General features: G+C 42.8%; 2 protein-coding genes across 2 annotated transcripts; both read right to left on the bottom strand.

Moving 5' to 3' along the window:
- Positions 1-11,959: 11,959 nt before the first annotated feature.
- Positions 11,960-29,498, bottom strand: REXO1 (RNA exonuclease 1 homolog). Its single transcript, XM_053461766.1, has 16 exons — positions 29,270-29,498; positions 26,545-28,055; positions 24,994-25,080; positions 24,359-24,599; positions 23,493-23,638; positions 22,864-23,001; positions 22,666-22,789; positions 19,823-19,936; positions 19,232-19,369; positions 18,374-18,487; positions 17,972-18,045; positions 17,515-17,625; positions 16,849-16,964; positions 16,186-16,324; positions 14,952-15,072; positions 11,960-14,231 (listed from the first exon to the last, which is right to left on the bottom strand). The coding sequence occupies exons 1-16, from the start codon at positions 29,403-29,405 to the stop codon at positions 14,143-14,145; spliced, it is 3,399 nt and encodes a 1,132-aa protein (XP_053317741.1). The 5' UTR covers positions 29,406-29,498; the 3' UTR covers positions 11,960-14,142.
- An 8,383-nt stretch (positions 29,499-37,881) lies between these two features.
- On the bottom strand, positions 37,882-45,343 carry ABHD17A (abhydrolase domain containing 17A, depalmitoylase). The gene is made up of 4 exons (XM_053461759.1): positions 44,378-45,343; positions 43,130-43,324; positions 40,406-40,585; positions 37,882-38,911 (listed from the first exon to the last, which is right to left on the bottom strand). The coding sequence occupies exons 1-4, from the start codon at positions 44,692-44,694 to the stop codon at positions 38,683-38,685; spliced, it is 921 nt and encodes a 306-aa protein (XP_053317734.1). The 5' UTR covers positions 44,695-45,343; the 3' UTR covers positions 37,882-38,682.
- Positions 45,344-72,089: the final 26,746 nt, after the last annotated feature.

Here is a 72,089-nt window from a genome sequence, read left to right as displayed (position 1 = left end):
CGGTTTGTCTTAATCTGTCAATTCTTGTCTTGTCATACCCCTGCGTAAACTGTTGGCGCTATATGGATAAAAGATGATAATAATAAATATGTTTGCCAAAAACTTGAATATCAAAATTCATTTTTACTAGACCTGGGCTCCGGCAAAAAGTTTCTGTTCATTATTCGTATTCAACGTACCGTATCTGATTATAAGACGACCCCCCAAATCTGCACCAGTGTGGCACCGGCACCGGTGCGGGGAACTCTGATCTCTGACAGCCGGGGAAGGTCTGCGCGATGGACGCAGACAACCCCCGCTGCTAGCCACGCCTCCTTCCGGCTGCAGCGGAAGTTGTCTACGCGAATCGCGTAGACATCTACACGCTGCCCCAGCTACACACCGGGGACTCATTAGTACCGGTAAGGGTAGGGGGGAGACAGGAGGATCCAGGTCCCCTGCAGCTGCGGGAGATCTGGATCTTAGTCGTCTCATAGTCAGACCTATTTGAGGTCTGATTATAAGACGACCCCGATTATAAGACGAGGGGTATTTTTCTGAAAAAAAACCTCGTCTTATAATCGAGCAAATACGGTAATTTGGCTGTTTCCATCTCCTGTTTGAAAATCCCATTCGTTATTCGAAATTCCATAAATTGTGGTTAAAATGGCAGCTGCGGAGACAAATAAATGAATGAAGATTTTCGTATTGTGCACATTCATTTTTCATTTCTTTCATACAATGCTGCATTCCTCTAGACCAGGCATGTCCAAAGTCCGGCCCGCGGGCCAATTGCGGCCCGCGTTCCGGACTGATACGGCCCCCAAGTGAGCCACGGGACTTGGCGTCATCAGCCGGCGCAGGGAGAAGGAAAGCGCGAGATTTGGGCTTTCCTTCTCCCTGCGCCGGCACACACCCCTCAGTAGCGTACCGAGCGGGGGGCGGTCCGCACCGGGTGCCGCTCATCAGAGGGGTGGCAACTTGCCGGCACCCCTCCAGAGACGGACAGTAATGTCCGCCGCTGGAGGAGCAGGCTCGCAAGGGAGCGGTATCGGAGGTCTTTAACAGACCACCGGCTCCCTTGAGTGATTTTAAGCCGGTTCAAGGATCTCCCTTGAACCCGGCTTAAAATCACTCAAGGGAGCCGGAGGTCTGTTAAAGACCTCCGATACCGCTCCCTTGCGATCCGCGCGGCAACAGCTGTTGTGCGCCGGGGTTTGTTGTTAGATCCCGGCGCACAACACTGAAGCCGCGCCCACCGATGTCCGTGCCCTCTGACCCCCGTGCCATCAGAAGAAGACAGAAGAACTGAAGAAGAAGAGGAGCGAATGCCAGGAAAAGGAGCTGTAACGAGAAAAGAGGAAAGGTAAGAAAGCATACAGTGAGAGTGGATTGGTATGTGTGTGGATTGGTGTATGTGTGTGGATTGGTGTATGTGTGTGGATTAGTATATGTGTGTGGATTAGTATATGTGTGGATTGGTGTATGTGTGTGGATTGGTATATGTGTGGATTGGTATGTGTGTGGATTAGTATATGTGTGGATTGGTGTGTGTGTGGATTGGTATGTGTGTGTGGATTGGTATGTGTGTGTGGATTGGTATGTGTGTGGATTGGTGTGTGTGTGGATTGGTATGTGTGTGTGGATTGGTGTGTGTGGATTGGTAAGTGTGTGAGGATTGGTAAGTGTGTGAGAGTGATGGGTGTTATGCTGTACCATTTCCAATGTATTTTTCATTATATAATTATGCTCTAAAGTACATCATAACTCCCATCACTCTATACTGTTCCATACAGTGGCAGAGCTGGGAGACAGAGGCCTTGCACCCCCACCGCAGGACTCCTGAAAGGTAAGTGAACTTCAAAGAGGGAGAGGGTAGATAGTTAGGAGGGGTAGATAGGGCAGAAGGGAGCGAGAAGGGGTAGATAGGGCAGAAGGGAGCGAGAAGGGGTAGATAGGCCAATCATACTCCTATCATGCCAAGTCTGCGAGTGCCTCCTGGAATCTGGGTATGCCTGGGCATGATAGGAATGTGATTGCTGTTAACAATTATATATATATATATATATATATATATATATATATATATATATATATTGTTATTTAATTGTTTTGTCCTATTTTGGTGTGTTACTTACTTTAAATAAGTGTTAGATTTTTTTTATGGTGTGTGTGGGGGGGGGTCATATTCAGTTTCGGCCAGGTAGTTTTGAAGTGTGTGTGTGGGGGGGTGCCACATACAGGATCCGCCCCGGGTGCCAAATACTCTAGGTACGCCCCTGCCCTCCCCTACACAATTTCTTCATCAGATGCCCTTGTGGCTGTGTGTGCCGGCGCAGGGAGAAGGAAAGCCCAAATCTTGCGATCTCGGACGTCGCTAGATTTGGGCTTTCCTTCTCCCTGCGCCGGCACGCACAGCCACAAGGGCATCTAATGAAGAAATTTGTAGGCAGTGGCGGAACTACCGGGGTCGCGACTGCGACCGGGCCCTGGAGTTCTGCCAGTCAGTGGGGCCCAAGGGGTGCCGAGCGGTTGCTGAAAACGACCGCTCGGCACCTCTTGGGCCCCCCTGACTGACAGAAATCCAGGACTCCTCTGCTCACCGCTGCCGCCGCCGCCTGCCTCTGCGCTGCCCAGAGTGCAGTGTTGGAAGTGTGAGGTGTTTGTCTCGGGTGCCGGCGCTTCACGCTGAGCGCTGGCATATGACGGCACTCAGCAGTGAAGCGCCGGCACCCGAGACAAACGCCTCACGCTCCCAACACAGGAGTTGACGGTAAGTGACCTACAAAGGGGAGTAGGGAGGGAGTGGGTAGATCGTGAGAAGGGGGGGTAGGGAGGGAGGGAGAGGGTAGATCGTGAGAAGGGGGGTAGGGAGGGAGAGTGTAGATCGTTAGAAGGGGGGTAGGGAGGGAGAGGGTAGATCGTGAGAAGGGTAGGGAGGGAGAGGGGAAATTGTGAGAAGGGGGGTAGGGAGGAAGAGGGGAGATTGTGAGAAGGAGGGGTAGGGAGGAAGAAGGGAGATTGTGAGAAGGGGGGTAGGGAGGGAGAGGGGAGATTGTGAGAAGGGGGGTAGGGAGGGAGAGGGGAGATTGAGAGAAGGGGGGTAGGGAGGGAGAGGGGAGATTGTGAGAAGGGGGGTAGGGAGGGAGAGGGGAGATTGTGAGAAGGGGGGGTAGGGAGGGAGAGGGGAGATTGTGAGAAGGGGGGGTAGGGAGGGAGAGGGGAGATTGTGAGAAGGGGGGTATGGAGGGGAGATAGTGAGAAAGGGATAGATGTGGTATGCCGTTTTCAATAAACTTTGCATAAAATAGTTAATTTGCATTTAATTTTAATGGTTCAGAAAATGTCAGGCAAAATGGTCGGCCCTCGCACATGTTCACTTCATCAAATCTGGCACTCTTCGAAAAAAGTTTGGACATGCCTGCTCTAGACGTTATTCAGACAAAAGGACGAAACAGTAAAATTCGGCACAAAAACGCATTTGTACAAAAATGCATTCGTACAAAAACGAATGGTCAAGTCTAATTATTACTATAGCAACTTCCTCATTCCTTTGCATTTTTATCAAATGTCAGCAAGTGTGCATGTGTATAAGAATGTGGTGTTAGTGTGTGGTGTGTGTTACCATATGGCATTTGAGTTAGTGTGTATGTCAGCATCTAGTGTGAGTGTATAAGTGTCATGTGCATGAGCATTTGGTATTAGCATGTATCAGTGGTGGGATTCAGCCGGTTCTTACTGGTTCGGCGAACTGTCTCTAATGACCATATTATAGGCCGCAGCCCCCCCCCCTAAATTGGTTGTGCATAATTGGGTTTTAGTGTGATTTATGTAGCCAAACGCCCAGGACATGCAGTTCCGGGCGCTGGGCAGGTGTTAATCTTTATCTTTCATTTAGGATCCAGATCCCCTGCCGCGTTGCAGGGGACTTGGATCCTCCTTTCCGGCGGCAGCGGACGTCTGTGCGATGCAGACAACCCCGCTGCTGCCAGCGGCTCCACCCACCCTCCTCACTGAACGGGGCTGTCACCGCCCACGAAGGTCACTGAGTCGCGCTGGCCAGCTGACTCAATTCTATTTCGGGACGGCCTCTTAAAATGCCACCCTTTTGGATTCGAATTTGAAGTGAGTCAGCCGACGCGGCTCAATAACTTTCGTGGGCGGCACCAGCGCTGCTCAATGACATTTGTGGGTGAGGAGTGATTTCAGTGAGGAGGGTGGGTGGTGCCGCCGGCAGCAGCAGCGGGGTTGTCTGCATCGCACAGATGTTTGGCAGCGGGAATCCAACAGGGTGCACATCGGGGTCTTCAGTCAGGTAAGTAGAAGTAACTGGGGGCATGCTTGGCAGTGGGAGGCTGGGACAAAGATGGCTATGGAAGACTGGGGGCAAAGGCAAACTCTGTCCCCAATTTCCTATAGGCATCTTTGTCACTAAATAGCTTCCCATAGTCTCACGTTTAGAGACAAAGATGCTTATGGGAAACTGGGGGCAAAGACAAATTCTGTCCCCAGTTTCCCATATGCATCTTTGTCACTAAACATGGGACTATGGGAAGTTATTTAGTGACAAAGATGCCTATGGGAAACTGGGGACAGAGTTAATTAATGTGATTAATTAATGGTAATTAAAAGTATTCACTGGTGATTTTTAGATGATTGCTTGAGATTTTTTTAATGTGACAAATGCAATTGATAAAACATCAAAGAAGGCATCATAGATTTGTAAAAAAAAAAAAAAAAAGGTGAATATACCAATTTGAGTTAAATTGTTTCTTACAGTTTTCACCTTGTTTTCAAGAAGTAGATTTACAAAAATGTTTAGTGGCTCTTTGTTTTATTAATAGTACATAAACAATTGTCACATAAACAATTCACAATCAATTATCTAAAAAGCAACAGTGCATACTTTTTCCAGACGTCTATTGAACACTTTGTTTAACTGCTTTTCGTATATATGATGATGATATAACATGTGTAATTGTGTTAGTGTGTGTGTAAGCATGGATGTGTAATGGAGTGTGTGTGAGCATTGATTGTGTACTTTTGTGTGTGAGCATGGGTGTGCAATTGTGTGCATTTGTGAGCATGGCTGTGCAATTGTGCATATGTGTGGGCATGAATGTGTAATTGTGTGTGAGCATGGATGTGTAATTGTGTTAGTGTGTATGTGAACATGGATGTGTAATTGTGTAATTGTGTGTGAGCATGGATGTGTAATTGTGTTAGTGTGTATGTGAACATGGATGTGTAATTGTGTAATTGTGTGTGAGCATGGATGTGTAATTGTGTTAGTGTGTATGTGAACATGGATGTGTAATTGTGTTAGTGTGTGTGAGCATGGATGTGTAATTGTGTTAGTGTGGGTGTGAGCATGGATGTGTAATGGTGTGTGTGTGTGAGCATGGATTGTGTACTTTTGTGTGTGAGCATGAATGTGTAATGGTATGTGTGTGAGCATGGATTGTGTACTTTTGTGTGTGAGCACGAATGTGTAATTGTGTGTGTGAGCATGGATGTGTAATTGTGTGTGTGCATGGATGTGTACTTGTTTCTGTGTGAGAGCATGGGTGCATACTTTTGTGTGTGAACATGGATGTGTAATTGTGTTAGTGTGTGAGCATGGATGTTGTGTGTGTGTGAGCATGGATGTGTAATTGTGTGCGAGCATGAATGTGTAATTGTGTGAACATGAATGTGTACTTTTGTGAGTGAACAGGGATGTGTAATTGTGGTAGTGTGTGTGTGAGCATGGATGTGTAATTGTGTAAGTGTGTGTGTGTGTGAGCATGGATGTGTAATGGTGTGTGAGCATGGATTGTGTACTTTTGTGTGTGAGCATGAATGTGTAATTGTGTGTGTGAGCATGGATGTGTAATTGTGTGGGAGCATTAATGTGTAATTGTGCGTGTGCATGGATGTGTACTTGTTTCTGTGTGAGAGCATGGGTGCAGGGCCGGCCTTAGGGGTGTGCGACCTGCGCAGCCGCACAGGGCACCATGGCATCAGGGACGCCTGCCCGGGACTTAAATTAAAACATTGTTTTTTGTTTTTTTTTTAACTATATTTAAAACCCCGGCGTTTCATGCTGAGCACCGAAATATGATGTCATATTCCGGCGCACAGCTGTAAACGCGGGCACCGCGCCGGAGTCACGGAGAGTGAGGGGCGCCGAGCGGTTGCTGAAAACTTCACGAGCAACCACTCGGCACCCCTAGGGAATGCCAGAGAACATTGACGATTAACAAGGGGTTCACTTTACAGCAGGTAAATAACGCTAACACAAAGATCCCATAATTCCCCCCACATACCCCCACATCAGTCCAACATAACAAATAAGTGGAGCAGAGCACTCTGTCAGTCCTCCAACATCAAAGGCTAGGTATCATGCACAAGGATTGTTACCCTGAAGCATTTGTGCACCAAACCAGGATGTTTTACAGAAAGTTGCTTTGATTTGACATTTAACATAGTCATCCAGAGTTCCATTAAAGCTGTCCCATTTTATGAAAAATGTATTCATGTTGACTGTCGCGTCTAATCAATCCATTCTGAGCAAGCGGAACAATTTCATATGGAATAAAGACTTAGAAGGACGCTCTGTGTGAATCCATTGCTGCAGTATGGTTTTCCTGACCACAGCCAGGACTGTTCCAACCAGCTTCAGCTGCATCTTGGTAAGTGCTGGCTGGGATTAGTTTACAAACAAACAGTGTATTTTTAATGAGGTCCTCACATTGGAGTGCAGGGAAATGCAGTCACACCCTAAGGAGTATAATTACAGAAAGACACCGTGTCTAAAGCCCTGTAAACAAATTGAGTGGATAGATGCCCAGATATGGAAGGGATTTCGAATCGCATTGTATACCCAAGTCGGGCATATGTGGTGGGCACCTATGAGTGGTGAGACACAACGGCCGTGATTGATGTTTGTTTATACGGAATCCTGTGACCTTTCCATACTTGTCTAGGAGGCTAAAGATTTGAGGTATGGTGAGTTGTGGGAAAGTCACATCCAGAAGGACATCGTCCGCAAATGCATAGACCTTCAAAGTGCAGGAGCCGATCTGTATGCCTGGGATATCCTTAGACATAAGAAGCACTCCCAGTATTGGGTCTAGTGCCAAATTAAAGAGTAGCAGTGAAAGAGGGCAACCTTGTCTCGCCCCGCGTTCCAGTGTGATTGGGGGAGAGTCACGAAATAGTAGTGGTTGGAGTATTATAAAGCTGACGAATCAGAGTCAGGAAAGCATGACCAAAATGTTGGAATTTAATGATTCTAAACAAATATAACTAGGACACCTGGTCAAAAGCTTTCTCAGCATCTAGGCTTACCAGTGTATCAAATGAATGGGACTGATGCGACCGTGCAACCAATGTTGCCGCAAATACTGACCTGATACCCTTCACTGATTGTCTGCCTCTTAAGAATCCCAGTTATTGGACCCACAATATGTCAGGGAGTATGTGTTGCAAAGGCTTTGCATATATTTTTGTCAATATTTTCAGCTTTTGATTCAATAAGGTTATGGGCCAATTGGAACCTATTTTAGTGGGTCATCTTTAATGTGGCATCTTCTAATTAACTAGCAACTATCCCAGAAATGTGTGAGAGGGAGGGGAAAGGTGGCTCAGCAACAGCAGGAAAACGAATGAACAAATCCTAACGAAATTAGCAATTTCTTTTAATTTGTTTCGTTGGGGCCCTCCTTGATATTGGAGATTCGTACAAACGCACTAACCTGGCAGAGTTCTTTAAAAATAAATGCAGCCCCTGACACTTTTCCTGCTGCACTACTGGAACTGTTGAACTTGAGCACTAAGTTGCCTAAGTAGCCCCGGGTGCTGCACCACGCCGGCACCACTCCAGAGTCGGACAGTAATGTCAGCTGCTAGAGGAGCAGACTCGGTTGGGGAGATCAAGGATCTCTCTCTTACCTGCTTAAAGCCAATGGGCGGTGCGGTGCGTGCACGCCAGCCCCTTTAATTTCAATAGGCGCCGGCGGCCGGAAGAGGCTTTCAATCCCGCTCGCAGCGCAGTGTGGCAAAGCCTGTCCTGGTGTTTGTGATTGGGTGTCAGTGTGGCAGAGCCTGTCCTGTTGTGTGTGTTTGGGTGTTGGTGTGGCAGAGCCTGTCCTGGTGTGTGTGTGTGTTTTTGGGTGTCGGTGTGGCAGAGCCTGTCCTGGTGTGTGTGTGTCGGTGTGGCAGAGCCTGTCCTGGTGTGTGTGTGGGTGTCAGTGTAGCAGATCCTGTCCTTGTGTGTGTTTGTGTATGGGTATTGGTGTGACAGAGCCTGTCCTGGTGTGTGTGTTTGGGTGTCGGTGTGCCTGTCCAGAGCCTGTCCTGGTGTGTGTGTCTGGGTGTCAGTGTGGCAGAGCATGTCCTGATGTGTGTGTGTGTTCGGGTATCAGTGTGGCAGAGCCTGTCCTGGGGTGTGTGTTTGGGTGTTGGTGTGGCAGAGCCTGCCCTGGTGTGTGTAGGAACACAGAAAAGAACCCCAGCACTCCAATCAGCTTCCAATCCTTAGGTCACTTTTTTCAAAGAAAGCAAAACAAAAAAGCTTCCTGGGAGCTGAGTGCTGAACCATTTCTTCTTTTTTTAACTGTCCTGGTGTGTGTGTTTGGATGTCGGTGTGGCAGAGCCTGTCCTGGTGTGTGTGTGTTTTGATGTCGGTGTGGCAGAGCCTGTCCTGGTGTGTGATTGGGTGTCAGTGTGGCAGAGCCTGTCCTGGTGTGTGTGTGTGTGTGTCTGGGTGTCGGTGTGGAAAAGCCTGTCCTGGTGTGTGTGTTTGGTTATCTGTTTCCTTAATTTACAGTAGGAACTATTTCATTTTTACTTATCCAGAGATAAAATGCCCTCCTGAATTTGTAGTGACTTCAGGGGACAAAACATTCAAGGCCCTGAAATCATTTAGTGGAAAAGATAAGGTATTGTGTTATTTACTCTATAATATTTATTTAAAGGATTAGTTGTACTAAATTGTGGCTTCAGGCTTCCCATGTTGAATGACCAAGTATTATGTATATGTATGTACATATATGTTTTTTCATAAAAATGGGCTGCTCAGTCTGAAATGCCCGGGCCTATTTTTTGTCCCAGTCCGGGCCTGGTTGGGGTCATGCTGAAGGTGGGTCTGTAGGTGATTTGGGAGGGTTCTGGGCCTGGTTAGACAGATTCTGATGTGGTTAGTCAGCCACAGGTCTGAGGTCTGAGGTCTGAGGTCTGACTATGAGACTAAGATCCAGATCCCCCGCAGCGCTGCAGGGGGTCTGGATCCTCCTGTCTGGTAACCGCAGCTGCTGCTGGCACCAGGCAGAGGTTGTATACGCGCATCGCGCAAACCTTCCCCGGCTACCAGAGAGGAGAATTCCTTGCAGCACTGGGGGGAATTCTCTTCTCTGCCACCCGGCGAACATCCGCTCGATGCACGCAGACAAACCCCGCTACTGCTTGTACTTCCGCCATGGCTTCTTTGACGCAGCACCAGCGTCACGTAACCTTCCAGTGCTCATAGAAGCCCCTGTATGTCACTCTGCCTCCAGAAATGCCCTTTAACCCCCTAAATGCCAGTCTGCCTCCAGAAATGCCTTATACCTCCCTATATGCCACTATGTCCCATGATACGGCATTTCTGGAGGCAGAGTGGCATATAGGGGGTTAAAGGCATATCAGGGAGGCAGAGTGGCATATAGGAGGGTATAAGGCATATCAGGGAATCAGAGTGGCAAGCCTGGGGGCAGATGTGCATAACTGGGGGGGCAGGTTGGCAAATAAAAGGAAATAAAAACAAAAAAACTATTTTTCTCAATCATAGCTTTTATTAAATATGAAAAAATACTTTACATGAATTCATATTTACTAGTAAAACTTTTTTCCTATAGGGTTGTCTTATATTCAGGCTTTTTCTTTTTTCCTAAATTAATATTCAGATTTTGGGGGGTCGTCTTATAATCAGGGTCATCTTATAATCGAGCAACTAGGGTAGTTTTCTTAAGTTATATGGAATCATGTTACCCAATGTTTGGATATGGACCGTAGGATGAGAGGCAGGAATGCAGAGCTGACAAGAAAATGTTAATGAGGACTGGGGAAAAAACATAGGCAGGAAAGTCACACATTTTATGGATCAGGTGGGTACGTAGGGGGATAATATGGGGAAAGGGGCATAAGTTCTTGGTCACATCCCTGAACAGCTTCAGGACTGCCACCATCTGCTCCATTAATGCCCATTACCTACCTGCCCAATTGCTACCCAACCACAGCTACTGTGGTACTGTTCACCAATGTGCTGTCAGTGAAAGGCATGCTATGTGCTAGTGGTGATCCATATGTCAGCTGCCTTCAATAATAAGACACAAGACTGGTGGAGAGGGCACTATGGTGCTGCCAAAGGTGGTACAACGGGAAGGCAGAAGTGGGGAGCGAGATCTGCTAGCAGCTGCCCGAAGGGCTCCCCCTTAATCATGGAGAAGGAAGTACCTCCGACACCGATAAGTCGACCAAGCAGTTGTGTCAATTTATTTGACTGCTGCTTTGACATGCTCTTGGAATGGAAAGTCCCAACGTGTTCTAGGGTAGACTGTTCCTGTGTCACCTGTGCCACCTGTCTCTGGTAACCAGTCACACTCTTGGAGAAGGTTGAGGCCCCACCATGCCTATGCTGCCAGTTGCCCCATTAAACAACGCTACCTTGTAGTGTGTGTGTAGGTGTTGGTTCATACCAGAGTTGGTGAGATGCCCTAACACCTTACCCCGACTTACTCCCTTATGACACAACTTGCACCTTGCTGTGTGCCTATCTCCCATAATCAAAACGATCCCACAATTAATGATGTTTCCCACTATGCGAGATAGCAGTGGTACTAGTGTTTTTTCCATGACAGTGATTAGCGATGGTAGTGATTGATGTGGTGATGGTGGTACTGTATGCATAGGAATAGCTACGCTGCTGCTACTTCTCAGTTGATTCCAAATCTAAACGGATTCAAAACGGATTGTGGTAGTTCTAACTCCCAGTAAGAAGCCTTCAGCCTACTTAGACCTGCTATACCAGGGGTCACCGGACTACTTTTTGTACACACCTTTGAAAACTAGAATGACTCCCCATTTCCTATTTTTGTGTGCTCGCTGGTAAAAATGAAATCTATAACTCTGCGCAGGAACAGTGTTTTACATAGTCCAATGTATAATTATGTCACCAATACTTATAAAGGAGTTATTGTTTTGTGTTGCCCACAAACTAGATGTTTTGCTGGTAGTGTAAATCTGCAACTGTCTAACTCAGGAACAGTATTTCAAGAACTAAAACACACAGTGTGTATGTACAGTACAATGTCAACAATATCAATTAATGATTTCTTGTTTTGTGTGGTCTATAAACTAGAGGTGTGGGTGGCATCTGCTGCAGTCCCTGTATGTCAATTCTTTATACACTACAATTTCTCTAATCCACCACACCCCAGAACATTTTCTGCACTACCCTACTGACACTTGCAGTACGCTAGATGAGCTTCAATTCCAGCCTCAACACTCTTACTGTCACTGACTGTCTCACACTCCAACTACTGTCAGTCTGTAACTGCTGCTACTGACAAATTAAAATGGCATCAGCACACTCACATATCTAATGCTTGTTCCTTCCCCTTCTAAATGCCGATTGGCCAGAGTGAAAAAAGTTAAGAAAACACATGGGCTGGTGAACCCATAAATCACAGCCATTTCTATCAATAAGACCAACCTCCAGTTGTTTTTGTCACTTCTACTTCATTTGTATGTACCCTACGACACACAAACCTTTCCCATTCACCCCCCAAAAAAATGGCACCAAAAGGTGGCAAAGCCTGAAGAAACCCCTTTCTGTCCACTGAAATTAAATAAGTAAGATATTCATTATTGAAATGGGTTCCACAATAACACAACCACTCACTACCTATTTTCCATTTTCTTTTTCTTAAACAGAGGGGGTGGGCAAAAAACAACAGTAGCCGTTTCACATTTTATTTAAAAAATATTTACAAAAAGAATTAACGTTAACAGGTCTTTTTTGTACAATAAAAACATTATGTGTGGCAACTTGCTTGATTTCCCATCAATGCTCAGTTACAATCACTGTAAAATGTACTTGTGTATGTGATACACCAGTGTATAATGGTCGGAACATTGACCATATGCGAAATGGGACACCTTAACACATACATACTCTCTGCCTGTTTGTTTTTGGCAGTACGAATGATCAATTAATGTTCAAGTGAGATGGAAGGTATAAGGTTGTTGCATTTTTTCCAAACTAGAAATCCTAATTAAAACTAAATTTTATTTAGTAATATATGTCATTACACCCCAAACCATACCATCTATTGCATGTGTCCATTGTGTTTGAAACCAGTAACTAAGTACAGTTTCTAGAGAGTGAGGCACATATCTGACCAGGAAGAAAACCAGATGAGAAGAGCAGGTGTTTAGAGAAAGCAGGACCCTCATTTTTTTTCCCCTTACAATAGGAAACTCCACTGACGAAAGTGTTAAGATGCTGCAATTTGTTGTGTATTAATGAGTAGTTTGAAGTTTCATTCCACTTTGAGAGCTAGCTTGTATTAAACTTCATAAAGGCTGCAATAACAGATTACATTTGTTAGACAAAGTAAAAGCAAACCTAATGCAGTACAAAACCGCCTTAACGGCAATCCAACATCAATATTATGGTACCCAGTTAAACGCAATTGAGACCACCACATTTTACTCTAATTTCTGGCCTAAAAGGTCTGAGGTAAAAGGTACAGAGTACCTTACATTTACACAGGGTGGGGTTTGGTGACTTACTAATCATGATTTTCATTGCACCTTGGCAAAAATGGGAAGGGGGGAGGGTTAAAGAGAAATTCCACCAAAACACAGAAATAATAATAATAAAAAAAAAATAAAAAAAAAATCCAACTGTATTCTAAATTTATTCTACAGCACAATTTCTGCCTTGATGCATAAGGATATTTCTTGCAAAAAACAGGACTTTCTGTGACATCACAGACTCCCTATATAGATTAGAGCTTTCGGATTTCCGAGGCTCCATTACATTATTAGCCCTGTCTCCCTAACAACAAGTTTTTTTCTTGACTGGGTTGCACAGTAGCGCAGAGTCAACATGCTTGCACACTTACATGTAAGGCTCTTCCAACTTACAGGAATGTAACCAACCAACATGAAAGCCTGCTAGCCAGGCTAAGGTGCCGGTGTCCGAAGAGGATGAGCATAGCCACAAAAGTGTAGCTGCTTTGGGGGGAGGGAAAGCATCAATATTTAAAAATAAAAAGTAACTGTCATTCCTGCAGAGTAATAGAAAATTCCACAAGGTTGCAGTAGTTAAGAGTATCCATAGGTGGGAAAGTGCATTTGATGTCAAAATAAAGTTACACGTACAGGCTACACAACATACCTTGCTATAAAGTAGCTAAGTTTTATTCAGATAGCTCATGGAGGATAGGATAACGAAAATGTTTACTGGATGATGCTTAAATGTATCTATGTTATGAAGGCTGAGAGAAATCAGGCAATTCTGATATTACTGTGCCATATTTTTGTGGCATGGTTTAGTTTGAAAATGGATCCATGCCAGTTCCCCTCCCCCAGCTCTTTCAAGTGCTGAGGACACATTTTAGCACTAAAACCCCCAATTCAGGAATAGTTGGCCAAAACTTGCTTTCAACTCCTGTGTACTGGTTTTAAAGCTATATCATAGAAAATAAATACTTCATGAGTAATGACATCCCTTTCTCCTGTAATTTAGTACATTTCCAGATTCTATGTATTTGTAGGCCTTTTTTGCAAGTTGCCCACTTGTTTTATACTTAAAAAGGAAAAAAAAAAATAACACAGGTAAACACATTGTTTAAAATCCATCAAAACAAATGATCATTTGAAGGGCATCATCAGTAGAATGTCCTCATTCTTAATAAATATAACTGAAACGTGAAGGTCTCAACTGATCCCTATTAGGGGAATAACAGAGACGGAAAAATGTCTCTTGTTCCAGATATGGCAGATTCCTTAGGGCCGTCATGAATATCTGCCATTTGCTTGTGATCACAGTTACAGATTTCCGACAAAGGAAAGTATGCATGTGTCCTTCCTTCCTTCTTCAAAAAAGGAATCTGATGGGGTAATGGAGGAGGCTCATCGCTTTACTTTGGCATCTTCCTTTATCTTCCATATCATCAGTTCCATGCAGGAGCAGGCATCTTCACTGGAGTCATGACCCTCCACTAGAATGAACCATGAGGGCAATAAAAATGAAGACATTAAGATAAATATTAAAACAATATAACAATGTAGCAAAGTTTACATTTCCCATCCTTAAAATGGTTACAGGTCAATCTTCACTCACAGTATTAAAATAAAACAAAAAATAGGGGACGGTTTTGGGGGGTAAAGTTAACATTAGCCAGAGGATCAACCTTAAACTGCCTTTAGATATTAGCAGGGCCATATTTACATTTTATTAAACTATATCCAATTCCATCATCAGCAACAATCGGTTACACACAGGACCATATTAGAATAAAACGTTTCAATGACAGTTTCACTATAACATTTGTCAAGGTGTAAAGGGTTTTTGCCTTAAAAACTCTAGGCCAAGGGTGTCCAACCTGCAGCCCTCCAGCTGCTGCAGGACTACATCTCCCATACTCCTCTGCCACCAGCTCAAGGGGCATTATGCTCTAAGCTCTTGGTGAAACGAATTCTTCAAATATGGTTTTGCTGCAACTTTCCAACGTTCACTTTGTTGTGAACTACAGAGATGATAATCTGTACCTTCAAATTGCCTAAAACCATCAAGACCTGGTGAGATACGAGGGGTTCCAAGCATTTCTAGTGCCATTAAGTTTTATTATGAAAGACTGCATTTTACTGAAATGGAAAGTGCTGTTTTCCAGAACTATAAACTTAATCTGCACTTTTATAAGAATTAACCCACTCCTTACCATTGTCCTGGATAATACGTTTCAAGTGATCAGCCATTAGTGAGCGTAATGCCCTCTTGTACGGAAGACCCAACCGATGAGGAAAGACAATGGCCGTGTCTACCACAGTGGGGTGGATAAGCTAACAAGAGAGAGAATAAGCAGTTATCACCACAAAAAAAATCTTCATCTATCTTTATTCTATTTCCGCCAAATGACCACTGGCAACGTGCGGCAAAAGGTCTGTATAATTTGATATTTTATGGCAAAACACTGCCACTCCTATACGACCTCAACTAGAGCTGAGTCACAAAAGCATCACTCCTAGATCTCATTCAATGGTTTCCACATGTAAGGAAACTTATTTAATGGAGAGCTAAAAATCACTTTTCATTTGAGCAGAATTAACATCTAGTCCCCATTTTTGGATGGAATCTATCCTATTTGAATGTTTTCATCTGAGGAAGAGACTTCTGAGGTCCTGAAAACATGTGACTTTAGATAGCAACCTAAAATAAAATGCAAAATATGGTGCAGCCGATACATCGCCAAATATAAGTGTATTTTGTATCACACAAAACGTGAGCGGTGCAACCAAGGATTATATATATATATATATATATATATATATATATATATATATATATATATATATAAATAAAAACACACACGCTAAAAAGGAACTTCCTCATGAGAACTTGTGTAGTGAATTAAATAAAATAGAAACAGACATCCAAAGAAGCCCCCCCCATCCACTACTATATGATTTCTCCTTTACCCATCTTCCTCTTGAAGTAAAGAACACAATATAATGCTTTACACACACACACACTAATTATATATATATATTATATATCCATATCCCATCTATCTATCTATATAGATGGGAGCACGCATCATTTACGTTATAGGAGTTGGAGAGAGTAGTGTTTCATTTTCCCCTTCCCCTGGTGGTCTCCAAACAAACGTGTTTATTTTCCAACTCTAATAACCAAAGAACACATGCATGGATTTGCATGGATTTGAATGCAGTAAAATACACCACAGTCCAGGCAAAATGGACATGAATTTTAAAAGAATGCATTAGATGCAAATAATAAGCATCAAACTTTTTCCCAGGTAAAATGATGTACCCGACAGAAGTAATTTAAATGCACAGAACCTTTGGGGAGGGTGACAAAGCAGTGGTCTGTCAAGCCACAGCAATTAACCTCAAGAAAATAATAAACGTGCATGCAAACAAGCAAAATATTACCCTAAGTGCAAAAAGGTCGCTTTCCAAGCTGTGCCCAATTAAGATTGTGTCAGAACTGAACATACACAGAAGGACAGCCTGGACATCCCTCAGTGTAATACTAGTGTTCCTTAAATCCTCTTCAGTTACACCAGAAAACCTGAAAAAGAGAAATATATGTACAGCTGCAAAATAGCTAGACATTACACTACTCCTATACAGAATATGCTAAAAAGGGTATCTATAAGAGTTTTTTGAAACCACAGAAACATTCATAAAATATGGGGGCGGAGTGGGGGGGATTTAGGTGCCCCTGACTGAATTTGGCAACATTCCCCACAAACGTTTTTAATGTTCTACTTTATTTTGTTTTTAGTGCTCCCTCTAGGGACCTCTCAAACATTATTCCAGTTATGTCACAATTACATCACTTAGCTCACTTTGTTTTTTAAATTTTAAAAAGTGATTTTTTTTTTCTTTACTTTTTCCAATTGAGTAATGTGTATGATTGACCAGTAGGGGGAGTGGTCTGGTGGATTCTGCCAACGGGGGGGGGGGGGTTGGGTCCAAGCTGTTATAAAACATCCCAAAGGGTTTTACTGGATGTTTTTTTAGGTTAAACCATGATTTCCCTTTTCTTGTATGCTATTTTTCTTACGTTTCTGCATAAACTGCAGCATTTACCTGGTATTATAATCCACAATCTTGTTATCTGGTTGAACAAATGTGTCGTACACAACCTTGAGCTCTGAATTAATTACTGTGACCCGTGTCAGCTCCAGTCCCTGTGTGGTGTAACACTGCAAAAAATAGCACACAGACCTAGAATAGTTAGAGAAATACAATTGTGGGAACAAAGTGTTTGCACTTTTGAATAGTACTGTCCACCCCCCAAAAAAATAAATAAATGATTTACAAAATTTGCTGTGATAGTGTGGCCTGGTTCAACACAAAGTATTTTTTGTAATCGTTCTGAACAGAAACAACTATTCAAATGTGGCATTCCCAAGAAACAAAATATCACACTCCATACAATATTCACTCTTGGAGATCCAAATACTAAAACAGTTTGGATCACAGCAGAGAAAAAAAATCTCAAAGAAAAGTAATGCAACGAACAAGGGTCAATTTCTATGTATGAAGTCCATTTACAAATCCAACATAGAAATCCACCCGAAGAAGTTATCTAATGTCCTGAAAGCTTGTGCAACTCTACATCTTTTTCTGTGCTGACCCAAAGAAAAATTAATATAAACATGACTGCATTAAAATCACTGGTCTCATGCAGGACTCTGACCCTAATTAAGAGTAGCCATCTGGTCACAACGTATCACACAAACGTCTACTGACCATTTCACAATCTAAAGCGTACACCCCTAGATTCCCATCCGCTGGTTGCAACTTCTCAAATGTCTTCACAAATCCATCCAGATTTTCTTTCCGATTATCCTGTACGTGTTGCTAGTAGAGAAGAAGGGAGAGATTAGAATGCTTTGGAAACACTGCAGCGCAACAACCCCTGCTTTTACACTTGAGTAGCTGTGCTCTAAGACTGATAACATTTTCAGGAAGTTTTAGTGTATTGTTCCATTATTTTTGTAAATTATATATAAACATAATATATATTGCACTCCCCCACCAATAAATCAAATAAACATTTTTTTCTTCTGATAAATGTCTTTTTACATGTGCAGCTTGTCTTTTAGTAGCAGACAGCTACTGGCACCTAATTGTGTGCCAAGTAATCATAGCTTTTGTTAACTGGTTAACCACAGGTACACAACTGGGAGCGGATAATGAAGCTAACCTTTGCTACTTGGCACCCAGTAGATCCAACAACTCCAGCACAACAGTTGTAATGCGTTTCCCAGCCACCAGGCACTGACAAGAAAAAAAACTGAAATGTCAAATCTAAGTATTGGCTTTTCTGAGCACAGACATGCAAAAATAATAATTCTAATATTAAAACTATGCATACCCATAAACCCATGTGCTGCCAACGCTAACAAACATTGTATCTTCCAGTTGCCCATTTCCCTAAACAAAATTCATGCGTCAATCTGTCCCTTTATTTTTTAAGCATGCCGTTTTGACTTATTCTCCCTAATCTTTCATTAAGCCACAAATTGAGGTCTCTGCTACATCCATCTCCCCTGCAATTCTCACACACTGTCTGTAGCTCTCAGACCCTCCCTCCGTCAGACGGCACCTCTCTGTCTGCGAAGACGCCCCCAATGGAAAACACATTCCTCCCGCCGGACACAGTTCCCACTGGGCGACACCAAAAACTCTGCTCCACAGCGGCAACAAACTTTGCAAGAGGCTGCAAGACAAAAAGGTAGAATGCATGAGTAAAACAAATGGTCATTTGAGACATGGGGGTGCTGTTGCAGCTAGTAATACCTCTTCTTTATCCATCGGAAACTCAAAATGCCAGAAGCCAGGAATTTGTTAGCTACTGTATTAGGAAGATGTAACTTTGTGAAAATGCTACTCATCTCAAGCAAGACATATGTAAAATTTGGCATAATGAAATATTTTACAGTTATGTTGCAGTTAGAGGTGAATGTGTTGACTGAAAAACAGCACAAGCAATGATCAAGCCAGACCATCACATACTAGAATCAACCCTCTAGATGCACAAGTCCTTGCGGGCATTCTCCTGGACACATACAAGAACCCAAAAAAGGAGGGACAGACTAAATGACAAGTCTACCTGTCCTAACTTTTGATGAATGTTTGAAAGTTGAGAAACACAGATGTATCTAAAGACTAGACTATCCAAACTATTCTTAAAAGTTAAAAAACTGAAATTGATCATATTTTTTCTTGAGCTGTGAAAGCTGGAGTGGGTTCAAGCCCAACATCTGGTTGAGTCATCTGTGTCACGAGAAGGGAAGAAGAGTGAATAAGTTAAGTGAGTTAAATTGTCTGAGATGCCTTTTTCTTTCGACAGACAAGCTTGTGTCTTACCACGGTGTATCTCTAGACTGGAAAATAGCATGTAGTAATATGAAGGGTTTTCTATAAAACGTACAGGTTAACACATTATATGAAGAGTACTTACAGTCTGAGATTTTCTTTTCTTCCGTAGTGAAAAGCATGGCCCTGCCAGGCTTATCTGGATGTGCAAGTGGGTACCCATGTTCCTGTAGCTGCTCCGGAGTCAAGATGTAATCCTTCATTTTAGTGTACAAAACAGCACCTGTGTAAATGTATAGGGGCTTTATTCACAATAAGATGTATAAAAAGGGAATCATTGTTTTATTGATTGGATATTCAAAAATCCAGACTGCTTCACTAATAAACCACTCTTGCATTTGTTTCCAGGCAGCACCACAAAGTCTTCGTGCTACGGAGAAGGGGACCACAGAATAGACCTTCCTATAACTCTGTTATAGCTAACACATCAAGCATATAACACAAAAGCACTCTGCAGGTCATAAGGAAGCAGGGGAAGTATTTTGCTTTTAAGCAAACAAAAACATAAAAAAAACAACTTTTGAAACAGACTGTTCATTGAGATACATTGTCATAAAATCCTTAGTATCAAGCTATACTCCTAAACTCACATCTACTTTAAACTCTTTAAGAGTGCCCTTTTAATATTCACAGTACTGTTAAAACAATTACAATATAATAAAATCTTTTCTCTTACCCGTCAGCTCCTCTTCTCTATGTGCACTGCTACGCTGCATAGAAAAACTGGTCTTCGCTGCTAGCTTCCCTCCCAGCATGGACTCATGGGAAACAGCTTTCTTATTGGTAATTTCTGACATGGGGGGGGGGAAATGATATAGTTGAATTTTGTGTCTATCAGTATAGCATGTTTACACAAAAACAGGATACACATTTAAACAGACTTCGCAGCTGTTCTATTACTATATAAATAACAGGATAATCGTCTTTACCAAGTTAGAAATGCAGTCAGATGCAAAATATAAAAAAAAAAAATAAAAATCAATAAGTAACCTTTATTCAAGACCAACCATATACATTCATACACACTAGCCATAACATTATGACCAGAGAGAGAATACCCACTTCAGCTCTTTATTACGCATTATGGCTGTATACAGATCTGAACCAAAACATAAAGCATAATACTTTTTTGATGTAATAAGAATATAAGGGAAAGGGATCTGCCTTTTCTGAAAATGTTTGCCTTAGTAAATAGCAATAATGTTTTTTGTAGGTTAATACATTTTCAAAACATTTGGGGGCATTAGGTTTAGGCTCTTTAACCCAGATTTCATTGCAGGGTATGGAAATATTGATGATATTTGACTTTCTAGGAGTTCTCCCAGGAATAGTGAAGTCATTCCCAGGCAAACACTACCTGTTAAGAGACTACCCCCTTTTGTATACAGCCCACAATCCAATGTGGTTCCATATCTATCTAAAATATACAATTGTAGCCCCCCACCTTGCAAATTTTCATGACTGAATTGAAGGAACCCTTGTAGGAAACAAGGCATTCTTGCACACGCCTTTTTGGCATCATCTTGGATACAAGAAAATGCATTCATTCCTGCTTACAGCGTGGCTCAATTTCAGAGGGTAGCGTCAAACACAGACCCAAAATGCTGGAGATGTGGCAAGTTACTGGGTGCTTTCCTCAGCATCTCACGGGAATTCTCCTGGATTCTGGCATTTTGGACACAGGTCCACTACACATTATTATTATTTATTGTTTTATATAGTGCCATCAAATTCCATAGCGCTGTACAATGGGTAGACCGGACATAACGAGCTTACAATCTAGAGGGATTTAGGATGTATCACACAATAGGTAAAAGGGCCGTTGTTAGGGATAGACCAGCCACACTAGTAAAAGTATTGCAAGAGATGGACTAGGAAAGGTGAGCTAAAAGAATATGGGAGGGCGTTAAAGTGCTAAGTTGTAAGCGTCCTTAAAGAAGCGGGTCTTGAGGGATTTTTTAAAGGAATAAAGGCACGGAGAAAGGCGGATAGACCGGGGGAGAGCATTCCAGAGGATAGGGGCAGCACTTGAGAAATCTTGTAAGCGGGCATGAGAGCTAGAAATCAGAGGAGAGGATAGAAGGAGATCATTGGATGAGCGGAGAGACCGGTTAGGAGGGTATTTAGAGATGAGTGAGGAGATGTAGGGAGGGGAACCGCTGTGAAGGGCTTTGAAATTAAGAGTGAGGATTTTGAAATGAATCCTGAAGCGCACAGGCAGCCAGTGAAGAGACCGAAAGAGGGGGGAGACGTTAGTAAAGCGATGTGAGAGGAAGCTAAGCCTGGCAGCAGCATTCATGGTGGATTGTAGAGGGGTGAGACGGTTAAGAGGGAGACCAGCTAAGACAGAGTTACAGTAATCAAGACGGGAGACAATTAGGGCATGGACAAGAGCCTTAGTCGCATGCTGTGTTAGGAAGGGGCGGATGCGGGCAATGTTTTTTAAGATGGAGAAGTTTTTAGAGGCAGACTGAATATGGGGTGTGAACGAAAGTCAAGGGTGACACCAAGACAGCTTGCATGAGTAGACGGGGAGATGATGGCACCATTAACATTGAGGGAGATTGATGGGGGAATCTTAGCATTGGAGGGAGGGAAGATAAGGAGTTCAGTTTTGGAGAGGTTAAGTTTCAAGAAGCGTGCAGACATCCAGGTAGAGAGATGCAAGGCAGTAAGTTACACGATCTAAGACAGAGGGAGAGAGATCAGGAGAGGAAATATAGGTCTGGGTGTCATCAGCGTACAGGTGGTATTGAAAGCCAAAGGATGAGATCAGTTTGCCAAGTGTAAAGAGAAAACAGAAGGGGTCCTAAAACTGAGCCCTGGGGTAACCCAACTGAGAGAGGGAGGGGAGGGGAAGTGTTACTGGAGACAGAGACGCTGAAGGTACCATCAGAGAGGTAGGGCAGTGGATGATCCCTGAACCGTCACCCTTAGTGCAACGATCCTTCATCATACACCTCCCTTTCTCTCCACTTACGAATGTCCCTCATCAAACATTTACTTAATGTACCAAACTGGATGATCTTCCCTTTACAGGTTGAATCCACCACCATACAAAAAATTGCTCTGAAGAGGTGGAAAATAAATTAGTAGTGTTGAGTAATTAATCAAGTTTGCATAGGTGTTATTCATTCTATTCTGGGACTCGCCTATTTCGTGTGCAGCAACTCAAAATGGGACGGTTGGGGAGACGGATATTCCATTTATACTATGGAGGTCTGCTTAGACTGCTGGAGTATCTTTCCAGCATGTCTTAAGACGAGCGCCAGGATATGACATCATATCCTGAAACGTTGCATAAACCAGACACACAGTAGAGAAGACACGGTGAACGCAGACAGGACCCGAGCCCTGGGTGAGACGTAGGGCAGCTACCCCTTTGAATGTATTACCGCAACAACGAACAATCATGCAGATTCTGAGAAAAGGTAACTTTTTCCCGCTGCGTTTATATAGGGTAAACTAAAATGCATATTTAATAATATAATATTAAATTAAATATTGATGTATACTCACTGACAGCAGGTTGTTTGGTTCCTTGACACTGGTTTCTTAGTTTCTTCAGAGTGTTCACGGCCACATTCAGGTAGATATTACGGCTGGAGCTACGACCATAAACTACCTTCTCCTCCTCGAGAGCCTGTAGGGATATAAAATTCGTAAACCACTGGGGAGATGGCGGGGCTACACATTTTAGTTCCTAGAAACCCATACCTTGTCAAATGCTTCCTGCTGTGTGGGACAGAACTTTAGGCACTCATCAATAAAAAGGTTGAGGTAACGCTGACGCACAGTAGTTGGCACTTTAGCTCCAAATTCAGTTGGGATTACCGGTCTCTTCAGACTTGCACTCTGAATGAAGACAGATGAAGAGATGAGGAAGGTGTGCTTTTGAAATGGCTGCCAATTGCCACCCCTTCCATCTTTATAGGTGGTTGGCAACATAAAACAGGTTTTGAGTAGAGAAACTCCAAAGCTTGAAGCAGCCAAATCAGTGGTAGGTAGGGGGCTTCCACTGGAATTAGATTTCTGTACATTAAACCCCCATCAATTCCTTGACTGCAAGTTATCATGTGTGAGCACTGGCAAGCAGATGTGTTTTGCCTGCAAAGCTTTGAGTGGCAAAATAGCAAAAATACATGAGAGGCGAGTTCTGCTGGATCTTTCCATGCATTAAAAATGCATGATGGCTGGAGTTTCCATTTAATATGAAAAACGCCCACACACCATGCAATATTTTCCTATTCAAGACATTCTCCAACACAACATTTTAAAACATAGTCAGTATGGGCAGTTTGTGCAGGGTTTAAGTTGAAAGCACCAAGGCAGTACATCGGCCATACCTCCAGTGACGGCACATGTGCTTTCCTCTTCTGCATCACTGTGGTGGTGGTTTTGGATGACATACCAGAAAGGGTCCGCACGTTCAGATGAGGTACTGAACTATTGGATGTTGTGTCAGTAAGCGCAGTGGTCACAGTCTTTGACTCTAAAACAAAAATGAAACAAAAGAAACTAACATTTACGTATATGTCAAAACTTCAATCTCTTCCTTAAACTATTAAAGTGAAATTGTAGAGGGTCGTTTGCTAAAGCCCACATTAAAAACAGTTACAAAAGTGGTCTGCTTCTATCACAAATTGTACATTTGTTCAGATTTCATAACCTATAAAGTGCTTGATAGATATGAAGTGTGTAAGTATCAAATTAAGGCAACAACCCCTCTTAATGCTTTATTAAGCGTGGGCAGGGCCGGCCCGACAATGGAGCCGAGTGGGGCGAAAGAGAGAGAAAGGGGCACCGAGTGGTTTTCACTTACCAAGCTGTCAGTACCCGCTCGGCGCCTCTCTCTCCTCTGCGGCGAGTCTCCCTGTTCGGTCTCGGTGCCGGCTTGTAATGCTGAGTGCCGGAAGATTACCTCATTTCCGGCACTCAGCATTACAAGCCGGCACCGAGACCGAACAGGGAGACTCACCGCAGGACTGCTGAAAGGTAAGTACAGGGGGGGGTGTAAGGGTAGATAATAAGGAGGGAGAGGAAGGGTAGATAATGGGGGGTTGGCAGGGACGAAGGGAGAGGAAGGGTAGATAAAGGGGGGGGGCAGCATTTTAAAATTCGCCCCAGGCGGCATTTTGCCTTGGGCCGGCCCTGAGCCCTGAGCATTTTGCCTTGGGTCTGCCCTGAGCAGAACAAACAACAGTGGCATTACCCAAGGAAGGCAGTGGACAGGAGGAGGAAGATGAGCGAGAGCTAGGTATAAGAGAAATCCTCCTTTTCTCAGTAAGACGAGGCGGTGAAGACATCTGAGTGTTAGCTTGTTGCTGCACTGCTTTCTGCTGAGCTAAAAGCTGGGTAGCTTGCTCTTGTGCTCGTTGAATTCTCTGGTAACAGATCTCTTGGGGTGTTGGGCGACAATATGGACGGATCACAGGTTTGCTAGCTGAATTGGACTGAAAGAAAACATGACATACATTCTATGGGGGATAACCAATACACATAAATATACATATTTCTATGAAATGTTCCCAGTTCAGAGCTAGTGCCACTTTAGTGCGAAGGACTAATTATGGGATTCCTAATCAATATGAAAGCAATTATGTTGATCACTATCTAGTACATCGAAATGGCAACCCTCTGTCAGAAGACCAGGCATTAACTGTTAATTCTATGGTATTTAGGAAAAACTGAAGATTTCACAGTTACACCTACTACTGGATTACATGTAAACAAAACAAAAAAAAAAACAAAAAAAAACAAAAAAAACGGTGCCTGACAATAGTAACTCTTGTTCTGAAATATGTTCACAATCTTACTTATTGCATTGTAATGGAGAAAGACACTCACATTAGTTGAGGTGGTGACATGAGAAATTCTCCGCTTTTGGCCAGGAACTGAAGTGATCAGGTCTTTATCTTCGTTATCTTCAGGAGGCTGAGAGAGGAAGATAAATTTTCACTAGAAGAATCATTGCCACACTCCAGTTTCAGAAATAAGTGAGCTAATCTCTGGTTACCATACAATCTAGCTACCTATAATCCCACAATATTTTGGCCAGGCAGTTTCAAAATACATCTACCAGTAAGTTTTTCAGCAGATAAGGGCAAATTGTGAATATGTTATTCTTGGTCACATGGCATGGGATTATAAATACTGCACGACACAGGGTAAATTGGTTTTTTTTTGTTTTTGTTTTTTTTTTTACTACTGTTGCATTCAAAAAGGTTTTAAAAATATATTCCTTATCATACTGCCTTGTGGTAACCAATATAACGGTCCAGTCTTAGTCTACCAGACACAGAGACCTATAAAACAGGAAAGAATAAAGCAGGACTTAATTTGAGCAAAGAAATTCACTCAATTTATCACATGACTGTTCACATTGGCACCCTCTAGGTCAGCAGATAAAATGTTTTATTGCAGTCTTTGTCAATGCTAAAACTATATTAATGCGTACAGAAATTTATTAAACAAAACACGTGTTTTCCCACTGAACCAGTTTTCTTGACGTGGGGAAAAGGTATACGTCTCAAAAAAACTAACATCTAGGAGGCGATTTTAGTTATTTGTAATGGTGATGAATGAGATTGGTGAATTGGTGGTTTTAAAATTTATGCACTTGCAAAAATAGTCAAAACATTGAACATGTAGTATAAGATGGATTGTTCTTGCACAGAAAGGTTTGTCTTTCGGTATACAGGCCTGAAGAACAAGATATTAAACCATAAAAAGAGGACATTCGGTAAACATGATATACTTAAGTTGGCCAATAAAAGTAAGAGATTGCAAGCTTCAGTTATGACTGAAGATACACAGATAATCATGAACCAAGGCCAGATTAATGGAGGGGCACATGAAGCAATTGCATCAGGAACCCAGCATTCTGACAGCTGCATACATCTCACTTGTCCCACGTAGCGGCAATCTAATCAGGTCCCACGACACGCAGCAATCATCCTTACACGCCAACACGACACCTGTCATCTCTTCTCATGATTGGCACATGTCACTGAATCCGATCAGATCTCCGCTCAGTAAGGGAGCTACAGGCCACAGCGAAGACACAGGAGGGACTTGGAGGATGCAGTTAGTACTGATATATGTATGTGTATATATATTATACATATCTGTATGTGTAGGGTGTTCATGTATGTGCATAGATATCGTGTAGGTAAGCATTAAAGAACGGCTTTAAAGCAAAAATGTTACTTATTGCATTTCCCTATTCGCATAGATGTACAAAAAACAAAACCCGTATTAGAGGAGGAATGTATTTAGTAAAAAGATTAGAAGACTATTACATTCAAAATATCCATGTGACAAAAGAGGCGGAACTATATAGTCAGAAACATCAAATACACCGCCACACAAACATTTATTACACATTTCCAACTTTACCTGCTTCCCCATCCTTCCTTTGTCCTCAGTTTTCACATCCTTGGACTCATTAAATACTCGTAGACATTCCTCCATTGGGTCAGAATCAGAGTCCAACTCTTTCTCCAGGGCTGAATAATCAATCTCCGGTGACGGAATCCTTTTGCTCCTCTTCACACTGGTTTCCCCTTCAGTATCACTGCTATCGACTACATCAGAATCTAAAGTATTTTTGCGTGAGCCAAACGCCTTTCCGTTTTCCTCATCTTCACTGCTCTCATCCCCAAACAGATCCACGTGGCTAAGCGACCTCTTCTTTGTCTTGGCCTTTGGTTTATTTGACACTGTACCCTTAGTTTTTAAAGACTGTTCAGATTTTGGTTTTGTTTTAATTTTACCATTCTTCACCACTCCATCCTTACCATCTGTGTCTTTAATCTTCTCCTTCCCAAACTTAGTTTGCATCTCAACTTTTTTGGCTGAGGACTTTTTATTTGCATCTTTCACTGAACTCTGCGTCATCGGTTTTTTCTCATGCTTCCGCTCCTCAGTTTTTGGCTTCTGCGCCATTTCATTATTTTCACCATTCTTAATTTTGGACGTTTTCTTAATAACTTTGGATTTCTCCTTCTTTGTATCCTTGTTAAACCCACTCGTCCCAGACTCTCTATTTTTAAACCTGTCTTTTGGTTCTTTTTCAGTTTTTGGGCTAGCAGCCTTGACAGATTTAGGCTTTATATCATTGCCGTGTCCTTTTAAAGGTTTATCATTGCCCCCAGAATGACACTGCACAGCTGTTTCCTTAACCTTTCGCGAATGCTTCTCTGTATGAACATGCTTGCCTAATTTTGAAGATGTTGAGGCCTTCTCGGGTTTTTTTGATGAGACAGATTTGCTTTCAGATGGTGGACATTCTAATTCTGACTCATCCTCAGATTCAGAGAATTTGGCACCAGCTGACACAGAGACTGTTTTGCGTATCTTCTTCACGGAAGGGGAGTAGCCTTCATCCGGGCTGCTCTGTGGATTCCTTTTGGTCCCTTTCTGCTGTTTGTTCTTGTTAAAAAGCCTAGCAGAGTAATTTGACATTGGGTCATACTCCATATCTGTGGGAGGCTTGGAGTTATCTATGACATACTTGTTGGTCTTGTATTTAGGGACTGCTGTTACAGTAGTCGGGTCATACTCCATGGATGTGTTCTTTCTTTCAGTCTGGTCCAAATCATCCAGAGTATATTTGCACCTCTTGCTTGACTTAGCTAGTGGAGTAGGATTGTATGCGCTACTAGCGGTGTTGTTTCCCGGGTCATACTCCAGAGGAGAGAACGATGCAGACTGTTGTCGTCTGCTCTCTGGAACCTTATAGTCCTTTTGTGTCTCCAGCAGCTCTTCATACTTTCTCTGCTCTCTTTCAACCTCACTTTTGGCTTCCTCAATGGCTTTATTGACTCTTTCCAGCTCCAAAATATCCAAGCTGCCATCATTAAGACAAGGAGGCGTGGATTGAAATTCAGGACTGCACGGGTCATATTCTGAAAATAAAAACAAACATAAAAATTAAAGAGGATCTCCAGACAGTTAGCAGGGAATAAGTTACCTATACCATACCATACCATAATTTACCCTTACTTCCCTAGCTGCTACATTTCCTTTACTCATCACAAATGTGAAAACAATTAACAAAATAAATACTTTCAGCTCTGGAATGTATATAGTACTCATAGTGCTTATGGAAACTGGTTTAAAATCAAATACAACACAATATGACTAGGACAAAAAAAAAATTGAATTGATGATGCCCATTGATGCCCATCAGTGTCCTAAGCAGGGACGTAGAAGCTTTGATATAAAAGATGATTCATGAATTGGCAAGCGATGTATAGTCAGAACATCCCCATGAACGAGTCTACTGCCTTTAAAGGACTTATGCTAGTCTTATAATTTTTGGTTTATTATTAGAGGGCTGGCCATTTGACACGGCAGTCATCATATGCACTTTAAATGTGTATGATAGCCAAGAAGTCCCTTTAAAACTCTATGTAGCCTGTAGCCCCCCCCCCCATAAGCAGTTACTTCTTTGTTTGTCCTCAGGTAGCTTCAATGCACAAGATATGTTCGTCCAAACGCATCTCCTCACGCGTGATGAACCCAACACCAATCATCTCAGACACTGGCTCAGCAAACATCGTGGATACACCATATGCACATGTGCAGAATAAACTTCCATTGATCACAAAGGGAGCGCTTTCCTGCCACTGATTGGCTGCCCAAAAGTGGGAATAATCTTCTCGCCACACAAAACAGGCCAGCAGATGCAGTTTCAATCTAAGGAAAGCCTCTTTTGTTTCCATTTTGAAAGGCTGCAAATTTGAAATATAGTCCTTTGATGTGCATTTTACTTTAGGGGGCTGTCAGGGACACTAAACTATTAATTTGCAGCCACTTGTCTGGAACTCAACAGCAGGTGCACTTAAATGCAACAAGCCGAACCTGGAAGTCAGAACGAGCATGGGTTACATTGGGACACAAAATCGCATTAGGCGAGCGTACAGCATCCCAAAACGTCATGCATCACACAAAACGTAAACAAATACGGGACAGCGAGGTTTCGGCCATGCACCTCCCTGAAATAGTTCATAAATACCCGCAGCCTAATACACAATTGCATTTTATGTATATAATACATAACACACAATAACAGTATAATTAATTAAAAGTTAATAATAGTAATAATAAAGCGCCTCACCCGCCCCATTTCGGGCCTCTCCCAAAGTGCTGCTACTGACCGCTCTGCTTCGGTGCCTAAAATGGCAATACGGCCGCCGGCAGCAGTCACCAAATGGGCATTCGATCCCCTTGAAATAGCCGGTACTCTTGAGCATCCTATCCCCTCCCTAGGAATCCGGTCACCGGGACAACAAGGCCGCCGCCATATTGGATATTTGAAGCGCGAGGGGCGGTACCTTGGGCGGGGCCTGACGGGGTCCTGATAAGAGGATGTCTTCGGAGAATGCCTGTTTGTTGCATGAAGAGTCAAGCGAGCAGAGCTTCCTTGCTGAATTGCTTGTTTAGTGGGCGAAATAGCAACTCGGAAACTCCAGCTTATTTAGCTGCATGGACCTGTTACTATAACTCCGGGGATTTCAGAGGTGTTAGTAAACGGGTTAGGCAGGCCGGAGTCAACATGTCTCGCTGATGTGTTGTTTATATGTGTATAATAAGTATGTGTACATTTACATTGACCGGTGCTTGCTTTGTTTTTTTCTTTTTCACTATAAGCATTTACGTGTCTGGCTCAGCTTATTAAGTTGGGGAATCATCAAGCCTATGTATGCGTTGGACTCCGATGTACTCTGCATGCTGTACAACCGTCTTTAGCTAATTAATTATGGGGAACGTACCCGTCAAATAACATTCGTTTTGGTTTATATTCTATTCTTGTTTCCTATACCAGTTGCCATGGGACAAGCTTTATCTTGTGTATTCCTACAGCTGTATCGTTAACTTGGCTGAAACGTGTGTGTGTGTGTGTGTGTCGTTATCGTTCGTGTTTTATATAGCGCCATCATATTTTGTAGCGCTGTACAATGGGTGTACAGGACATAACCAGTAGTATAGAACATAACAATTTGACTTACAGAAACAGGTGAGGCGGGCCCTGCTCAAACGAGTTTACAAACTAGGGATTAACGGGTAATCATCTAAAATATGCTGTTGTGAATTATGCCTATTTTATAGATAGATAGATAGATAGATAGATATCTCTGTCAGTTTAGTTGTATTATGCAAGGTGTGTTTTGCAGTAGGTGCTCATAAATACTTCATAATGCGTGAGGAACGTGATGAGTTGAAACTGCAACTCGCTGTATAGTTCCAGATTGAGTCAATGAATCCCAAAGTTCTTAGAATCTGTTTAAATAATGCTGAATGCCAACCGGTTCGGTTTGTTTGGTTATACACAGCATCGTTGATTCAACAGGTTATCTGTGTATGTTGCCTGAAATATTCTGTCAACATTCAACTGGTCATTTGTTTTCTCACCGGTTATGTTTATTTTTCAGAATATTTGTCACTGCGTGGCTGAATATCACTTGTGGTAAGGTGAGCTTGTATCCAATTTCCAGGGAAATTGGTTCCTAATGCAGGTATTTCTTAGTTTGGCTCTGAAAATAGAAGGAAATCTACATTTTTATCCCTGTCCATTACGTTACTTGGCAGTCCTTGTTTCTGTGCCCTAGAGTCAGGCGCAGGTCTAGACTGACTATTGGGCAAACTCGAGTAAATGCTGGGCTGGTGGCTGATTCTGCCCCCACATAACCTGCCCTTCACTGTGTGAGCATAGCACATCTGTCTACTAGATACATATGCTTTCTCGCTGTTGGCCTTAAAGTGGCAAGGTCGATTTTTAGACCCAGCCCATCCCTGGTCAGGAAACTGGGTAATAAATGTAAAAAAAGCATGTCCACCCTTATGAACAGTAATTTACTCTATCGTAGTATGACTATTGTTTTAATTGCTCCATTTTCGACTGCAGTTTAATACTGTGCCTAAATAAACAACTTTTACTCATTCTGTGTCTCTGTTTCATTTATGTAGATATACGTTATACAACCGGTTACTAAGCCGAGTCCTCAAAGCACTCTGACAGGGCGGGTTTTTGTAATTGCTGCATTCTGTTTCAAGGGGGAGATTCATGAACACTGACAATTGATGTCCTTAAAACTGAGATGAGAACTACCGCTGTACATATGCATACAGAACATTCAAAACCCCTGAGGGTGGTTTGTCATGTTTACAGTCCATACACACATAGATATATATATTCATTCTCTCGCTCTCACTCTCTCTGCAACAGCAGAATACAGCACTTAGGGGTAGTTCATTACCTGCTTACCGTAGAAATAAAGCGTAGGGGAGAAAAAGCAAGCAGGGTGCTGGGTCGTATAGCTAGAGGTATTAGTTGCAGAGATATCAAGAACGATGAGAGATAATTAATAAGATGGGGGATAAAGAAGAATAAACAGAAATAGAGAGCTAAATTAGGGGAGAGAAAAAGATGAGATAACGAGAATAGGGATCAGAGAGAACAGGAAGATGGGAGAAATAATGAGACGGGATAAATTATGAAAAAGGGGAGAGTGTTTTAAAAGTGTATGTTAGGGCAAGAAAGTCTATGTGTATGGATGCAAGGGCAAGTGTGAACGTGTGTATATAACAGAAGGGTAGAGTATGTCTGTGTCATCGGACAGTCTATCCTTTACTGTTTTGGGCATAAAGGGCTATAGCATGAATAAAGGGTGCACTTTAGTCTTAGAGGAAACCAGAGACTCAGAGGATCTGGGTGCTGGGCAAATTCTATTTGTGCAATCTGGGTGCTAGTCGAGTCCTGTGGATGCAACCTGGGTTCTGGGGAAGTCCTATGTGTGCAATCTGGGTGCCTTTGGGGGCTGCGACCTGTGACCTATGCCTGCTATGTGGGTCAAAAAGTGCATTTTTCACTGCACGTTTTTTTTCCTTATTTCATCTTTGACAACATAAATATTTTACTTGTTGATCTGTGATGAATTAAAGTTCATATTCTTAGTTGTGCATTCTGATGGGCCAATCTTTCATAGTTCCTTCTGCATTCATGGTGTAGCTGGTCTTTTTTTATATATTTAAATTGGCCCTTTGTATTGTATAATTATTGGACACGTGTTGTACCTACAACTACTTGCTTACACCAGTGGCCCAGCACATGTAATTGGCAAGTGATACTGATATACTGATGTGTTATTGGCTTATGCCACCTTCAGTGCATTTAAGTTGTACCACTGTCTGTGTCTGTCTTGCTATAAAATTATAAAAGATACACTGTAACCCAGCCCCAGTGTCTGGATCACTAAATATTGATAGGAGTGATACTGTTATAGTTGTGCTGATGGGAGTTGTGGTATACCACTGTCAGGATCAGTATATATAGATGGGAGTTATACCGTACCACTGTTAGGCTCAATATATATTGATAGTAAGTTATGCTGTTCCACAATCAGTGTAAAAATGGGGGGGTCACAATTTTTTGTTCCTGCCTTGACTTTGTCGCTCTGGCAAAGTCAGCGCACTGGATCATGAACACATTCGGTGTAATACTGTATAGGGGTGAAGATGTCATTGATGACCTGTTTGGGCCCAGAAACAGCGCTGACAAGCTGCTTGTGGACAAAAATGGCACTGACACACTGTTGGGACACAAAGATAGCGGTGATAAGTTTTTAGGTGCAAAAGATGATACTGACGAGCTGTGGGGGGGGACAAGATGGCACTTTGGGAAGTGAGTGACATGTTACATGGTAAAGTAGGGGAGTGGTAACTATAGAAAATGTGTGGTTAGAGGGGTTGTTAAGTAAGTAAGTAATATAGCAACACCCACCATGGGGTCTCCAAAACAAAAAAAAATGCACCAAGGTATCAGTGATTCTAGGCTTGGCCCTGCCAAACACCAGAATAACTCCACAAACTATACATTGCCTAAAAGCATGTCCCTTGAATATTTCATAGGCATCCCATTTACCTTTCAAGGTTGCCTACAGCAAACACGAATGATCCAAGAACAGAGGAGTTTTGGTCCCCCCCTCCCCCCATTTGTTTCATGTTCCAGGCATATTCAAGGATAGGTACCGTGCCCTGGCCTGCCTGGTACAAGAAATGAACCAAAAAAAAAAAAAAAAGATCTTGCATCTGTCCCAAACACATAGATACCCAATACGCTATAAGTATTGGCACGCCTGACCATTACACCAACAGGGACTTTTATGACATTGCATTCTAAATACATAGACAATAATATGTAGCCACCCCCCCCTTTTGCAGCTACAACAGCTTCCACTCTTATAGGAAGGCTTTCCACGAGATTTTGGAGTGTTTCTGTTGGGATTTTCCCCCATTCATCCAGTTGAGCATTTGTGACTTCAGGCGCTCATGTTGGATCAGAAGGCATAACTCACAATCTCGGTTCCAGTTCATCCCAAATGTGTTTGATGGTGTTGAGGTCAGGTCTCTGTGTGGGCCAATCAAGTTCTTCCACACGAAACTCATCCATCCATGTCTTTATTAACCTTGCTTACTGCACTGGGGCGCAGATATGCTGGACTATAAACAGGAATTCCCCAAACTTTGTGGGAACATTTTGGGAAAGGTCCTTTGCTGTTGCAGCATGACTACGGAGATAGGTAGGAGATACATAGCTGGCACTCTAGAGGTTAAAGCAGAAAAGGGCAGACTATACAAGACAAATGCTCCTTATCTACTGTCATATTCTGTGTTTCTGTTTATCAGCAATCATGTGACCTGTGCTGCTTCCACTGAATGTTCCCAAGCATGTGCAGGAAGTATGTTCGGTTTTACTAGAGGCACCCAGTGTCAGTTAAGTAAGAAGTCTTATTTTCTAACGTCAATAGTGAAAGAACACATACTGTACTAATTGGAGTCTACACAAAATGGACTTCAACTTTTAAAGGGGAACTGCCACTCGTGTTTTAAAAAAAAAATGAGTTTTCACAATTATTGCATTATATTTCAAAAGGGTTCTAGTTTTTAGATGATACAATATTTCCAGACAGCAGCATGTTTGTGTTATAGAGCCATTATTTTAGCTCAATCTAGTAGACAAACACCCTTACTCTTAACCATACTGCCCTGGAGACTGTAAGCTTGTTGGAGCATAGCTCTCCTCACCAATTGTTTCTGTAAGTCAAATTACTGTATGTTATGCACAACTTGTTTTGTCCTGTTTACTCATTATATAGCATTATGGAATATGATGGCAATATATAAAACAATAAATAAAAATACTAAATAATAGAATGGCAAAGTGTTAACTTGATTAGTACTGATATTTTTTTATATCCTAAATACCTTACACAAATTAGATGTCTCATGACAAGTAGGGCCTTCCTTTGAAACCATAGAAACACATTAAATGTAAGAATTATTAGTGTTGGTGTGTAAAAAAACAACCACAAAAAAACCTATACTAAAACACAAAAAAACAAATTTCTAACTATTTAGCTTAGGATTTCTTCTACAGCGCATGTACTGTAGCTGAACAATAACTTAGTTTATGTTCAGAAATGTTTCCTGGTTAATGCAATACCCCACATACACAGTTTTTATGTTCTAGATGACCACATCCATTCCTTATATAGTAGCCTATATTATTTTGTCTACTTCTGGCTTAAAGGGTTTGGGGAAAACAACCCCCCCATTTCAAATAATTTTCTAGTAATGGAAAAGGGTATTGGGGTACGTTGCATTGATTTTGTTATTTATTTTTGCATTTTTATTGCAAATGTAAAATTTTTTTGCATTTTTGGAAAAGGGAAACATTTCTCTCATCTCTCCCTCTGTACAGATGATCAGCAAGCAAGGCATATAATCAGGGCCGGCCTTTGGGGTGTGCGACCTGTGCGACCGCACAGGGCGCCACACTCCAGGGGGCGCCGCCGGGTCCGCCGCCGCCGTGGGGTCCTCCTCCGCAGCCGCCACGGGGTCCTCCGCCGCTGCCGCCACAGGGTCCTCCGCCGCCGCGGGTTCCTCCTCCTCCTCCGCCGCCGCCCCCTCTGCACCTAAATGAAAACATTGTTGGTTTTTTTTGTTGTTGGTTTTTTTTAACTTTATTTAACAACCTCCATGTTAAATAAAGTTTTTTTTAACTTTATTTAACATGGAGGATGCTAAATAAAGTTAAGAAAACCAACAACAAAAAAAACCAACAATGTTTTCATTTATGTCCCGGGCAGGGGCGCCGAGCGGTTGCTCGTGAAGTTCTCAGCAACCGTTCGACGCCCCTTACTCTCCGTGACTCCGTCGCGGTGCCGGCGCTCAACATGAAATGCCGGCAGGACTCCTCAAGGTAAGTTAGGATAAGGAGAAGTAGGGAGAGCGGGGGGATAGTTTGAAGGAAGAGGCAGAGGGGGTAGTTTGAAGGGGCAGAGGGGGGGTAGTTTGAAGGGGCAGAGGGGGGTAGTTTGAAGGGGCAGAGGGGGGTAGTTTGAAGGGGCAGAGGGGGGTAGTTTGAAGGGGCAGAGGGGGGTAGTTTGAAGGGGCAGAGGGGGGGTAGTGAGGGGGGGCGCCAGAGGAGTAGTTCGCACAGGGCGCCGGAACACCTAAGGCCGGTTCTGCATATAATCAGATATCCAATTAGAGTCTGAACAAACTCTCCTGGGTCCCTATTCCGCTGCTTATCCTTCCTGCAGGTGTCAGCACTGCCACTTGCCAGAAAGGGAATGTGCGATCGGACATGCAAACAGGAACTGTGTACAAGCAGATCTCTTAGATGCTGGCTTCTGCTGACGGGGGAAGAGTCTGTGCTGTCCTGTGCAGCAGAAGGAGACCTGTCAGCCGCTGCTAAAAAAATAATAATTAAATGATCATACATCCTAAGGGGCACCCTGGCTCTTTTTCACATTAAAGTTTTACTGTCAAAAGGGACGTCACCGGGTTAATTTCCAAGGCATTGACACTGACTAATGAAAGTCTATAGGGCAAAGAATGAATCTTTGTTGGCAGATGTTGGCACATCTTTGAGGACTTTGTTGGCACTGCCATAAAGTATCAGCTCAGCATGGCAGCCCCGAGTTCTGCAGCCAAAGTAAGTTTCTTGAAACAAAGTTTAATATAACCAATTTTTCTTCAATGCTAACCTATATGACTGCAGAAATAAAAACATTTTGGAGGTTAGATTGTTCCTTTAACCCCTGGTGGATGTCAACATGGGGATACATCACAGAAGAATGGCATATCCTCTATATCATGGCAATTTTGCACCGACTGAGCTACACAATATTGTGCAATCAGGTATGCTGTAGTCCCACTAACAGCTGCCACAGGGCTGGATACAGCAATCAGAGGATTCACTATAGGTTTCACTTGATTGCGCTATAGAGGAACGATAAACCATGGAACCATGGAGCAGAGTGGCATTTCAGGGGGACATAAAGCATATTCAGGTGCCAGACTGGCATTTCTAGGGGCATAAAGCATATCTGGGGGGAGCAGAGGGTAATATCTATAAGGTGCATTATGAATTAAGGGGGGGACCTTACGGCTATTGGTTTTCCACATTTCTGTTTATATATAACATATGCTGACTAACTGAATAATAGGTACCAAAAATGTTAAAATAAATGTATTCCTGTTCATTACGTAAAATACTGTTTTACCATTCCACCAACGTGGAATTTTTGTAAAAAATAAATATTTTTTTCTTTAAAATAGAACCAACCTTTTAGGATGCAGCCTATATTCGAGCCAATACGGTATATGTATATAATAACACTGATAATTTGTTATCATGGCACCTGTCAGTAGGCGGGCTATGTTAGGCAGCAAGTTAACATTTCATCTTCAAAGTTGGTGCGAAAAATGGGCAAGCATAAGGATCTGAGCGACTTTGACAAGGGCCAAATTTTGATGGCTAGACAACTGGGTCAGAGCATCTCCAAAACTGCAGCTCTTGCGGGGCGTTCCCAGTCTGCAGTGGTCAGTACCTATCAAAAGGTGGTCCAAAGAAAAGCAGTGAACCAGGAACAGGGTCATGGGCGGCTACGTCATCTTCAGCTACAGCTGAGCATTTCACATTGAAAACAAAATTCCCTAACATCACAGCAGAAACCACTGAAGAAGAAAAACAGATGTTCTTGTGTATAGTATAGATCTCTATAGTCCTGCTTTCATTCCTGAATACTTAGTGGCCATTTGTTCTGAACAGTCACAGCACAGCATTTTTAATCCAAGAAAATCTTGAAAAAGGAATAAAAGGATACATATTCTGCCCTACTATGTTCACAAAAATCTCCTTACAGACTTATTAACTCCTCCATGTATGAAATATACACGCATGTCAGCTAGAGGCCTTCTGCGCCAGACCGGCAGGCAATATGCTATTCGCTCTTCTGGCACCTAGCTCACCAAGAATATGGTCTTTTTGTTCCTTTTTTCCCCCTTCTGTGTGTGGGCTATTTTCCAGTTTTATAATGTACAAAAGAATGTCTGAGGTAGAATAATTGCTAGTAAGTAGGACAGGTGCTGATATTTCTGTTTCTTATCTTTTCAATGTACTTAACGTCAATGTCTGCGCAACCTAGAGTTGTGGAGTTTGCTGCCTGTGTTGTTCCTATTCCTACGAACCGATTATATAACTCATGGCCCGACTGAACGAACAAAGTGAATTTGCCTTTGGTCACCGAACATGAGCATGTTCTATGGAACTGGTGGGCTATAGGTGAGGAGACTCTAAAAGTAACAGATACACCATTTTCATTGCCATGGGAAGAAGATATCAACAAGCCACAACCATATGACAAATAAATACACATCCTATTATTGCTCTTCAGTTTTTATTTACCTTTTACCACGATTACCCGCTCCACAAGTTAAATCATCTCAACTTTAACCTTAAAATAATAATTAAAAAAACCATAGTGATAAAATGTTTACCCACAATCCGTTTATAAATACTGCAATTATACAGTATGTAACTGCTCAACGGATCGTGCAGTTTCCAATGAGATATGAAGTATATGCCGAGCTTCCCCTGTAAGCACAATGATGATGATGATGCAGATGTAACTATGCAAATTAAATGTCAGATGGATGAACCATAGTGCCCAGGTATTACCAAAATTTTCAAAATGAGGGAATCTCTGGTAAAAAGCGTTACAGGATGCTATTATCTCATGACACATTTAGGGTTCTAAATTGGTGGGGCTTAATTTATTGCATGTTATGCTGAATATTTGCTTCAAAATGTCTTGGTAGTAAAAAGATATAACAACAAGGGGTTTAAGATTCTTAAGACCCAATCAATGGGCATTAGTGTTATCATTTGCCCCTTCGTATTTAGTGACGAACACGAGGCAATATGAAGACATTGGCAAAACGAATAAAATATTTCACAGAGGGACCAACATTAGCCCTACCAAATAAATCACTGCACAGATAAGTTTGCAGTCAGCACTATACATGCCTGCTCAGCAGAACTGTTTGACTGCACAGAGAAAGTAAATGTAGCGCATTTTAAAATGTAACAAAATTTAAATGGTTTTGCCAGGCGTCATTCATAAAGACAATATTGTTTGAAAGAATATTCATTGAGGTCATTAGAACGGTCTTTTCACAGCATCAGTTACTGTGTTGAGAAGCCAACTCCTGGGAGATAAAGCGCCTTAGGCGTTCCAGATACTGGCTGTACAGTTCAATGTCATTGTGTCCAGCTCCTTCAACCCAAAGAGGTTCCACGGTTTTGGGGCAGCGCTCATACAACGCCAAGCCGTGGGAGAAATCAATGACTTCATCTTCAGTCCCATGGATTATCAGTACCGGAGATGTTATCTTTGACACTTTTTCAATACTGCAGAGAAAACAAAATATTTAAAAACTACAATTTCTAGAAAAGATCAATAATCAAATTGGTTTTGCAACATGACATCATCATCATGAGAGGATGTTAACCAATTCTTTGTATTTGAATTGAACACTGAAATTGTTCCCATGTGAAAAATCTAAAGCTATCATTCAGCCTGAAAGCAAGGTTTTCAAATCAAGATGCATATAACTTTAATACATTAATAGAATAGGTCTGTTACCACAATTTAAGATAACCAACAACCTTGTAGAGACTGAAGGGAGGTCCTGGAGAGAGCTTATCATGCTTAAGCTTCTGATAACTTATTATTTCCTCTGCTGAGAAGGATGGTGTGCATCCATTCACAGACTTGGGCTGCTTTATTACAACTTGATACATGTTATCCATGGATTAGATGCACTCATTTAAATAATGACAATAAACAATTAGTTTATTGCATAAAGTTTGTAAAACCTTACCAATTGTGTTATACCCCCCCATGTATTTTGGGTAAATTTTGAAGAATATAAGTGTGCGTATTAAAAAAAGAACTGTTCATTCTAGCATCATTCACTACAGAATTCCAAATTGCCTCTGGAAGAAACATCTAGAAGTCTGGTGGATGCACCTGGGTTTGGCTAATATCTGCCAGAATAACCCTACTTAGTGGCGTGCATTGACCTTTTGGTCAGGTTTTGTCTAGGCCCTGCAAAGGGTAATGATAATGATACACGATACAACGTATTTGACAATTGTATGCCTCCAACTTTGTGGAACAAAGTTTGGGGGAGGCCGTTTCCTGTACCAGCATGAGTTTGCCCTTGTGCACAATGTGAGGTCCATCAGGAACTGGTTTGAGAAGTTTCATGTGGAGAAACCAAGTGGCTTGCACTGAGTTCTGGAAGTAACCCCACTGTACACCTTTGGGATGAACTGGAACTCTGATTCTGAGCCAACATTAGTGCCTGATCCCATATTAACTAAATGAGCACAAATTCCCACAGGACACACTCAAATTTTGTAGAGAGCCAAATTCCTAAAGTAATGGAGGCTATTGCAAAGAGAGGGCCTAACTCCATACTAATGCCCATGGCTTTGGAATGGGATCTCCAACAAGCTCATATTAGGCGAGAGTCAAGTGATCAGATACTTTTAGTTATATAGCATGTATATATATTTCTTTTGTAGGTTTAATGAACGAGTATGAAAGTCCTTACAAAGTGTCCCTTTAAAGTGGGGAGATTTCTTGTAAGACACCTCACTCAGGGCTAAATAAACCCTTCATTCAGGGGAAAAAAAAATCTTACTGGGTTGCCCCTTCATAATACACAGTGATATCAGATGGGAGCTGAACATTTTAACTCAAACAGGTTAGTGAATATAAATCAGTGTTTACTTATGGGTGAACCTGCTAATCCATAACATTTCTCTAATAGTATGATCCAACATAGCACTTCTAAATTACTGTTTTCCTAAAACCCACCCCCAATAAAAGCTTACTTTGGAAAGGCATCAAAGCAGTAGGTTTTCTTAGTGTCAGGAAAGGCCACTCTCATTCCAGAGGTTAGAGGGGAATGCAAAATCACAGCTGCACACTCATAACGAGATGCCAGGTCCACAGTAGGTACTGTGCCGATACTTTGTCCATATAACAGAATATTTTCTGGGGAGATCCCGTATCTTGGGGAAAAGAAGAAGAAGAAAAGAAAAAAAGTTAAATTGACAAGTATCTAGGAAGTAATAATCATTAACAGGTTTTAGGATGTCTTTTCAGAATTATGGTATACTACATGCTAGAATTATTACTATTTAATAATACCCAACTGTAAAGGAAATACTAAAGGAAATTAAGGTTATGCTTAATCAGATATCTTGCAGTGATTCGCACAAATGCTCCATCCCCTATACTACAAGTCACCCACCTATATATCTCATGTGGGGCTTAGATTTACAAAGTAGGTTTCTCTTGATTAAAAAGCCACAAGGTTTTCCCCAGACCCTTCGTCAAAGACCGGTGGTTAGTTCCCAGGATGCCACATATGGAGCCCTTCTTTCCATTAATTATACTATATAAACAGCTCATAAGAACACTCACATCTGCATTACTAGTTCATAGCAACCTGGCATAACCTCTGTATTTTAGTATACACCAGAGCTGCTTCTCTCCACTACTGCCTTACAAAGTATGTATGCAAAGTTCCTTTCTATTTTAAGTATTCCATGTCTTTAATAAAAGTATTTTAAATGCTCACTTACTCTAGGTCAAGAGTTATCGTAAGCACGATTCTCCGGTCATAACGGAGAAAATAAAGACTATGTAAAAGTCATTTTTTCTTGCTTTCTCGCAGCTATAGATTGACCATATGTAAATGTATTTGCAGATATTTTACACTTTACAATCAATACATTACCTGAAAACTAAATCACACACAAAAAAATATGTTTACCACTGTACTACTGAGTTTTTCCCAAATAAGGTTTGTTACAGACCTAAGGGCATGTGAGGTAAAAGCCATTGAACTGGTTTTGACCAGGAGCAATGGTTCTAAAACTCGCACTCACCCCTTCCTCTTAGCCTAGAAAATGAAAAATCAACTCCTGCATCCAATGGGCATATAAAACACAATCTGCAAAGGCTGCTTTGGTAACCTGTCTGTCACATGGAACTCATGTGCTTCGGGATCTCAAATGATTGAAGCAGCATCCACTGTTATTAAAACTGTTGAAAAATACATAACATGCAACACATAAACCACAGACAGTTGCAACCACCATCAACAGCACTGGCTAAAGAAGCACACTATATATACACACATACAAGTGTCTTTGTAAGACCAAAAACAGGATCAAATCACACTTTGTCCATATCAAGAAGCTCTTCCAAAGAAAAAGATTTACCTTCAGGGGTAAATCCAAGACATACAAAGCTTCTGTATTATATTCATAACTCATTAATAGCGCAAAGGCAAGCTACTGCGCTGCAGTATAGCCCCCTCCCAATTACATAATAAATCTAACTCAGTTGAAATGATTTCGCCATCATATGTGGTCCTTGCTCCGTGTAGTCACATGTTTCTTCCAAAAAAAGAAAAAAGCTAATAATTTAAAGGGCATTTAATCCTGACTATTTTGCAGACTAAAGATTTTTGTTTTTCAGGTAACAGATGTACCATTTATGCCCTTATAACATCCAATACCAGGCATTCTTGCTGGAATTATTTAACTGGTTGAAACATGACAAAACCAGTGCCAGATGTCCTCAGGTATGTCTGATATGCCGTGTGAGCTACAAATCTAAGCCGTTAATGATATTTGCCTAAAGGCTGGAACTCTGTTTATAATCAGACTGGCTGGGATATTCTTATAAGGAGTGCAAGATTTCTTTACATACATATTTTTTTTCTTAAGCTTAATTAAAATGAAAAGTGGGAACCCATCAAAAACTAATCTACATACACCAAACAAAAAACACCTATCCCTTTTTAGATGACGTTTTAGACTTTCCTTGTTTAAGAACTGGTGATACATGTTTACTATGATAATTACATCATATTATCCGGAGGTTTCTAAGTGGCTGTATGACATTTGTATGACTAATTAATAGTCTCTGATAAAATTGTTAACGGACCTACCTAAGTGAGTAGAAAACAAGTGTTGAGAGCAGACTATTTTAGTTAGTTAGTCCATTTTAGTACTCTACAAACGCTCTATAGTACCTATGGGTCAACAAACAGCATTAACTCGCTTTAAGGAAATGACATCAGTATTTAACAGCAAATACCATCAATTCATAAGGAGCTTCTCTATTGCCTTAAAATGATATGTTTACGAATAAAGATGCACTGCCTTTTCTATATACAGTTATAGTTATATAACAATGTGGGGGTTTGTTGCATTTTTTATTTATTTATTTATTTTAAGTGCTGTACAATACATTAAAAAGAAAAAATAATAATTTTTTTGAAACTTTATGCAGCGCGGATATTGTGCGCACAAAATTTTTGCTCTGTGAAAATTTTTGCACAAGAGAAATTTGTTGCGCACGCCAACTAAGAAAAATTAGATGGAACATTGCCTGTAAGTATTTAGGATGTTATGGGAGCAGTAGTCAGTTAAAGATACATATACTGGGATTTATCTGTAGGAACTTAGCCATTTTCATGACACTTTAACCATTATCATTTATAGACCCATGGAATTGGATATTTATGAAATCTCACTCACCTTGTACGCAAAGCCTGCCAGGCTGCATCAATGTCAGCATAGAGATTTTTTTCTGAAGGCCGCCCAGAGCTAGCCCCATAACCAGAATAATCATATGAGAATATGTTGCAGTTGATGCGAGTGCCAAGGCCAAGATAGAAACTGCTCATTTGTCCCAAATCTACTGCATTTCCATGAGAGAAGAGAAGGGTGAACCTGTAGAAAGGGAGTGTAATTGGGTATAAGCATCATTTATCGACACTCCATTGCCCCTAGGAAGGCCCACTGAAATTTGTGGAAAGAAAAAAAAGAAAAAAAAGGAGAAGCTGCTGAGCACCCCCCACCCCCGTAGTCCAGTTTTCGCCCAAGAGTTAACTGTTGGGAGCAGCCAATCACTAGCAGGAAAGCATGCCCATTTAAATCACTTTCTGCACACATGCACAGGGTGGGTCTGGGGATAGCTTCTGACTTTGTTGTACATGCACAGAGGCAAGCAGATGTTTTTTGCCTAACACATCTCCTACAAACCAAGGACCTGACAGGCAGGGAAGAGGGCAAATGCATAGAAGGCATCTGCTGAATCATACCATACATTTGCAAAGGGGGAAAAGTGTTAATTTGGAGGAGCACATAGCTTTCCTTTGTATTACAGTGCATGTGATAGCTGGACTATCCCTTAAAGGATATGAAATACTTTTTAGAATAGAAGGAACTTGTAAAAGTAAAGAGCAGAATAATCTAATGTGAGCATCTAAATAAAACAGCAAAAACTGAAAGTAGAAAACAAAACAAGGAAACAGAATATCATTAAACGAGACAATCTGACGTGGTCAGATGACAAAAAAAAAAATCATATGGAGAGAAAACATGTTTTTTCTTCAATTTACAACCAGAAAACCCAACAACATTTTGGAATCATGTTTCCTACAACCTTTTGTTTAGTGCAACACTTACCCTACCTCATAAAATGAAATACATCTATACAGATAGAAAGTTAACCCATTAGATTGCAACCTCTTGAGCAAAGGCCCTCATGAGCCCACCACTCCTGCCAGAAACTTTGTATAAAAGTACGGTAGGGCTAGATGGTGAGCTCACGGGCAGGGTTTTCAACTCCTGATGAACCTGTATGTTTTCAATTATACTTGTCATCTATGCGTTAACCGCCCCAATTAAATTGTACAGCGCTATGAAATATGTTGGCACTTAATAAATAAAAGGTAATAGAAATCATGGTATTCAACCTGGGTTTTGCCATCCACTCCATACCTTGCGCCAGGTGCACACCGGATGTACATGCAGGCAATTCGATTTCCTCTAGTGCTCTTGGCCATGAAAACTTCTATAGTGTCCAGCTCCCGCTGAGAATACTGGAAATCCGCACGGTCCGTCAGGTGCAGCTTCCAACGCGCCATTGTCCCTGTCCCTCCTCGCCCACCACCACCACCTCCAGGTGTTACTTCTTGTTCTGGTAAGATCGCATAAGTGGGCTGAGGTGGCAAGAATGCCAATTTTGCAGCTATTCTCCCTGGGCATGGTGGGCAACAAAACAGGCAGCACAACTCTTTGATTGAAAACCCGTTCATTTCCCAATTATAAATCGTCAAATTTAGAAAATGTAAAAAAAAAAAAAAACCTCAAAAAAATGAGAACAGGGAGTTTTAAAACAAGCTTAAAAAATACATATATGAATACACATATATGCTTACAGGGATACCATACTAAAATATGGTTATCCAACACTGTAGGATTTTAAGCCAGATTCATTGTTTCTGTACGAATTTGCCATTTTAGGAACAAGAATGTATCAATCAAAATAAAAATGATAAATACAGGAATTAGCTCAGTCCGATATGTGACAAATCAACTGGCATCTATAGGAAAAAGCCTAAGAAAATGTACAGATCAATAAATTAAAGAAATAATTTAAAAAAAAGTCTAGATGGTGTAACCTGAACTGAGGTGACCAGGACTCCCGCGATCGCCCAATAACCCCACGACCTGCGCGGAGGTCGAAGCCGCGGTAGAAACAAAGGGTGGTTTTCGCCCCTCCGGAAATATACGAAACCACTACTTCAAAATAAAAATAAAAACTAGTCGCTATGAGGGAAGACTCCTCCACAGACGAAAGAAACCTTTCCGGTCGGACGCTTTATTTTTATTTATTTATTTTTAGTGCCTAATGCGCAAGCTCACAAGACTTCACAGACGTTTGCGGCGGCAGGGCACGTGACGAGGTTGTGATGTAATCACGTGGCGTGCCTGCCTCGATTACCGCGAATGTAATCTCACACTCAGTCAGTGCCGCGATGCGGAAGTGTTGGTTGTAGTGTAGAGCGTGAGAGTAGATCGGTGAACTCTGAAGGGATTTATTATAATTTTATTTATACAACGACCCCATTTAAGTCCTGAGCCTTTTTCATGTGTTATTTATTAATTATTTTACACTCTAACTCTTTCTGTGGTCCAAGTGAATAAGCTGAAATTGTACGTTAGTGGGAGGGTGGTAAACAAATAAGTAAGGCTGTCGGCAGTAGTGGTACGGCATATGGCTACCCTGAATCTAAAATGAACTAATTAAGGTTCTTCTAGGTCAGGACAAATTGGCAGACTAGATGGCCGAATGGATTTTAATTTAATGTAAAGTTCTATATTTCTAATTAGCTATATACTCCACATATAGGAGGATTGTGCTTCTCGGTAACATAAAAACAATGAGTGTTTTTTGAGGAAATGGCTGCTGCAGTCTTCCACAAAATCTTTGTGTTGTAGTTGTTTACGCTTAGTAGGCTTAGTTTTACCTTTAGCTGTTTCTATAGTCTCTACAAATATATTTGTAATATAAGGCAAAAAATATGCAGTAAAATGCATACTCAATATTTAACGGAAGCAAAGAAAACCGGCAATGTAAATATACAAGCCGTTAAGATGCCTCCATTTGTCTTGGTTTTTATATTTCTGGTATTTTCTGTTTAGGTAAAAAGAAAAAAGTAACATGATCCATTTTACTGAGGCAACTTCTCCTAAAGAATAGCATAAAACAGTCAAGACAATACTTCTAGTATAGTGCTGCTATGCGTTAACAAGGTTAAATGCTTTTTTATATAATCACATCTTGCAGTCATAGAAAGTTGGAATCTAGCTAAACAACGTAATACTATAATATACCTAGGCAATTATGATAATGTATGATTAGTAAGATCATTTCCTGCTGCTATGAGTCAAAAACATTTCATGTGGTAAATACACGTGTAAAAATATACATATGGACATAGGAACCAGGGGAAGTGGCAGAAACAAGTATCCTCCAGATTTAAATCTACGTAGTAACTATAGAGGTACACATTTAAACCTGTAGAAAATAACGTTGAGGTTACGTTTTCAGCCCACATGATTAAACATGGAATCGCCTACCAGTATCCGCAAAATTGAGATGTTTTAATTTATTTAAATTGTGGAGAACACAACAAGCAAAAGATAACACCTACCACGAACAGGATATGGAAGCATATCCTTATGCAGCAAGGCAGTCGCCTGAAAAAAAAAGCAAAATCAAAACTCTGGAGTCTCTCAATGAAATCAACAAGACAAGATCATCAGTCAAGGTGTTGAAGCAAATCTCAGAAACCAAAGCAGAACTAGATAAGCACCTTAAAACTCGCACAGCCTTTTCATTTAGACCGATTAAACAACTGTACTACTCTTAAGGGAATAAAGGTGACTACTGGCCCATAAATTACTTAAGAAAGCACTTCTAACTACAATAGCATTCTTAGCCTTGGAAAAGGAGAACCCATTCAAAAGCCAAAACATTAAACACCAATTTGCCTCTTGTTAAAACAACCTGAGGAAATACCAAACTATACAACACCTGCTTACAGACAACATTGACTCCTTTCTCAAGAGTACGACTCTTCCACAAAAACTGCTCAACTGGTAAACTCTAACAGAAGAAGTACGACTAGCTGTTTCTACAAACCATTACTATACCAGGTCTAAGGACATTTTTAACCCCACACCTGGATAACCTTTTTAACCAAACCTTCCAAGCTGGAGAGATCCCCAAAGAAATGCTAGAAGCCACTGTAATCGCCATCCCAAAACCAGACAACCATCTACATCATGTACCAACTACAGATCCATCTCACTCTTAAATAATAACAAGCTATACTTGAAGTTCCTTGCCAATCGAATTAATGCACTAGTTCCTCTGCTGATATCTCAATACTAGATGGGCTTTTTACCTAATTGACAAGCTCCTGGATACACCAGAAAAGTAATAGACCTAATACCCCTGGTCAATACTAAAAAGCAACAACTATTCCTCCTTCTCTGGATGCTGAAAAAGGAATTCGATCATCTTGACTGGACATACACATATGACCCTTTTTGCATCATACAGATTTTCAAACTCATTCCTTTCACCTATTTCTGCACTTTAAAGATCTACTTCGGCTAGGGTTTCCTGAGACGTATTCTACCCTGACCACTTTGACGTTACAAACTGCATTTGCCAATGGTGTTATCGCCTCTCATCTTTGCACTGGAGCCCCTGGCCATCAATATTAAATTTGACCCATTAATCCCTTGCATCACAGTTGGGAAACAAACATACACTGTCAGTTATTTTTGCTGATGATATCCTACTCACCCATTGCACCCGCATCATCCTCTTATAAAACTACTGTAGCAATATGGACCAATATCCTATTACAATAATACCTCTAAGACCCAAGCCTTACCGATCAACGTCCCTAAACAACAACTAGACATTCCGAAGGCACTCTATAGCGTCGACTGGAGTAAGGAACACCACACCTACTTGGGAATTCACCTTACTAAATCTTATTCCATGCTATATCAGTCAAACTATGAAAAAAGTGGCCCATAATCAGACAATCAATGGAAACTTGGGCAAACTTTGAAATTTCTTGGCTGGGACAAATCACAGCTGCAAAAATTTCAGCGCTATGCGGACTTACCTATTCTGAACACTGCCCATTCACATCTCTGGAGGGATCCTCAAACAATACCAGCTAGTCTTCAACTCCTTTTGTACGGCTTGAGAGAGACCCAGAATTGCAGCCAGAATACTGGTGGACTGGTAGTCCCAAACTTAACACTTTACTATAAAGCTATGGCAATGGCACAACGGCTCTCGGCATATAAAACCAAAGAAACAAACCTTTGTGGGCGGACCTGCAGTCTGGCCTCGCTAGCCCTCACCATCTGCTGGATTTGATGCAGACTTTGTATATACGTTATCATGATATTATGAATACATTTATTTTAAAAAACAACTAATTAAAGAAAATTTCTATTTAAATCCTATCATCATAAATACCTCGAGGTATCAAAGTATTTAAAGTCAAAATGCAGAATGTTTCTCGTTTCTGGAGCATAATAAATCTATCCCCTCTTCTAGGACCCAGAACAACCTATTCGATGGCAAAAGCTATCAGTAGGCAATCATCTTTCTGGTGGTATTTCTTAAAATGTTTTGAAAGTGTATGTTGGTCATAACCTCGTCTTATATTGTATCTATTCATATAAGCGTTTTCTGAAAGCCCCACAAGTATGTCCCACATATTGGAGGCCACAAGGGCACTCCAAAAGGTAAATAACGAAAGTAGAATTACAAGAGAGATGTCTCTGGATTTGAAAATTGCTATTTGTTATATAGTTCTTAAAATCTATGGCTTTTCTTGGAGAGATGGAACACTGGTTACAGTTACCACCAACCTTTCAAAGGTGACAGAAAATTGGTTGGTTTAGTCAATTGAGTCCTGTCTGAATGAAATTTTTTGGAGATGTCAGAGGGAGCTAAAATAGTTTTAAGGTTACCGCCCTTCCTACATATTATCCGACTCTTGTCAGGTAGAATACTATTCAAGATAGGGTTTAATAATGTGCCAATATTTATCTAGAATTTTGTTATCTCTGGTATATGGTCCGAATAGGTCGTAACAAGCCCTATATTAAATTGTCATATTTCTGAATAGGAGTTAGACCATCAATTTTATTAATCCTTAAATTTTCTATATTTTTCACCTCTTATCTAGGTAAATAAATGTATCCCCATTAATCTCTAACTTCTCCAAAGGCTTTTATAACCAGTTTTTTTTGTTATAACCTTTCTCTAGAAATCTATCTCTAATAATGCCTGCTTGTTTATCATAATCTTCTATATTTGAACAATTTTTCCTTATTCTAATATATTGGCTCTTAGGTATATTATTAATCCATTTTTTTGTCATGACAACTATTGGCCCTCAAGTAAGTATTTTTATCCACTGGTTTTGAAATATGTAATAGTTTTTAAAACATTTAATTTCTTTATCCACCGATATAGAAAGATCTAAAAAAAAATAATCAATTCTTTATTATTCTCATATGTGAAGACCAAACCTAATTGTCATTGAGATATAAAAATAATTTTTCTAGAGATTATAAGCTCCCTTGCCACAAAACAAATCGTCAATATAGCGCTTGTACAAAAGAAGGTTGGCATGTCGATGGGCACCAAAAATTGTGCCCCACTCCCAGTCAGACAAAAATAATTTGGAGGGAAGCAGGTGCCCATCGCTGTGCCACAGGTTTGTAGATAAATATTGCCATCAAATAACAAATAATTGGATTCTAGAATAAATTGTATACTTTCTCTAATAAAGCCTTTTTGGAGAGGATCTAGAAAATCAGAATCATGTAAAACATTCATTACACCTCTTATACCATCATGATGTTGGATGGAAGTATAGAGGGCTTGTATATCTGCAGTGACTAAAATCACATCCTCTGTCCACACAAGGCCATTAAGAATCCCTATAAGCTCTGTGCTATCCTTTAAATATGATGGCATTAATGGAACAAATACTTGTAAGAACAGATCAATATATAAAGAGAGATTTGAGGTCAGTGACCCTATACCCGAAACAATAGGGCGACCTGGAGGATTCTCAAGGTCCTTATGTATTTTTGGAAGATGATAAAAGATAGGCACTCTGGGGTTTTTAATCATAAGACTTAGATATTCATCTTTGGAAATAATGTTCCTCTCAAAGGCTGGTTGTAAAATAACACATGATTTCTCAATAAACTTCAAAGTAGGGTCAAAATTTAAGCAGGTATAAAGTTTTGTGTCTGAAAGTAATTGTATGGCCTCTGCTCTATATACTTCCGTGTCTTGTAAAACAAGTCCGCCACCTTTATCTGCTTCCCTTATAACTAAACTATCTAAGTTTTTACGGAATCTCAAACCTGTTTTTTCAGCAGGGGTCAAATTATTTTGTCTAAGGTCCACTTCTAAATCCCAGACATCCTTCTCTACTAGATTTTTGAAGACATCTAAATGCATCCTCTATCTGAAGTAGGGGTAAACTTAGATACTGGTCTCATATTCATTTCTTACAGAGTACATATTAGACGACCGCTGCGTACAGTACCAAGATAGTCCCGACGGAAGAACATGGTATAATCGTAGAACAAAACTGCGAAACACAACAAACCAACATGTGGGTGGTGTAGATGGTGTGCTGGTGTATAATGTAAATTCAGAGATTAAAAAAAGGAAATCAAAACATTGAGTAAGGAATAACTCAAATTAAACAGTGTATTGTATTTAAAAGTCTGTGATTGACCTTGTGAGAGAGTTCCTGTGGAAAATGGGGAAGGTGATCCCCCACAATATGTAGAAGGCTAGAAGAAGTGGACACTGTGCTTGTTTACTCAAGGAGAGGGTCACAGGAAGGGCCGAGAATAGTTATAAACGAAGGAGATGAAAGGAAAGTTAGCCAGGGAAGCCACTTGAGGCCAATTTGAAATGCCTGGCCTTTGGCGGACAACCTTAAATCCTCCATGTGGTACACAACAATCATCCTTTTGAGCCAAACCATCAAAGGTGGGGACCTGGGCTGTTTCCAGAACTGTGGTATAATGAATTTAGCCTTATTAATCATATGAAAGGTCAGGGACCTCTTGTAGCCTCCAAGGGGGGTATCAATATGATGGAAGAGAAATGCATCTGGAGAAGCTTGGAAAAGAGGGTCATCCACTTTGTGTATCGCTTCCAGGATTTTATCCCAGAACCCACTGACAAGGGGGCACGTCCACCATATGTTCCAGAGTCAGAACCGCACCGCCAACATTGTGGAGGCACTTGGGGAGGAAAATGGTTAAGTTCCGCAGGAACTCCATACCACCTAATGAGGAATTTAAAGGCGGATTCCTGGAATTTTACATGAAACTGTGCCCTTATGGATAATCAACAAGATCCTATCCCAATCCTCAGCTTCAAAACTAATCTCCAGGTCCCTTTCCCAGAGGCTCATATAGAACGGCTTAGTGTTTGAAATAGAGTGGAGTAGTAAAGCTTACAATTACGATAATAAACGGGAGGCATGATGGCTTGCAACGCATAAGCCTTCAAAGGGAGTAAGAGGCCTATCCACATTAGGATCAGAGAGCAAGGGAGTCAAAGTGTTTAATCTGGTGAAACAAAAAGTGAACCTGAAATGGGATGGGAGTAGATTGTACCAGCTCCCCGATAGGGCGGAGAACGCCTCTCCGGCAAGTGTGTGGAATCCTCAGAGTGGATATAGAATCTGGAGTCAAGGCCGAAGTCAAGTTCGTTCTAGACCGGGTGGAAAGTCAGGGTTATCCGCCAAAGGCAGTAAAGTAAACAAACGTCTAATCTTCCCCTCAAGGGAATCGGCGATATTGAGGCCTAAGATCTCCAATTTTTGCATATTTCATAATTAGAAAGTGTATGAAAGTGCCGCAATTCTGTGACTGTGGGATAAAGAGTTGCATGGATTCGTAACCATAAAGAGGATGTCATCCACGTATATCGAAACTCCATGGACGTAACCGTCTATAGACAGACCTTCTATGTGATCATTCGCCCTGATAGCACTGGCGAAAGGTTCCAGTGCCAGAATAAATAGCAAAGGAGAGAGAGGGCAACCCTGACGGGTACCATTTGAGAGGGCTCAAAACAAACCAATCCTGTTCCTGGGATCAAAAATACCCTTATTATTACCCCACCCTAAAACATCACTTTTATTAATATGTTTGTTAAAAGGTATAACCAAAAAAGATGTTTAAAAACACCAGTGTCACCAGTCCTACCATGAAAGGTATACGTCACTGTAACATGAGGGCATATGCCCACAGTCGTATAACACTAATAATATCAAATCATATATACTGTTGATGGCTGCGGTCCTAACAGGAATAATTGAATTATGACCAGTGACACGGGCTTATTAAAAACTCAGACAAATAGCCCCCCGGACATGTTTCGCTCCTCAGAGCTTCATCAGAGGTCTGGGCTAATGGTTTGAGAGGGCAAACCGTTCGGATAGACGTCCATTCACCCTAACTTGAGCCGTCAGATGTACAGAGCGCTAATAAGTCTAACAAAGCCAGGACCCAGACCAATCGCATGCAAGACTTTAAACAGATAAGACCAAGCGACTGTAAGTCTTTTTCCGCGTCCATTCACGGTAGGAGAAACGGGAAAGGGCTATGTTTAGCGACAGTGAGTAAATTAAGGACTCTCGTAGTGTTGTCTCTGGCTTCTCTGCTGGGAACAAAGCCCACCTGATCTGGATGGATCAGGGAGGGTAGAAAAGGCTGCAATCTTAGAGCCAATATTTTTGCTAGGAGTTTTAAGTCCGTGTTGATTAGGGAGATAGGTCTGTAGCTACTGCACGCCTCACTATCTTTACCAGGGTTAGGAAGCACAACAATATGGGCCAGATTGGAATTAGGATCTAGAGGGGAGCCCAAAGCTAAGTCATTAAATGTAATCATCTGGGGGCGGATTGTCGGTAGAAACTTACGGTAGTAGAGGGAAGTGAATCCGTCTGGGCCAGAACTTCTGCCTTGCGGGACAGATTTAACCGCCTTTTCCAGTTCCTGTAGACTGTTGGCGATTCCAACTACGATATCCTCCAACTTCAGTTTGTGTTTGAGGAATTCGTCTGTATAAGATTTTGATTTTGTGTGAGAAGACTGGCTATGTGATGCAGGGGGCAAGTTGTAAAGTTGTTCTTTAAAAGTTCCTGAAGCATGGTGAGAATGGTGTGGGATTCCCATGTGATGGAGTTCCTGGCTCTGCAGCCCTGAAGGATAGCTAGCCTCCTTAGTGGGAAAATCGTGGATCCTATAGACTATTCACTTAATTAACGCTGCCAAGCGGTTCTGGAAGCAGCCCAAGTCTCCCCCTATTTCAGCCTGGTTGTCTAGAGTTAAATTTATTGCCAGATGGAAGACCTGATCACATCCTCTAGGGGTTCTGGGTATAAAAACGGACTTAAGTGGCTTCCTTGGAGAGAATTTTTGACATCCCCCTCTTTCCACAGGGTTCTGAGGGGTTTTGCCGGTGATTCTCCGGTTCTTGACCCATGCTGAGTTTCTGGATCTCTGTATGTTTATTCTCTGTGGTCCAATGGTCTTATTATATATTGCAGTACCTGTACACCTGTTTGATACCCTTTTGCCTTGCTTCTCTTTGGAGGAATGCCGTCAATCCATATATTGGTTGTTTTTTTTGGTTTTCTTTCTTCATTGTTTCTACCATCTGTTTTGTTCCTCCGCTCAACTCCTGTCCTAATATAATATCATGTATGTAACCTTTTTATCATACTTTGTATGGGGTTTCCAGTGGGGGCTGATATTGTATCCAGTGTATCTAATGTACTTTTCTAGGGATCTGTGCACGCTTCTGTACTGTACCACCGCCTTATGTTTTTGATCCCTGTTTTGCATACAATGTATGCCGGTTACGTCTTGTATTTGGTGTGTATCATTGCTTTATGTTTGCAGGACAATCAGGCAAACTGGAAAGACTAAATTTTCTTCTTTATATTGGCAGCATCATCTCTTGTTTTTTTTTTTTGAAGAGAGAAGGATAATTTTTGATAATGCCTGCATGATGTCTACAAAACAGAAACGCAATGCAAGCAGGGAATCGTGTCCCAGTGTGTAAGACAAAGACGTTTTAGCGTGACAGAATATTCAGCAGTGAATGATGACAGAAAGCTCCATCTGCGTATACTTTCCCCAAAGAATGAGGAAACTTCCTCTGTCAGCAACAGCATCCTGAATAACTAGATTAAGGTTGTGTGCTGCACAGTGAACATACAGGGCATTATTTTCTTTCTGTGCAATACTAGCCTGAACCACAGAACAAACATCACTCATTGTTGCAGCACCGTCATATCCCTGACCACGACACTTTGATATGTCAAGGCAACAATATCACTTTCTATCCCTGCTGCCGTCTGATCTCCAATGGCATGAAATCCTAAGAAAGCCTCCTTTATTGTAATACTAGAAGCTCTTAAATTCCTATCTCTTTCCACAGAAACATATTAAAATATATGACTACAGTTTTATGGCGCCTCAACTGATCATATTACTACACAAGCTTCAATATGAGTTTGTGAATATTCATGTTTCTGAATTTTAGCAGACACCCTCCGCCGCTTCTGGATCCCTTTCGCCAATGCAGGTTCAAACCCCACCTTTTTACGGTCTGCAAATAACAAGCATGGTTCACAATAAACTGCATTGAGTTTCGGAGAGTAACACAGACACATTACTCATAGTTTAAGCCTTTGTCACTCGCTCATAATAGTGCTCAGAAAAGCACCATTTCATTGAATCATTATCCTGCGGGAAAGGTCCTGGAGGTCTGCATGGGCCATGAGCCAATGAGCCAATATAAATTTTGTAACATTTGCATCTGTGATCGTGACTGGGTAATGCCCCTGATCAGTCACATGTTTTTCACCTACAATACTACTTTCTATACCACCACTTGAAGCTGCTCTATTGCTCTCCAAGTCTGAATCAATGTCTGTATTGGTGGTGATGCCTAATGGTTGGTCTTGCATTGTGCTACAGCCTTCAGCTGGATTGTCGTCTTCCGCCAGTCGAGATTTAGTAGAGTGAGTGTCCTCACCGACTCCTGTCTCACTGATGACATTTGCACTTTCCTCCTGCCCAGATTTTTCACTTTGCTCACTACTAGCTATAGCACTCTGACACAGTTTTTTGGGGGGGAAGAAGTGGCTTATTTTTGGGAGTTTCAGAATTTTCATTTGCTCCTCTTTTGCCTTTTTATGTTTCTGAGCACCACTGTTGGACTGATTGGATGACATGATTGTTGGAAAATAGTTTTTATCTGTAAATAAAGTATATGGCAGATAATAGTATACAAGCCCTTCAGGCAAGGAACTCTATGCACAGATTATAGAGTTAACGTTTATAGGTTGAGTTGGACAGATACACATTTTACAGTGCAGCAGGGTGAAATAAAAAAAAAATTAATGGATTTTAAGGATTTAATTTGTTAAATGGGTATGAAACCTCTAATCATTTAATATAAAACATTCCAGTTTTATATAAAATTATTAGAGGTTTGTTTGTTATGATGGTCTATGACCGTCCTCGGTCCTTAAGGGGTTAAGACAGTCAGAAGTTAAGCAGAGGTGAGTCAATTGGTCTCCTCTGCTCTGCTTCTGATTGGTTCACACCGGGCAAGTTACTCACCATGCTCTCCCCATTCCTCCTTCACCTCTTCTTGTGATTTGGTTTATGCAGGGAAAGTTTAGTTTCATTCGTTTTGAGGCACTCATCACATTCTTCTTTTAGTCATGAGGAGAAAAACGTGATGAGTGACTGAAAACAAATGTAACTAAACTTCCCCTGCATGATTGCTGCATCAACCAATCATAAGCAGAGAAGCTGCTTTTCAGACTTCCCAGCTTGCTGAAAGTAAAGGTAGGAGGAGCAGGGCCCGGAGGGGTTGGGAGCTAGGGGAGGACTGAACGTCATGGTCTCCTAGGTGATAGAATACAGCAGCTTGTGCCGGCTGCCGAATTCCGTGCGGATACCCTTAGTTATTAATACTGTGTATTGCGCCATTAGCATCAATTACAGTGTGCTGTCTTTTGTAATAGTTGTCTATGACGGCCCAAATTCTTGCAGGTGATATAGCTGCCTATTTGTCATGGCAACATGCATCTTGTTATGTTGAAAGGTCCAAGAGTATCCCATGTGCAGCTTTTGGGCGAAAGAATGAAAATCGTTTGCCAGTATTTATTTTCTATAACATGCTGCATTCATCTTGCCATCAATTTTCACAAGATTCCCTGTGTGATGAACGCAGAGAGTCATTTTCAAATCTTCAGGAGGCACATCAAATTCCTGCAAAATACCTATTTGTCTACCTACAAGTCAAAAAAACACCATAGGGGCTACCTTTCTGGGTGACATACCCCCATTACCAAGTTAGAATACTTCCGTAAACGTACAGCAGGAACAAAGCAAGCAATGTCTTGTTGTTATGACTCTCTTCTTACCCATGACATTCCTTTCAAACTTCCATACAACCTTTTCAGAGTGGATTAGAGCCTGCGCCATTTATATCAGTGTCTTGAGATGCAATAGTCACTTTGAGACAGATCAACGATGGTAGTACCATCCAATAAGTACTTTCTGAAGTCTCTGAAGTGGCCGATTGCAGCTGGAATTAAAGACTTGAGCCTATATGTGGTCTCTGTCTACCTATAGCTGGTTTGTGTGGACAGCCAGACAGAAACAGCACCCATCCCCTCGCGGTGATCATTCACTGTGATCATTGAATTCTATGTCCTCAGCTTCTTTCAATGATCAGTAAGAATTCCTGCTGTGATCAAAGAGGGGAACCACTGCTGCTTCCCGAAGTCCAAGTAATTTATATTGGATGAAATGAATAAGTGTGCCAGCGAAACTGATCAATGGTTAAAGCATACTCAGCAACATAATACATAATTTGAGAGTCTAACATTACCAACATACACTATATGGACAAAAGTATTGGGACAACCCTCCTAATTATTGAATTTTGGTGTTTGAGCCACACCCACAGGTGTATAAAATCCAGCACATAGACATGCCATCTCCATAAAATGGCAGTAGAATTGGTCGTACTGAGGAGCTCAGTGACTTTAAACTTGGCAGTGTCATAGGTGGCCACCTTTGCCATAGGTCAGTTAGTGAAATTTTTGGTCTGCTAGATTAGCGTTGATCCGCTATAAGTGCTATTATTTTGAAGTGGAAATGTGTAGTAGTAGCAACAGCTCAGCCACAAAGCGGTATACCATGCACACTCGCAGAGCAGGGCTGCCAAAAATGAAGAGCGTAGTGCCTAAAAATGATCTGTCCTCTGTAGCATCACTCACTACTTGCTTCCAGAGGCAGTTTGAAACTAACATCAGCACAGGCACTGTGTATGCTTCCAACTTTGTAGGTACAGTTTGGGGAAGGCCCTTTTTATTCCAGCATGACAGTGTCCCAATGCACAAAACAAGGTCTATAAAGACATGGCTGGATGAGTTTGGTGTGAAACAAGTTGTCTGGCCCCCACACAACCCTGTCCTTGACCCCATCGAACAGATTTGGAATGAACTCGAAATAAGATTACTTTGCATGACCTCAGAAATTCTCTACCGGTTGAATGGGCAAAAGAGTGGAAGCTGTTATATATGCAAAGGGGGGACAACTACATATTATATTATTCAGTATTAATGTCGATGTATTTAGAATGCAATGTCATAAAAATCCTTGTTGGTGTAATGGTCAGGTATCCCAATACTTTAGTCCATATAGTGTAAGTACACCTCAACAACCCACAAATAGATAAGTGACAGGGACAGTAAAGAGCAGGAGACATCACTTAGTACTCCATCTTTATTTCAATCACAGTCTCAGTTTACAGGGTCTTTCATTAATGATCATATACCAAAAACTTATATTTGAGCCATAAGTACACCAGCACGAAGAAAGTACTTTGATTTGGCTTTAAGTGGCTTGGGTGATAAAGGAGAGCAAAGGGTTTACCTCAATACTCCCTGTTTTTGTTGCAGAAAAAAGATTTGGTAAAAAAAAAAAAAAGTTACACGCGTATATTTAAAAACCCAAAAGAAGAAAGGCACATGGAGCAGTAAATTTTAAGTCCAAATCAAGCACAACAATTCTGTTTTACATATTCCTGGTTTCCTTGTCCTCTTTCCACAACACCTTCAAGATGTCCCTTCATCACTTGTGCTCTCTAGACAGTAGTATTGTTTCAGTTCCACTGGAGATGGGGAAAATTTTTTGGAAATATTTTGGAATCATCTTCTGTGGTAAATATGCATCGTTCCTACCATGAATAGATAATCCCTCTACTAATCCCTATGGATTGGGATAACCCCCTAGAGACTTTGATTTGAATGACTTCTAATCATTTTCTGTTTTAGGTAAGTGCTTTTTTTCATTTTTGAAGAATGCATACTAAAGTAGTAACAGAGAACTTTAATATGCATTCTTCTGTAGTTTGGGTTTCAGGGACATTAAAGCAGTATCAGATAAGCTATAAAAATCAAGAAATATGTTCTAAACTTTTTTTTCCTTTTATTTATAAAACATTGGGTAAACGGATTATATTTATAGAAAAAAATGGTTCAGCGCTGGGAGAAGTCTTTGAATGGAGGAAGCAACACAAACATGGGGAAAATCAGCAGAAACTGAACCCCTGTATCCACACACAGAAGTCTACAAGGCCTGGGCCCATAGTCAATAGAGGGAGGAGGCTGGCTCTCAGGCCTCCGCAGGGGCCCCAGTGATGGAGGGTTCTGTCACAGCCATCACACAAAGCCAGTTTAGGACATTATTACTGCTTTCCACTTCATATTTATTGATTATTAGATTATTTGGGTAATCAATGACTAAATAACCATATTGGAGTCATATTCATCTCTGAGTGTACCCTGTTGATTTAGAATGGGTAAATACACTGCATCATTTAGTATACTCACTGGGACCTCTTATTCCCATACCTGGGAACTCTCCGGGTCTGACCTGCAGACCTCTGGGTGAAGCACAGGTTCTCCGGGTCAACACCCGAATCTTCCGGGTTGCAGGAGAGGAGTCTTGACACACCCCACTCCCCGCTCATTTCACCTTTAAAAGGGGGTTGTTTCCTGTGATGTCGAGGGGAACGCCCACAGACGTCAGCGGGCAGTCGTGGCCATGCCCCGCAAGGGAAATTCCCATGTATGCTTATTCCCTTAGACCCCAGCGACCCCTCAAACTGATCTGTGAGGTTATCATTATGGGAGATTTTAATCTCCCTGATGTAGAAAAAAACAAACAGCTGGGTCAGCCAGGAGTAGGTATCCTTCTTACAGGGGCTGTGTCTAAAGCAGTTGATAGAGGACCGAACAAGAAAAAAGGCTTCGCTGAATTTAGTATTTACGAATGGAGACTTGATCTCAGATGTCGCTGTAGGAGAGTATTTGGGCTCAAGTGATAATTAATCAGTGTGGTTAAATGTAAGGAGAGAGGTTACATTGCACCACATTAAAATCAAGGTTTTTGATTTAGAAACTTGGTCTTTCCAAGGTTGGAGAGATTGGTAGGTGAGTCTTTGAGAGAGAGGAGAGATGGAGCTATTTGAGACATGTCCTGCTAAAGGCATTAAAATTCTTAGCAACAGTAAAAGAAGAAGGAAGCCATTGTGATACTCCCGAGATGTGGCAAATATATTAGATGCACCAAAGTACACACTGAGGAGAAAATTGTCGGGTTAACAAAAAAAGGGGTGAAAAACTTTGTGTGTGAAGAAAACACAAACCAGGAATAATTAAACCAAAGACAAATTAAGGGAATTGTATGAATGATGATAAAAATCTAGCCAACTGCCTAAATAAATATTTCTTTCCTGTTTTTACAGAGGAAGAGGAAGGTGAGGTACCCTTGTTAGCCAAAAGAAATAGGGTGACATGTGATACAGCTTACAGTTTACAGAGGAAGATGTTCAACTTGAACTCTCCAAAGTAAAAACCGACAAATCTATGGGACCTGATGGGAAACGCCCAAAAATGTTAAAAGGGGTTTAAACTCCTTACATCAGGAAAAATGGGCAGACTAGATGGGCCGAATGGTTCTCGTTCAAATTCTATGTTTCTGTGTAATTGTTTCCTCGATAAAATAAGTTGACATCAAGCTGCTCCTAATGTTTAGCTAATCTTCAGATATAGTGAAAGGACCCCTACCTGCTTGTATAGTTTATTCGCCCTCTTTGCATTGTAAATACTGCAGTGCATTCCACTGCCCACCAGATGGTGACTTAGCTCTGCTCTATGTCCAGACTCAACACATTAATGCCTGCTGATTAAACACTGTGCTACATCCCTTCACATAGTTTAATAAGGTTTAACGCTGGCACTGGGGGAAGGGGAGTTCTCGTATTAGATTTCGACCTTTCATACAAGTCCATTACCCCCACCTTCCCTTCTATCTGCCACCATACAAAAAAGATTTTAGGCAGAAAGAGATGCCCTTTAGCTGCCTGTCCCACAATGCATTGCATAGTGAGCCTGTTACAGTAGTTAAATGCAGAGTGACAGGTTCATGAGGGGACACAGAGGCAAATGCAGGAGGCCTCATTATCATTTTTTATCTGTCTACATTTTTGATGGTTATATCTTGGTGACAATAGCTTGCATGTTACCTGGGAAAACTGCATAATATACATTAAAAAAGGAAGAAAAGAAGGCAAAGACATCTCTGGTCATCACATTTTTAATCCATATAAAAGAATGAAACTCAAGGAATGAAGGAAGAAAGAGCTAGAGGAAAGGTGCAGTCTGTCAGTGTCTCAACATTGAATTAATTGGTTTGCCATACTTCATTACTTGCATATATCTATCTTATCTTTTAGTAGACGTGGAGCAAGTGTGTATTAGGGAAAATAGACTAAAGTATGGCATACCAAGTGGAAAATTGCAAGATGGCCGGTGTCTCAACCTTGCAAGTAATTTAAACTACTAACAAAGGAAGAAAGGTGCATAACTGCCGTCAAAATGCATAAAAAATAGTGTCCATTGCAGGGATACAGTTTGGCAGCACTTTTCAGCACGCCTAGGGGTGAATCAAGGTCAGATGGGGCCCTGGGGCAACAATGCTGCAAAGGACCCTATATCTATCTATCTATCTATCTCTGTAGGCATACGGTATTTTAGCAAGCCATTGACTGCTCAATAGGATTACTACTTTTTTCTTCTACAAACATGGTACTTTATTAACCCATAGGCAGTCACTGCACAATTCAGCCTGGGATTGGAAAGCTCCAAAGTATCATGCCCAGGAATTATACATAATGGGGCAAGAAGCTAAAAACAAAGCAGTGTGTGTGTGTGGGGGGGGGGGGTGCATGAAGGTTACTCAGCTAACTGAATGGCCACACATAACCAATTACCCATCAGATGAGGCATTATAAAAATAAATCTTTTCATATGTCATGAAAGCTGATTCTGTCCTCACACTGCACTGATATACATAAACACAGCCATAATGCACATACACACATAAGCAGATATTCCTAATAAGCATAACCACTATACCTGGGAACACTCTCGTGAACGAGAGTTTCCTCATAGTGGAGAAGTGGCATTTCACCAGGACTCTGTTGGCAAAACCTGGTGAGTTCCCATGCATGTTAATCCCATGTATTAATACAGTGATATCCCCACATAAATGCATACACATCTGTATGCATGCTGACTGCCATAAACACAGATCTTATCTCTCTTCCTGTGGCTGAGACCCTTGCCTTTTCCTTAAAGAGAGACATGCAGCTTCTACTCTTACTGACTGTAACAAGTGACCGCAGAAAGAGCTTCTTACTGATTGATCCTGTCACATGACATGAAGCAGGAAGCTAATTCTTCCCATAATGCTCATAAAGTCTGTCTGTGTCTCTCCAAATGCCCTACCGCAGGTGTGGGACCCTAACCTGACATCCCACATCACCCGGCACAACAAATATGCATACTCGGCAGTGCAGGCTAATACAGAAATTGCACTGCCGCATGCAAGTAGAGGCCCCTTGACATCTGGGGCAATCATCCCATTGCTAATCCACTCCTGAGTACGCTCCTTTTCCAAATTCAGCCACTTAAACGACACATTGCTTCCGGATTCGTAAGAATTGCTAATTTACTGAATTTTGGTAAATTCGGCGATTCGTACAAAGCCACAAAACAAAGCCAGACCCCTCATGAAAGCAAAGCAAAAAGCTCTGAAATTTCCTTTCGGAATTCGTGGCTCCACATTTACTCACTTCTTTCTCTGATGCTGTCAAGTGAGAGGAGGACGCAAGCACTGCCACATTGCCAAGAGTTGAAGTGAGGGCAAAATGACAAGGCTTGCGGGGTGACGTCCTGTCCCCGATCCTCCGATCAGATAAGAGGACGTCACCAAAAACACCAGCCGGGTAGATGAGGATGAAGATAGAATGGGATGATAGAAGATGCGGAAGTGGTCAGCAAAGAAGGTAGGGAAACATTTGAAGAGCATGAGAAAGTGAACGGGAATGGGTGTGAGCGAGGGAGCGAATGTGTGCAATGGCAACAAACGTAGTTCCTGGATTAAAAATGCCCCTGAATTTTTGGCCAAACCAAAAACAAACTAAAAAAAGTGTCAAACATTTTTGGCTCATTGGCACAATGTTGCCCCTGTAGCTGGCCTCTACTTGCTTGCATTTTGAGACTGTATTTTGCTCAAACCAGTGTTTATTAATAATCTGTTTTTATATACCTCCATCATGTTCCACAGCACAGTACAATGGGTAAACTGGACGTAACAAGTATCACATCTGATAGTTTCAATTTTAATATTGAAACTATGTGGGAAAGTCAGTGAGGCTAGTGGAAGGTGTAGTTATGATAAGGCTAAGAAGAGAATTGAAAGTACTGAAGAGGCGTTTAGGGTTGTAATACAGGGAGAAGATTAGGGAGGTGAGGGTTGCTTTCCTTAGCAAGGGTAAGAGCATAGTTGTAGCAACATAGCATGAACTTCTAATGCAGGAAGTTGGACATAGAATGAGACTACCAACAACTACATTCAGCAGTGTGGGAACAATGTGTCAGGTTAGTGTTGTGTGCCAGGGTTGGAAACATGAACTTCATGAAGAGGGAGTAGTAGTTGGGGCTACATCCTGAAGAGCAGATGTGAGGGTGGAGTTATAGAGAGAGGTAGCAAGGTTAGGACGTTACATTGGAGATACAAGATGGAGTAAATTGGATGAGAGTTTCTTAAGATTGATAGAGCTAAGGTCTTTGGTTAGGTGAGGTTGTTGGAAGAAAGGGGAAGGAGGCAAAGTGATAGAGCAGGATAGGAAGTGGTGGTCATAGAGGGGGGAAATGTGAATTAGAGAAGTTAGTGACAGAGCACATGCTAGAAAAAATAAGGTCCTGGGTGTGGCCATCACTGTGAGTAAGGGAGTTAGTATGCTGTGTGAGATCAGAGGAGGAAGCAATGGAAAGAAGACACAGGACTTAAAGGGGTGTCTATTGGGATGTTGACGTCCCCAAGAATTACAGAAGGGACATCAGAGGAGAGGAAGTGGAGAAGTCATGCAGAGAAATGGTCAAGAAAGATATTAGCATGGGCAACAGCAATGCATAAAGCGATGGGATTAAATAGCCAGACGGCATAGACCTCAAGAAGATTGTGGACATGGTACTTGGAGAATGAGGGTGATGAAACAAACAAACATAATAAACCAGTATGGTATCAGTTGATGAAGTTTCAGTGGACTTTTGAAGAGGTGCTTCTGAGTTCCTCTATGCCCTTCCTTGGTAAACTCCCTAGTTAAACTCCTAATTACTGGCACTGCGGAAAGTGGCTTGTGCAATGTGAATGATTTGCTAGGTCCCCATGTGTACTGCACCGCTTGGGTCCTGAGAAGCAAAGTTACTCCAAAAAGCGATTTCCACTTGTAAGGGATCTCAGCAGAGAAAGCCAGGTTGTTAAAAATTCCCCCGAGCCAAAAAACTTAAATGTCCTTTTTGTTCAAACCAAATATATTCATATATTCATAGGTAAAGTGTACCTGCCAGAAGTGAGCTATTGAGTCTCCTGCCAGTTATAGTTAATCAGCTGCAGCAACTCATTAACTGAAATTTTTACACCAACCCTGTCGCACCTCCATTTTAGCATATCATAGGTTGGTCCCCCTGAAAAAGACCTTTAAACTTTATAATTTTTCTGTTAGGCTGCTACTGACAGACATTTTGTCCACAATACTTCACAGCTGGATTAAGATGTCACTGAGTGCACCTACAGATGCAGTTGTCGCTTTATTAACACCAGCAGGCTCCCTCCATAGGCATGATCCTTTTCTGGTCCTGCAGTTATATGTAGCTGAACAAGCTGGCAACAAAGGGTTGTAACTCATCTGAGCTTATATTCTCTGGAACCCCTTTTAGGCATATATTTTACGGCCTTTTCTAGGGCTTTACCTTATATTGTAGGGCTTGTACCTGACCCACCAACATCTTTCTTGGAAAAAATGCTTCCCAGGTAGGCTGCTGCTCTTCCAAGGAGCAGCTTCGTGATGATGCATGGCTAACTGTACATAGGAACACAGCTAACCTCAGAACTTATTTATCGGGTGTAGAAGTGGTCAAAAAGATGGCAGACATGGGTAGTGTGTGGTCATATGTCACTCCCCTGTACAGAAAAAGTCAGAGACTTAGTGAAGCAGGGCTTCAACTAGAAACGCCGGTTCAAACACGAGGAGCTCCCGGGTATGTTATGTTGTGTTTTGCGGTCAGAGCTATACATTTCCATTGTGATTGCAGGTGCTGTATCTAAAGTGGATAGATGAAGAGAGAAATCACGATTTCGCAGTATCTTGCCCAGTTGTATAAGAGTGATAATAAAATGCACTTACAAGATGTCGAGCACATTAAAGATTTGCTATAAAGCCATGCATCAGTGTTGTCTCAACCTTTCCAATTAGTCCTGTTTGGAGTGGTGATCTTTGTGGATTCTTGAATATTTAAAGTGCTGCCATGCTGTATTCCTCAGGATAGTGTAATTTTCTCCAATTTTTTTTTTGTATATTTTATTGACCCAGAGGGATCACAGTAATATCTGATAAAGTGCCAAATGCTTCAAGAAGTGCAATGAATGCAAAAAGACAGACATTTAACAAACGAAGAAATATACATTTAAGTGATATAAATATCGGTCTGTGCCGCGGCGGGGGCGGAGCCAACAGCCGGTATCGCGGCCGCGGGAGCCCCCAAGGTCACCGGCATCTCTGCCGGAGTAGCCCCAGCGGATGCCGCAACCGCACCCGGTGCTACCTCCACAGTATCCGCCGAGGGGTTGACCGCGGCGCCCGGCAGATGTCCAGACGTGTTTTCCGTCCGGAGTAGTTTGGACAGGGGGAGGGCGGCCCCCGATTACAGATGATGGCGTCCCAGGCTTTTGGGATGCTGCGGGAGCAGCCGGAATGGTTTTGTCCACCACCACAGGGTGGAGCACGATCACAGGGGGAGCGGCCATGGAACCGCTGACCCCTCCAGGGGGACGAGGAGGCGGACACGCCACCGCTGCCGGGAGTACCGACACGGACCCCACAGCAGCAGCTGCCGCCGGTGCTGCAGCCGGCCGCGGGGTCACCAACACCTGTGCCCTGACGGGGGCCACAGGAGACGGATGGGCACAGACAGGGGAACAACTACGTACAACAGTGGGAATACACACTCGGGGCAGGGGAACAACGTTGGACATAACAGCGGGGGGGCGGACGGACAGACAGACACATTGGGAGAGGTACTCACAGGTCCCCGGGGCTCACCGGCCAAATGCAGACCGGCGGGGATAGTGTCCCTGGCCCTCCGACGGGAAGGGCCCTCTCTCGGATCCTCGGCAGCAGCGTCGGGGACCCGGGTCAGGAGGGATGGGAACTCCTCCTCGGACATGATGGGGGGGGATCCCGACGCTCTCCTCCCCGGACGATGGAATAGCGGGCCTGCTCCTGGACTTTTTCTTCCGTCTCCGTGGCGTTGCTCTTATTGCGATTGTCTTCCTCCTCGTCCAGGTCATCCATGGAGAAGACCAGCTTGTTCTGGATGATATATGGTCGCTCCTGGGCCCCGTCTTCCTGTGGTGGAGGTGGCGCCGGGGTCGGCGGCACCTCTGACTCCTCCACCTCCTGCTCCCGCAACTTGACCTGCAGTAACCGCACACGGTCTTTTGTCTGGGCTATACGTCGCGCCACCTCGCTCTCCTTCTCCTTCAGGGAGCCGATCTGCTCCCTGATGGGGCCGCGATTTCTACTCCCCACCCTGTTGCTCTGTTGCCGGAGCTCCTTGAGCTGTCCAGCAACATCCTCTCTCATCCCCCAGGGCGTGTAACTCCTGCTGGAGTTTAGCCAGGGCCTGCCTGAGGTGGCTCCCCGTCTGACTCTGCAGGTACTGGGAGCCCTACCTTAGCTTTTTGGGCATAGGTAGGGACCTCTTCCACCGCCTCCTCATCTTCTGGGGTCGTCTTGATCTTATCCTCGGCGTTCTCCAAGGCCCTGGCACCAGCGTCCCTGAGGGCGAGGGCCCGTAGATGGAGGGCCCCCAGCAACAGGAGGGAAGTTGGGTCGACCCTCAGATGGTGGGGCAGACAGACTCCCTTCCACATATCGAGTTTTGCGCTCAAGGCCGTAGTGTAGGTCTCGAGCGCTGCCATGTTGCGACGTATAGCCTTGCACACGGCTCCTGCAGTCTCCCGGGATGGGAGCAGGACGCCATCCTCTGTATACGCCAACCTCTCAGATATCTGCTGTATCCGTCCCCTCCACTCCTCAATGAGGGTGGAGGTCATGGTGAGACCCTGGGAAGGCAGTTAGCACCTTCCCAGGGGTAGCACAAATCAAAAGCAAAAAACAAAAAAGTCCTGAAGAGCACACCAAACAAACACCCTCCTCTCCCTTCGCCTCCCAACTCCTCAGTGTGCAGCCACACCCAGCCCTGATTGGAGCTGGAGGTATTTATTTGAAAGTAAAACTGCAACCAGCATAACAAAAGTAAATGACAACAAAACAACAACAGCACATCGGCTAACACAAGGAAACTAAACATACGTCCTACTCGGACACGCCATCTCCCAGACTAGCTGATACATGGGACATGGCCCTCCCAGACTTGGTCATACATGGGACATGGCCCTCCCTGTACATGCCACCCCCCCTTCCCACCCCCACCCACAAACACAAACCCACCCGTAAAATGATTAACTAAACAAAACACCCCCCCGAATACCCCCCCACCCGCAAACATAAACCCACCCGCAAATAAACAAATTAAACACAACAGACAGAACACACCACCACCCGCAAACACAGAAACCCACCCGTTGAAACAAAAACAAATACACACATACATAGAATATGCCCCCACACCCCATCAGATTCCGGTCCTCGTGGTTGATATGATGTCCCGGCCGGAATCCGTACGGACGTGGTTGTCCGGGGGACGGAACCAAAAATGAAAGGAAATGACATGTAAGACATTGACATATAAATAATACGACAGTACACACGACAACAAACCACATATCAAACTAAACCTGACGGTGGCAACGTAAGGTACTCCAGGTACTCATCTAAAACACGTAGCAGCCTTCCTTGAAAAATACGTACACCTTTCAACGACAGAAAAACTGTTAGTTTGCATAACACGACACAATAACATGCAATGAAATGCCTAAAACAATCGGGGAAAGAAAACGTGCAGACTATATCTCGCATGCTGGGCTCTTGGACAGAGACCATGGCCTCAAGGCGGGTGGACCTTGAGGTTTTTCCACAGCCGTTGCCAATGCTGGTTTTCCATGGAAGCCCTCTCTTTTGTCGCGATTGCCACCACCGCTGTGAAGATATCATACACCACCACCTGACAGGAAAGGACCTTTTGTCGGATGGAAACCTGACATCTAGCGTGCCACGTGAAATATCTAATAACTGCGCTAACTAGAAAAACAGTGCTCAAATTAAACCTCTGCCCCCTGCTGTTGGTCGTCCCGTAGACCCACTCCGCGTATGACATGCGAGAGAGGAATGGGATACCTAAGGCGACTGACACCCCCCGGTAAACGTCCACATTAAAGGGGCACTCAAGCAGAAAGTGGTCCATGGACTCAACTTTCCCGAAACATTCCACCCGGGGACAACCGCGATCCGCTATGTTCCGGTACTTAAGATTCCCTCTTACATATAGTCTACCGTGAAAACTGAGAAACGCCACGTCCTGATATTTCTCGGGCAGTCGTTCGGAATTTAGATTTTGTAATCCCGAAGCGAGAGTCCGTGGCGCGCAGTCTTTCAAGGCCAGCGAAACGCTAAAGTGAGTGGCCAGCACCCTAGAGTCAAGGACTCGCTTGGGTGTATCCCTGACCTCCTCAACCGTCACATTCCACCGGCGTAACAACCTCACTCCCTGGGCTACCGAAGTCGGGAGATAGGAGCCGTGCCGAACACGCATGCTTTTCACTCTCCCGCCCATAAACCAGTCCTGTAAAAAGGGGTCTCCCCATTTCCTGAAACTGTGCACCCAGCCCGGTGTCTGGGGGTCATCTCTTCCGAGAGGCCCGAAGTTCCTTTTCAGAAAGTTAGTAGTCAGGACAACAACTGGGTTAACCATGGCCAACCCACCGTGTCGCCGGGCTAGGTACGTCACTTCCCGCTTGATGAGGTTGAGCCTGTTCCCCCACAACATGCGAAAGAACAAACCGAACACCCGCGAGTGAAGGCTACATGGCAAAAGACAAGTGTGACTGACGTACGTAAACAGGGGCAATACGTAGGTTTTAATCAGGTGAACCCTTTCTCTGTAGGTCAGTTTCCACCGGCAACACTCGTCTACCTTGCTGCAGGCCACGGCTAACCGTTCGGTCCAGTTGACCAACGAGTAGTCTCCCGGTCCGAACTTAACCCCCAAGATTTGAATTTGGTCACGGGCCACTGGGAAACCGTCGGGGAGAGGGAATTGCTTCCCCTCCTTCCCGCACCAGAAAACTACGCTCTTGTCCCGGTTAATCCGGGAGGAAGTGGCAGCAGAATAGCTCTTCATCATTTCATCCACTGTGACTGCCTCCTGTGTGTCGGACACAATCACAGAGATGTCGTCAGCGTAAGCCAGTATCCGTAAGGGCCTTCCTGGGGTTCGGGCCACTCCTCTTAAACGACTTGCATCAACCCTTCGGATGAAGGGATCTATAGCAAAGACGTACAAGAGGGGGCTGAGGGGACAGCCCTGCCTCACCCCAGATCGGATTTTAAACGGTTTGCCTCTCCATCCATTAACAAGAGCGAAGCTTTCGGCCCCTCTATATAAAGAAATCAGCCAATTGATAAGTTTCCCCGGCAAGCCATACCTGCGCAAGACTGCCCACAGATAGTAATGATCCACCCGATCAAACGCCTTCGACTGATCAAGTGCCAAGAGATACTTATCCCCATCCTCTACCCTACACCGCTCGATGGCTTCCCTGACCTCGCAGACGGCGTCAAAGACAGTTCTGCCCTTCACGGTGCAGTATTGAGAATCAGACAAGACCTCACTTGCGACCCCCTGCAAACGTTTAAAAATGATCTTCGCCAAAACCTTCCTGTCGACATTCAGGAGTGATATGGGTCGCCAGTTCCCCACATCAGCCGTATCGACAACTCTGGGCTTAGTTAGCATAATCACTGCCGAGGATCTCATCGAAGGAGGGAGTATCCCCCTCTCCAGGCTTTCATTAAAAACTTCGGTGAGACTAGGGGCCAGGAGACCACAGAAGGCATGATAGAATTCGGCCGTAAGACCGTCAGGGCCCGGAGATTTTTTCCTTGTCTGCTCTAAAATTGTCTCCGTGACCTCCTTGACAGTGATTGGGCTAACCAACTCATCCAGCTTTCCATGATCAATCTCAGGAAGGGAAAGACCCATCAAGAAGTCGTCCGCCTGATGTCGGCAGGGTCTCCTCTGTCCGAGGAGCTCCACATAGTAATCGCGGACAACCCTCTGTATCCCCCGAGGAGTTTCCTCCAGGACACCGAGGGTGCTCCGCAGACAGGTAATGATCTTAGTAGACTCCTTCCTTTTGCAACTAAGAAAAGGATCGGGTGAGTGGTAAGCCCCATGATCCCTTTCCTTGAGCAAGGAGGCATACCTGTCATACTGGAACGTCCTCATCATGGATTTGACCCTAGAGATGTCCCCGGGATCACCTCGTTGCGACACCAGACAGTCTAACTTGCACAGGAGCCCGAGGTAAGTACTGTACCTTGAGGACTGGATGTTCTGAGAAAGAGACCGAAATAAGGCACGGGTTCTCACCTTCACCATCTCCCACCACTCAGACTTCGTCGTGCAGAATTCCGCAACGGTGACCTGGTCATGAAAGAAGTTCTCGAAAGCCTGCTGGACCCAGCCTTCTGTCAGGATGTCAGAATTAAGTCGCCAAATCCCTTTACCTCTTAGCGGAGCCTGCGAGACATTTAACAGACAGGTAAGAATAAGGTGATCGGAGAACTCAACCGGTTTAAGCACAAGTGCCGTCACCGGAAAAGACTCCTTAACATAAATCCTATCTATCCTACTCTGGCAGCTACCTCGCTGATATGTGTAACCCGTGAGGTCTGGGTTGTGCTTAATATGCACATCTACCAAGCCTGCCTGCCTGACTATTCTAGTAAGGGCCAAAGCGTCGTATCCCGGTTTGTCTTTGCCACCTTTCCTGTCTTTGGTCCTAGTAACGGTATTAAAATCACCAGCAAAGACAATATGCCGGGACGTGTAGAGGAAAGGCTCTATCTCGTTAAACAGACGCTTCCTCTCCCACTTGGTCTGGGGGGCATAGATATTAATCAGACGGAGAGGCTGCCTGTCTACCAACACATCAAGAACTACGCACCTACCCTTCGTTATCTCAATCACCCTATTGAACGTTATGTCCACATCCTGGAACAGGATGGCAACTCCCCCGTAGCCCTCCGTGGCTAGTGAAAAAAAGGAGTGCCCCCATCTCCAGTCACGTTTAGCTGCATGCAGGGCCCCCAGGGAGTCCAGGCGGGTTTCCTGGACAAAGATTATATGATATTTCTCCCTGTGCCAGTTATCATAGGCTAGAAATCGGGCCCTGCACGTCTTAATACTAGCCACGTTATGAGTGGCTAAAGATAGTATGGGGAGAGTCGCCATCAAGGGTGATGAGAATGAGGAGACTTTCCCTTTTTCCGTACGTTCTCACCGTCCGAGTCTGAGGGGTACCTTTTCGCGGAGAGCCCCGCGGGCAAGGCGTCCTCCTCCGGAATTGGCACCTCTACCAACTCGCTATCCTCCACCTCTGCCAGATGTCCTCGAACTTCCGCGGCCCTTTCACCTTCCCCCGTCGCCGTTGCCACTACCGCCGCCACCTCTGCCGCCTCATCGACCTCCATGCGGGTACCCCAGTCCGTCAGGGCAGTAAACCTGTTTTGGACTGGTATGTCCCCGCACTTCTGGCCGACGGTGGTTTCAGCGACGGCCGCCGCCGCTGACTTTGCGGCAGCAACAACAACGGTTTTGGGCTTCGGGGCCCCGGAGCTCCCCCGTCCCGAAGGGACTTTCTCCCCCTCTAGTGTGGAGGGTGGATCCTTCCGGGAAGGGGTCTTAGCAGAGGCGGAGGATCTTACCGGACCTCTCCGAGCTGCCTCCTGAGTTGGGGTCTCCTTCCTCGGACCGATGGTCGTCCACCCCGACTCATCCCGCGTGGTTGCGGCTCGGGGTCCTGACGCCGATCGTGTGGTGATGCTGCCTGTGGAAGGAGTACAGACAGAAATGGGGTGAGACGTTCTTTTTTGTAGACGGACAGGCAACGGGTCAATGATGTTAGTTACGGGGTTGGTGCTGGAGGAGGTACCTGGGGCGTCGGCCAGAGCCTTGTCCCGAGCGCCCCGCACAACTGGCCGCGGTTCTTTCTCTGTGAAGTCGCCCTCACCTTCCCAGATGCTCTCCAAGTTGTGCTGGGCTTCGGGACACGCTCTGTAGGAATGGCCCAACACCCCGCACAGGTTGCAGCGAATGGTATTGCACTCCTGCTTGGAGTGTCCTACAACACCGCATAGGGTGCACTTGAT

Source organism: Spea bombifrons, chromosome 1, assembly GCF_027358695.1.
Source record: "Spea bombifrons isolate aSpeBom1 chromosome 1, aSpeBom1.2.pri, whole genome shotgun sequence".
NCBI classification, from domain to species: domain Eukaryota; kingdom Metazoa; phylum Chordata; class Amphibia; order Anura; family Pelobatidae; genus Spea; species Spea bombifrons.
The sequence above is the reverse complement of the archived record's forward strand: the minus strand, read 5'-3'. Positions and strand labels throughout refer to the sequence as shown.

Excerpts from the sequence above, each read along its gene's own strand:
- REXO1 (XM_053461766.1), bottom strand. The coding sequence starts at position 29,405 with ATGCTCAAGAGTACCGGCTATTTCAAGGGGATCGAATGCCCATTTGGT. Across the intron at positions 24,600-24,993 it reads ATGTCACCACCTCAACTAAT|TCCAATTCAGCTAGCAAACC; the intron begins GTGAGTGTCTTT and ends GTTTTCTTTCAG. Across the intron at positions 17,626-17,971 it reads CTGGGTGCCAAGTAGCAAAG|CAACACGTACAGGATAATCG; the intron begins GTTAGCTTCATT and ends CTTCTCTACTAG.
- ABHD17A (XM_053461759.1), bottom strand. The coding sequence starts at position 44,694 with ATGAACGGGTTTTCAATCAAAGAGTTGTGCTGCCTGTTTTGTTGCCCA. Across the intron at positions 40,586-43,129 it reads TGGCAGGCTTTGCGTACAAG|ATACGGGATCTCCCCAGAAA; the intron begins GTGAGTGAGATT and ends CTTTTCCCCAAG. Across the intron at positions 38,912-40,405 it reads TGCTTTGATGCCTTTCCAAA|TATTGAAAAAGTGTCAAAGA; the intron begins GTAAGCTTTTAT and ends TTTTCTCTGCAG.